General features: G+C 33.9%; 10 protein-coding genes across 10 annotated transcripts; all 10 read right to left on the bottom strand.

Annotated features, from left to right (window-relative positions):
* Positions 1-3,198: 3,198 nt before the first annotated feature.
* LOC129890581 (uncharacterized) lies at positions 3,199-9,414 on the bottom strand. Its single transcript, XM_055966109.1, has 5 exons — positions 8,804-9,414; positions 8,400-8,659; positions 7,971-8,153; positions 4,743-4,888; positions 3,199-3,421 (listed from the first exon to the last, which is right to left on the bottom strand). Exons 1-5 carry the CDS (start codon positions 9,231-9,233, stop codon positions 3,199-3,201), a joined length of 1,242 nt encoding a protein of 413 aa, XP_055822084.1. The 5' UTR covers positions 9,234-9,414.
* A 232-nt stretch (positions 9,415-9,646) lies between these two features.
* LOC129888304 (uncharacterized) lies at positions 9,647-11,388 on the bottom strand. The gene is made up of 6 exons (XM_055963308.1): positions 11,070-11,388; positions 10,866-10,983; positions 10,574-10,761; positions 10,367-10,461; positions 10,086-10,235; positions 9,647-9,989 (listed from the first exon to the last, which is right to left on the bottom strand). Exons 1-6 carry the CDS (start codon positions 11,386-11,388, stop codon positions 9,852-9,854), a joined length of 1,008 nt encoding a protein of 335 aa, XP_055819283.1. The 3' UTR covers positions 9,647-9,851.
* Positions 11,389-16,927: 5,539 nt separating this feature from the next.
* LOC129890580 (uncharacterized) lies at positions 16,928-17,975 on the bottom strand. The gene is made up of 2 exons (XM_055966108.1): positions 17,365-17,975; positions 16,928-17,220 (listed from the first exon to the last, which is right to left on the bottom strand). The coding sequence occupies exons 1-2, from the start codon at positions 17,792-17,794 to the stop codon at positions 16,928-16,930; spliced, it is 723 nt and encodes a 240-aa protein (XP_055822083.1). The 5' UTR covers positions 17,795-17,975.
* A 232-nt stretch (positions 17,976-18,207) lies between these two features.
* Positions 18,208-20,035, bottom strand: LOC129888303 (uncharacterized). Its single transcript, XM_055963307.1, has 6 exons — positions 19,631-20,035; positions 19,427-19,544; positions 19,135-19,322; positions 18,928-19,022; positions 18,647-18,796; positions 18,208-18,550 (listed from the first exon to the last, which is right to left on the bottom strand). The coding sequence occupies exons 1-6, from the start codon at positions 19,965-19,967 to the stop codon at positions 18,413-18,415; spliced, it is 1,026 nt and encodes a 341-aa protein (XP_055819282.1). The 5' UTR covers positions 19,968-20,035; the 3' UTR covers positions 18,208-18,412.
* Positions 20,036-28,467: 8,432 nt separating this feature from the next.
* LOC129888302 (uncharacterized) lies at positions 28,468-29,896 on the bottom strand. Its single transcript, XM_055963306.1, has 2 exons — positions 29,286-29,896; positions 28,468-29,141 (listed from the first exon to the last, which is right to left on the bottom strand). The coding sequence occupies exons 1-2, from the start codon at positions 29,713-29,715 to the stop codon at positions 28,849-28,851; spliced, it is 723 nt and encodes a 240-aa protein (XP_055819281.1). The 5' UTR covers positions 29,716-29,896; the 3' UTR covers positions 28,468-28,848.
* Positions 29,897-30,128: 232 nt separating this feature from the next.
* On the bottom strand, positions 30,129-31,953 carry LOC129888300 (uncharacterized). Its single transcript, XM_055963305.1, has 6 exons — positions 31,552-31,953; positions 31,348-31,465; positions 31,056-31,243; positions 30,849-30,943; positions 30,568-30,717; positions 30,129-30,471 (listed from the first exon to the last, which is right to left on the bottom strand). The coding sequence occupies exons 1-6, from the start codon at positions 31,883-31,885 to the stop codon at positions 30,334-30,336; spliced, it is 1,023 nt and encodes a 340-aa protein (XP_055819280.1). The 5' UTR covers positions 31,886-31,953; the 3' UTR covers positions 30,129-30,333.
* A 5,564-nt stretch (positions 31,954-37,517) lies between these two features.
* LOC129890579 (uncharacterized) lies at positions 37,518-38,565 on the bottom strand. The gene is made up of 2 exons (XM_055966107.1): positions 37,955-38,565; positions 37,518-37,810 (listed from the first exon to the last, which is right to left on the bottom strand). The coding sequence occupies exons 1-2, from the start codon at positions 38,382-38,384 to the stop codon at positions 37,518-37,520; spliced, it is 723 nt and encodes a 240-aa protein (XP_055822082.1). The 5' UTR covers positions 38,385-38,565.
* A 232-nt stretch (positions 38,566-38,797) lies between these two features.
* On the bottom strand, positions 38,798-40,607 carry LOC129888299 (uncharacterized). Its single transcript, XM_055963304.1, has 6 exons — positions 40,221-40,607; positions 40,017-40,134; positions 39,725-39,912; positions 39,518-39,612; positions 39,237-39,386; positions 38,798-39,140 (listed from the first exon to the last, which is right to left on the bottom strand). The coding sequence occupies exons 1-6, from the start codon at positions 40,537-40,539 to the stop codon at positions 39,003-39,005; spliced, it is 1,008 nt and encodes a 335-aa protein (XP_055819279.1). The 5' UTR covers positions 40,540-40,607; the 3' UTR covers positions 38,798-39,002.
* A 3,344-nt stretch (positions 40,608-43,951) lies between these two features.
* LOC129890578 (uncharacterized) lies at positions 43,952-47,209 on the bottom strand. Its single transcript, XM_055966105.1, has 4 exons — positions 46,599-47,209; positions 46,195-46,454; positions 45,766-45,948; positions 43,952-43,966 (listed from the first exon to the last, which is right to left on the bottom strand). The coding sequence occupies exons 1-4, from the start codon at positions 47,026-47,028 to the stop codon at positions 43,952-43,954; spliced, it is 888 nt and encodes a 295-aa protein (XP_055822080.1). The 5' UTR covers positions 47,029-47,209.
* Positions 47,210-47,441: 232 nt separating this feature from the next.
* Positions 47,442-49,183, bottom strand: LOC129888298 (uncharacterized). The gene is made up of 6 exons (XM_055963303.1): positions 48,865-49,183; positions 48,661-48,778; positions 48,369-48,556; positions 48,162-48,256; positions 47,881-48,030; positions 47,442-47,784 (listed from the first exon to the last, which is right to left on the bottom strand). The coding sequence occupies exons 1-6, from the start codon at positions 49,181-49,183 to the stop codon at positions 47,647-47,649; spliced, it is 1,008 nt and encodes a 335-aa protein (XP_055819278.1). The 3' UTR covers positions 47,442-47,646.
* Positions 49,184-60,214: the final 11,031 nt, after the last annotated feature.

The raw sequence follows: 60,214 nt of genomic DNA, 5'->3' as shown, positions 1-60,214 counted from the left end.
GAAGAAAAAATGACAGTAATTTTATTTGTTTCATTTGATTTTATTCTTATTTTAAAAACCAACATAATTTGTTTAGGTTTTGATTTAAAGCAAAAATTACCGAAAGAAATTGAATCAAATAGACTATATAAATTTAAAAATTATAATTACATGTAGTTATACCAAAATTTATTTCAGACTCAATATAACTTGTCATTGAGTCCTTTAATTAAGAGTAAATATATCAAATTCTCTCCGACCTTGGCATCAAAATTTACTTTAGCATTTTAATTATACATATGTTTAAATATCCTCATTAACATCTTTTAAGTGAATTAAATATCCCCTTAAGGGGTGACGTGGCACAGTGAGTGCACTCACCTAAAAAATGTTTTTACCTTTTGAATTTAATTTTAAATATGTTCTTCGACCATATGAAATAAAGTAAATGTGGCCTCCATCTAAATTTGATCCCAAATATTTCTCTATCAAGGAAGAACTTGCTCAAATTTATCTCTCAAAACTAACGAAATTCACTTCTCTCTTTTTTTTTCCCTTTCAATCAATCATTTTATGTTAGGTCATAATTAGTTTATTTGATTTTTTTTTCTAACCGACGAGAGAAAGAACCAAAAAAAAAGAATGTCTAAAATATTCTTAAACGTCAAAAGGATAGAAAATATTTTTCTAAAGATTCTTACACATCAAAAGGACAGAAAATAATTTTCTAAAATTACTTTTTGCTCAAAGAATGACTAAAGGATTTTTTCTTTTTCAGTTTCTTAAAAATCAATAATTTTTTATCTACATGATTAAAATCATATGCATAAATTCAGTTCAACAGAAATAAAATCAATATTTTATTAATTTACTTTTTTAGACTAATTCATTAAAAACTATTACTTTAATTTAGATCTAAGCATGATACTAGTGGCATGACTTCCATATGATTTTAAACATACAAAAAAAACATTAAATAAATCCTATGAAACAATATCTAAATGGAAGATGCCAATGTGACTCAATTCAATTTATATGAATAATTTCATAATATCTAGATAGGTGTGATCATGATATAGCAAGTTGTATGAGTGGCCCTATGATTTGATTTAATAGACAAAGAATTATTTATGGTCATGATTTCTAAAGCATAAACTACTTTATCCTTTTTTCTTTTTTAAAACAAAATGATTTTAAAGTCATTACCAAACAACACAAAAAAATAAAAATCCTAATCTTGATGTCTACCACTAGAAATGCTTTAAAAAAATTATTGATAAAATTTAAACACACGTCACTGAGGATTTTAATAATATTCATATAGGCATACTTCAAGACATACATAAATAAGTTACGATAAAAATATATCAAGTAGCACGTAGTTACCTTCCTCCTTTAGACAGTCCCCAATTATTTATTATTATGCAAAGTAGAGTTTACAACATTATTACAAACTAAAATAAAAGGTAAGTGAATAAAATAATATAAAAAATGTAAAAAGAAATAATGACATCTTAAATTTTCGTTCGCAACTCTTCGTGTCTTGAACTTTGAAGTTCAAACTCTGTTAAACCATAAACAAAATACAAGCAGTGCACTAATAATATAAAGGTACATCATTATTATACAATTTTACCTTAACAAAGCAATCAAATAAAGATAAGAATACATTTCAAAAATAATAGATTCATACATGTAAAGAAAAGTTGGGACTAACTTGAATATTTCGAATAGGAGGAATAAGCAAATAAAAATCTGAACAGCGATACCAATAATTAGAAACAGAATATTAAAGTATGCAAGAAATCTTTTCTTTTTGTTTTTGTTTTAGTCTTAGGAGTAAAAAATGTAAAGTATAAATATTTCTTTCTTTTCTTTCACTACTGTGTTTGTGTTCTTGTGTTCTTTTTTGTGTATATCTTTTTCTCCCTTCTCTGTTTGTGTGTTGTCTTTTTTTATATTGATAAAAAGACAATCAAAAAAGACAAGAAAATTCAAAAAAAATGGCGTATCTCCATTTTAGTCAGACTTTCTTTTTCAAATAAGTCATCGGAAGGACATATATTTCAAAGAAGGTGACAAAATTTTCAACAATAAAATTAATCAAGATCAAAAGTTTAGCAACCAAATCAATTCAGATCAATTCAAAATAATTGGAAAAAAATCAAGCTAAAAGACAACAAACTCTGTCCAAAAGTCCCAAAACTCATGCTAAAGGGGTCTACTATCAATAATTGATAAGAAGCTATTATACGAAATAATAAATTAAGACCACAATTATCCGATCCAAATTCATCAAGTTAAGTCAAGAATTAACAATTTAATTATCAATCAAGACATACAAAATCAAGAATCAATAACTTTAATTTCAAAAATGTATTAAATCATAAAAGGACATATTATATTCAAACATATAGAGATACATTAAAGGCATAGACAACCTGCAAACAAGTTAATCTTATAAAAAAATAGTGGTTAAACTTTAAAAATATATTTTAAAACTAATTTATAGAAGAAGCAAGTAATAAAGAGATAAATAAATTAGATTAACACACCATGATGGATCTGTATAGATCACAAGCAAAGAAAACAGGAGTGTTCCAAAGAATCTTTCTCAAAAAGCTCAAACCTGCACCAATCTCCCACCAAGTTTCTTCCCTCTCCTCTCTAACTTTTGGAGAATAGATTCCTGTGAGGTGCCAATTGAAATCGTGGCACTTCCCTGTGAAACTGCAGGTGACAGAGTACTTGCCTACACTACTAATATACCCCTCCCATTCTCTTTTGCCCCACATTATGACTATGTCTCATTTAGTCCCACTGGCCTCTAATTGGGCATAATTAACCCATCTGTTCCCCCAAACTTCTTTGATTATGTCAGTGATCTCCCCTTCTACCTTGGCTTCCTGAAAACAGATCAAATCTGCCTTCCAAGTGTTCAGGATATTTTTCAATACAGCCCTTTTCATCACACTATTCATCCCCCTAACATTCCATGAAACAATATTGAGCTTCATCATTTTCCTATCGCCAGATATCCCCATCTACTTCTAGTTCCATAACTCATAAATTTTGTACTCAACTCCAGGCCTTTCAGTTAATTGTCTCCTTTCTTTTTAACTACAGTTAGTTCCCCCTTCTCTCCTCTGCTTCAATATTTTTTTCTTTTAGCTGGTGATTTTTGCTGTGAGACCTATGTGAGCGGGAGAACTTATCATTCTATTGGTTAAAATTTTCTGGTGACTTTTCTTGTGAGACCTGTATGATCGGGAGTGTATTATCATTCCATTGGAGAGAATTTGTAGACGGCGGATAAGGTTCTTGTGCATCTTGATCAATCGGTTTTGAAGCCCAATATTCATTTAGGGCTTCTTTGGTCCATTTCAGCTTTTTTTGAGAAGAAGTACTGTTGTATTCTTCTGCATTAAAGAGTGCAGTCCACCTCCAAAAAATTACAATGTAGTAAGGTTAAGCTTTTAAGCTTTACAGAGCACATAAGAAATCTACAAGCTCATCTACTTCTTCTATACAGTTTCCTTAACACCAAGAGAAACAAGACACTAAACAGTTCCATTTCACATCATGAATGGACTTGATCTTGTCTTCAAAACATCTCTTATTCCTTTCCTTCCGTCCACCATATACTTGAAGGTATTGTCCTTCACCATTTTTTCTGACTCTTGCTACCCCCTCTTCTCATCCTGCAACTCACCAAATCTGCAGAATGCTTAGGCATTGTCCATTAAGTCTTTACAAGACTAAGGAACATGTTCCACAGTTGTGTAGCGAACTTGCAATGCAAAAAAATATGGTTGTTGTCTCCCCAGTTTCGTTGCACAAAAAACATCTTGTCACTACTACTCTCCCCTTCTTTTGTAGAACCTCATGTGTAAGGCATGCTCTCTTCACCATTAACTTGGTCAAACATTTAGCCTTGGTGGGAGCCGTGCTTTTCCCAATGTTCTTCCAGATGTTTGGGCATTCTCCATGCATCACACTGTTGTCCATCTTGTACTTTTTATTCACATAGAAAAAGTCATCCCTTAAATTTCTCCATCTCAGTGTATCATGTTGCATAGTAGTGCTAGGAAAATCTTCCACTTCACACAAAAGAGTTGTCACCCTATCTATCTCCCGGTCATTCAAATGTCTTCTAAAATTTAGAATCCACCTTTGATTTTTGACCAGCTCTCAAAAATGGTTGCTTCAGGATTACTACTCAGCATCATAAGATCAGGGTAAGCTTCTTGCTAAGGGGCTTGCCCAATCCAATCATCCTTCCAGAACAAGCTATTGGTACCATCTCCAACCCTAATACTGGAATTGCCTTGTAGTTTTGGCCATATTGATCTGATCGTCCTCCAAACTCCCATCCAGTTCACCCTCATTAGAATATCATGGGCTAGATTGGCCAAACTTGGGGATATGACCTCCTTCCATAAAGTAGATTCTTTTGCACTAAATCTCCATCACCGTTTCATCATTAGACTGTTATTCTGGATTCTCAAGTTTCTGATCCAATACCCCCTTGACCTTTGCTCTGTTGCACCACCTCCCATTTGACCAGATAATCTGCCCCCACCCCCCCCCTCCCAGATCCCAACCACCCACTTTCCTTGTTGCCTTTCCTTAGGAAGTCTCTTCTCAGTTTGTTTAGCCTCTTGATCACACTTGCAGGTATAGAAAATAGAGACATCACATAGGTAGGGAGAGAGTTCAACACTGAGTTGATTAGTGTGACCCTTCTCCCTAGTGAAAGGTACTGTGCTTTCCACTGAGCCAACCTCTTCTCAGCTTTCTCCAGAATGTTCTCCCAAATCTCCGCATCCTTGTGTCTCCTGCCTAAAGGCATCTCTAGGTACACTGTGAGCAGATAACCCACACCACACCCAAGTATGCTACCAAAAGTCTGAATGTTAAGACACTTCTTTGACAGGATTAATGTTGCTCTTCCTCTCGTTCACCCTTAAGCCAGATACAACTTCAAACACTACTAGCAGCAAGACACTAATGTTGCAAACTTGTTCCACTTTAGGTTCACAGATTAAAACAGTATCATCTGCATATAGCAAATGGCAGATCTCCAGATCCCCTCTCCCACCTCCTCCTATGTTGAAGACTTGAAGCCCCTCAGTTAGTTATTCTAGTGGTATCCTCATCATACTATTGAGGCCTTCCATGGCTAAAATGAATAGGAAGGGGGATAGAAGGTCCCCTTTACTGAGTCCCCTATCAAAGTGAAAAACCCAGTACAATTATGATACAGAAGCCTATCCATTTTAACAAGAAAGAGACCATATATACACTTAAGTGAAGACATTAATTTCTCTCTTGCCCATTCACCTATATACTATTTAGTTCTAAACACATGACTTGATTGAAAGATGGGGCCTCGCTTGCAAAATATTGTTTTTGAGCAAAGTTATTTGAATCCAAATTGGTTTAAATTCAGTTACTAAAGCTGGTTCAGTCCGACATCTAAACAAATACTTTTTGGATACAACATAATGGATCCTATCTAAAAACATGTGTGTCAAAACAGATATTTTATCCAAAAATCGACGAACTGTCTCTGATGACACCACTATAATGGTCCTTCTTCTCCAAATATAAAATATTAAATAAATAAGTTCAGGAGTTCGGCCAAAAATGGGTAAACTACAATTATTTTTTTATTCTGATTAGCTTTTTAGACATTCATGTGAATTCTTGCAGTTTGCTTTTGAAATATTCACATGAATGAAATCTCTCTTTGCTGATTTTTCAGATTCTTTGAAGTGTTAATCTTTAATGTTTTGTCACATCTAGTTTGATTAAATGTGATAATTTTTTTCAATAATAAATATGTGTTGTCATTCATTTCACATTCTCTTATTCATCTTTTATATTCTTCTACTAATACAGTCATTTGATCTTTGAAAATTGATAGTCATGTCTCAGCAATCCGAAAGGTCTGTACATTCAACTAAACCGGATGTATGTAAATACCTAGATATTCACTTGTTTTCTTATTTTGTTAATTTAGGAAAACGGTAAATGTGATTATTTTCAGTTGGTTGAAAACATGCTCATAGATGAAACTAAATTCGTTATGTTGGATCAAGAATGATTTTGATGATCGACAAAAGGAGTAGATGGAAGAAAAAAGTTACAACTTAGTGTTTCTATCAATCTAAATCCATCTGGGAGTAGGAGAAGAACAGATACACGGAAGAGTGGAAATCTAAGACAGTGTTTTTCCTTAAACACAGTAGCAGTTTAACAAGGAAAAGAAACAGAATTCCACTCAAAGAAGGAGAAGTCTAGTGTCTATAAATAAAGAAGGTTTTTCACAAAGAAGGCTTGCGCACTTACGATAGAGAGCTTCAAGCAGAACAAATTCAAGTAAGAGAGAGTTCATATTTGAGAGAGTTCTGATTGAGATTTCAGAGTGCTGTGAAGACAAAGAAACTAAATTGAACTACTTTTTCCATAGGCTTATGCTTATAGTTCTAAGTTTGTTTTATTTGTAATAGTGATTATCGAGTTGTAATCATTGTTGATTTAGAGTAAAGTATTCTTCTAGTTGGGGAAACTGGAAGAAAGGGTTCAACAATCAAGGGTGATTGTTGAAGTTTAGGAATTAGAGTTTATAATTCCTTAGATGGCTTAGGTTTTTAATCTTAAACAATTATTGAGGCTCAAAGTTTTAGTGAAGTGGAGTTAAATCCTACAGAGTTGTAGGCCGTGATTTTTCATCCTTTTGAATCAAATTTTTTACGATAAATCATTGTGTCATTACTTTATTTGTCATTTGAAGTCCAGTCTTGATAATTGGTAAGGAACAGATTATCCAGACCTATTCCTTAGGCAAATTAGGGGGTCAGTATTCTAATAATTGGTATCAGAGTGGGTTATCTTAAAAAGAATCTAACTACTAAGGTAAAGATTACTATGAATTCTGTACTTCCTCTCGAACACGGTGAAGGGCAACACGTCAATAGACCACCTCTATTTAATGGGAAATACTATTCCTGGTGGAAGGCTCATATGGAGGATTTTCTTCAAGCTGAAGATTATGAGCTATGGTTGAATGAGTCGTAGGACTCGACTTACGTACGTAAGCTACCTACTTAAAAATATTACATACTCAAGCTACTTGAGTGCATACCAAACTTACATAGTAAGGATTACATAGTTTCATAAAGTAAGATGAGATTACGAACCCACGAGGAGGAAAATAGAGTGACACATGGCAGCATGAGGTAGTGCCATATGGAAGCAGCTGGGAATGCCACGTGGAAGCAACTGAAGCAAGGGGGTGGTCCCCCACCTACCACGTGGTAGCCTCTAGTTGGAGGAAGGGGTGCGTTGGACCACTTAGGGCTTGACACATGTCACCACTTAGTGTATTGCGATTGTGGTGCTGCGGTTGCAGCTGGTTGGATGGCATGTTGCAGGGCTGAAAAGTGTTCTAAAAGGGGTGTGGGTACTTCTGGTTACAGCCACACGACCCTCCCTTTCGTATTGTTAAAGGTTTTGCGAAATAAAGATTAAAAACTCTATTTTGATATCGTAGCTTCGGGCGAGTTGTTTGGAGTTTGTATTGTGTAATGTTGAAGTAATTCACTTGTATATGCTGTTGGTTGTTGTTGTTGGTATGGTTGTTGACACGGTGTCCAATTTGAAATCTCGGGGATGGTAAAGTTATAGGGAAAATGCTGCCCGATTTTCGATAACTTTAGAACTAGTAACAAACTAGTCGAGGGTATTGGATAAGGAAATGATTCCTATGGGTACTTGGTTGTAGAGTTGGAAATTGGAAAGTGAAAGGTTATTAAACTTAGTATTACTCTCATGTTAATAGGTCAAGGAGATAACGAGGCGAGCTGGGTTATAATTAATCCATAAAAGGTATGTGAAGCTTACCTTTTCTTTCTTTTAGCATGTCTTAGCCTTAAGTTATATATATATGAAGGCATTTTCGGAAAAGAAAAGGCAATGACTACTACTTCATCTGTTCGTTTAATGTCTATTCCAAATCTTGCTTCTGTTGGTTCAGGTGTTAATTCAAGTGGAACCTCTGCAATTCCTGGTAGATACCATAGCCTTACACCTTGTGCGGATTGGTTACCAACATAGCCATCTAGTTGCCTACTCCAAGTGAGATCTTTTCCACTAGTGTTTCTCTTCTCCTTTACACAAAAAGCAGGAAGAAGAACGAAAAGATTAGTTGACGATGCAACTTTTTGTTTGGGTGAACTCATTTAGTTATATACACTGACAGCTTAAAGAATTTTCCATCTGTTATCCAGGTTAGTAATCCCCTTATTTTGTACAGTTATTTGTAGTGATTTTAGGTGATTTAATGTTGTAAAGAATTATTTTACACTATCAATGTATAGAAATTAAACTCGACCAGAAAAGGTAGAGAGGAATACCAAATTGTTGATTTGCCCGGTTTGAATGTTAATGAATACAAGAGGGATTCCTGAAGATACTGCTGCTGAAAACCAGGCCATGGTACGAACTAATGTGGCTTCTACTCTATACTCTCTTGTCAGAGGCATAAAAACTATGGAGCATACAACTGTAGAACGAGAATCTGGTAGATAAGTTCCCACCTTCATCTTCCAGTCATATTGTAATCCCATTTGGTTATACCCCCGTGATCCCGAATTGACCATTCTTCTGCTCATTTCTGCATCATCAAACAAAATTCCGCTATAAATAATTTATGTACGATGTTCCTGGTAGACTGCTGCAAAAATACATAATACGCAGACAGTATAAAGATGTTTTACTCTATTTAAATGTGTAGTAGTAGTGGAAGGAAGAATTATACCCTGGAGTTCAGTGCAACGTTCGAAAGTTAATTCTGCTATAACAGCAAGATGTCTCTCATCAGATGCTGCTCTAACGACAAACCTTTTCTGGAGATTGGAACGTCGTTCAACTAAGACATATCCTCTGAGTTTAAGTGTACTCTCTCCCCTTCTAACCTTGAACCAAACAAAATGTCCAGCAATTTTACCAAGAAATAAGGTTAACTCTGACCATGCTTTGGCCTGAATAAAGGAGTCATCATCAGCAGCTAATTCAGCAATACCTTCTATGATGTCCCCTGGGAGTGGCATGCTCAGATCCCATCCATCTGGATCTTTTTGCCTCACTTTCTTCACACCAACAACTTTCTCAACATTCGCCATCTGCTTCTTCTTCTTCTTCTTGAAGATGGAACAGTAGTATTTCTTGAGTAGCCGCAATAGCTTCATATATATCTAGCACTGATCAACCCTTTCTGTTAATGAACTCGAGCACGGACATCTCAAGGTGAATTAGATTTCTAGTTGTGAACGTCAGAAAGGTACTGTGGTCTTCAATAATTTGCTTAGAGAAATATTCTCTCTGGTTTGATGTATCCGAAGGGTCATTTATCAAACAGGCCGGCTCTACAGATTCTTGTGAGCAAAACGCCAACAAAGTGAAAAAACAACAATCTGAACTAGAATGGAAATTGCTCCAAAACATGGTATATTCTGAGAATAAAACAAGCAAATTTTGTCCTTTTAACTACTAGGATGTTGGCATGAGTACAAACAAAAAGCAAACATAGAACAACCAATGGAATGTAGTTCTAACAAACTGCTGTATTAACTCTAAGACACTCGGAAATGTGGGCTTATGCTACATAACAAACTTTATTACAGAAAGAAATATGAAAGTTTCAAACTCCTAAATTCTGTATATACACAATATAACTCATTTTGTACATTTAAATCTGCCTTCAACTATAAATACAATAGAAATAAAAAATACAAGTAATAAGCGAAGTCTGTAGAGACAAAAAATGGTTGAGAATTACTATTAACTTATAAGAAACCTATGTGATGTCATTGAATTCTTTTTAAAATGTTAGCAAGTTCCTTTTCCAGCTTCCTGATGTCGATCTTTGCACTCTCCCTTTCTTTAACATCAGTAGAGCTTAAACTCTTTCCTCGCTCCGATATCTTCCTCTTAATGCTTTTAATCTGCAATCATTTCCAAGGCAATAAATTCCGTGACCTCAATTATCAAGGCAATGTAGAAATGAGGGGCGGGATGGTGGAAGGGAAAAAAGAAGAGACCTTTCTATAGGGCCATCTTGGTAAGCCATCCCTTCGGCAAATTTTTTTCATCACAGTAGGACATATTTTCAATTTCTTAGCTGCTGTCTCAATGGGAAGATGGAGATATCCTGCAAAGTCTTTCAATTTCAACTTTGCAGTTCTTTCCCTCTGCCCTATCAAAGAAAAAAGTGATCAGAATGCAAAATCTCTACATAAATGTAGTATCAGAGAAAATGAACAATCAAGTAATTTTTTGATGCCATATATATTAATAAGCTCTCTGCGTGCAAACTACAAACCTGTGCTGAAAGGGGGATCTTTTCGTGTCTCATGTCACTGCTAGTGCCCTCGTTTTTTTCGTTTGCCATTTCTTGCTGTTCCATTTGGATATCATCTGCATGTAAATATCGTGCAAGAACATTATCTCGGTGATACAGATGAAAGTACTAAAGCAATATTTTGTATAATTTATTCAGATGAAAGGACTAAGCAAAGACGCTACTTACGCGAAGTTGTTGGAGATAACTGAAGTAGACCATCAATGTCAATACAGTCACTACCGTCAAATCCAACACCTAAAGCTTGATAGAATTCACAGAGTGGATCTTCGAGTACCATATAACCATCACCCTTACAAGCCTCGAAATATTGAACTAAAAATTGCTTCACACTGCTTATACTATCATTGCTAAAACTGTTGAAGAAGAATATAAAACTAGAGTTAATTTCAGCAAACAAGTAAAAAAAGGTACATTATAAATAAACTAGAGCAATAGAGAAGGGTATGTAACTCCGTACTCATATGTTTGGGATGAGACATGGCTTTGATCAGAAAAATCCATTGTGTATTTCTCAAGACTTGCATGACTGATCCTTCCTATTGTTCCGAAAATTCCAAGCTTAGATATCAACAAGCCTGTGAAGGAAACAAACAACTAAATTACTTCAAAATTCCACAATCCCCCAAAACCAAAGAGAAATTTAAGAGATAAACACACTGACCATCGGCATGAGTTATTTCTCTTAGAATTTGGCAATTATGCAAATTATTATTATTATTATTCCCCAGAACATCACCCTCTGCATTGGTACTATTCCCAACCAAATGATTACTACATTCGTATGAAATGTCAAGCAAAATTGGATCATAGTCGGAGACACCAAAATCAGAATTCAAATTTGTTGGATTTTCATCTAAAGGTGGTGGGTGGTCACCGCCGTCAATGGTTGGGTTTTCATCAAAGAGTGAAATATTAACAAAAGAATCATCATCATCAAAAGGGTCATGATAAGGCACAATGGATGTATTATGATTGTCCATTATTTTTGCGACGCCGACGCTTGGCCTACACCAAGCGGCGAGGGAAGAGGAAGTTAATAACCGTTGCATTCTTCATTTTGAATTTCTTTTTTTATTTTTTAATTTCTACTCTCCGGAAATTACGATGTGACGCGATGCACCATGAGGACTTACTTTAAACGACGACGTAATTACTCTTTTATATCTCTTTTCCTTTATTTTCACAAAAAAAAAAACATTTTTTCAAATCTTTCACATCACTTCAAAAACTAGCTTTTTTAGTGGCAATTTGCAAACCCCTAAAAAAATGGGTACGTAAAATTATTATATTTTTAGATAGCAACAAATAAGAGACAACATATATAAGTCACTTTTCGACTTTTTATACTTCTTTAATCTAAACTTTAAGCCAAAAGGCAGGGGCGTTTACGAAAAATCAAAAAACTCTATCAAATCGAACCTCAAAGAAAAAAATGACAGTAGTTTTATTTGTTTCATTTGATTTTATTCTTATTTTAAAAACCAACATAATTTGTTTAGGTTTTGATTTAAAGCAAAAATTACCGTAAGAAATTGAATCAAATAGACTATATAAATTTAAAAATTATAATTACATGTAGTTATACCAAAATTAATTTCAGACTTAATATAACTTGTCATTGAGTCCTTTAATTAAGAGTAAATATATCAAATTCTCTCCGACCTTGGCATCAAAATTTACTTTAGCATTTTAATTATACATATGTTTAAATATCCTCATTAACATCTTTTAAGTGAATTAAATATCCCTTTAAGGGGTGACGTGGCACAGTGAGTGCACTCACCTAAAAAATGCTTTTACCTTTTGAATTTAATTTTAAATATGTTCTTCGACCATATGAAATAAAGTAAATGTGGCCTCCATCTAAATTTGATCCCAAATATTTCTCTATCAAGGAAGAACTTGCTCAAATTTATCTCTCAAAACTAACGAAATTCACTTCTCTCTTTTTTTTTTCCCTTTCAATCAATCATTTTATGTTAGGTCATAATTAGTTTATTTGATTTTTTTTTTTCTAACCGACGAGAGAAAGAACCAAAAAAAAAAGAATGTCTAAAAAAATTCTTAAACGTCAAAAGGATAGAAAATATTTTTCTAAAGATTCTTACACATCAAAAGGACAGAAAATAATTTTCTAAAATTACTTTTTGCTCAAAGAATGACTAAAGGATTTTTTCTTTTTCAGTTTCTTAAAAATCAAAAAAATTTTATCTACATGATTAAAATCATATGCATAAATTCAGTTCAACAGAAATAAAATCAATATTTTATTAATTTACTTTTTTAGCATAACATTAATCACAATTTTTTCTATTCTTTATATGAGGAATAAATCAGAGTCCTTCCATAACATAAGGGCATCTTTAGGATCAAATTTTGAAGAAGCACAAAATTATTCTCTTTTCTACAATTAAGGGACATTTTTGGTCCTTTTTTCAAAAAAATAACTGAGCTTGTTGTGTTTGGCAAATGAAAAATATTTTACAATGTTTAAAATAATTAAGTTATTTTTTACAAAGTAGTTTCTTAGAAAATGATTTGTTGATATATTGTTGGTGAGTGAACTTTTTGTCCTAGAGAAGTATTTATTACTATAATTATAATGTTAATAAATTAGATAGCACTTTCATTAAAAAAAAATGAATTGCTAAAGATGTCTACTAAAGTTCAAATGCCGATTGAAACAGTGATACAAAATTAAAAACTGAAATAATATGACTTCCAAATTTTTTTTCAAAATTCTTTATACCTCCAAACAATTAAAAATCCGAATGTGGTATGCAGTAATTCAAACAGAAATATTTTTTATTTTTCTTTTCAGGACAATATTTTTTTTATATCATGAAAATGAATCCTTTTCGCTGTATTTCTTATTTAGGATAAAGTGAACGCAGACATTAATAAACAAAACAAAAAGAGAGGATATATATCATAAAAGTAAGTAAGGCAAGATTCCATCCATTTGAGGAAAGAGCATAAAGGGCATGCATGAAAATCTTTTTTTTTCCTTATAGAATAAAATAAAGAGTTCAACTAGAGATTGTGTAAGGAAGTTGCTTTCATCCAACAGTGCAAAAGACTATGAAGATGAACAAGACAAAAAAGGGTTGTTAAGTTTATGCTTGGAGATTGGTTTGGAATTAGACAACCAAGGAAAAGGAAAAGGAAAAGGGGGAAAACCAAAACAAGAAAGTGATAAATGGGTAGAAGAATAAAGATGTGGTCCAAGTGTTTGTGGGGGGGCTCTTGATCCAAGACACTACTGAATATGCCATCATTCATGTTTATTGATCAGGTGAAGTTTCCATGCCATGTCTCCTATTCCAATTTCCAATCAACTATTTAAAAAAATTGAACTAGATACATATTTGACTTATCCCTTTCAAAGTGGTCACTTGACACTCGAGAATTATTTTTTCATTGCTTAAGAAAGAGACCATATATACACTTAAGTGAAGACATTAATTTCTCTCTTGCCCATTCACCTATATACTATTTAGTTCTAAACACATGACTTGATTGAAAGATGGGGCCTCGCTTGCAAAATATTGTTTTTGAGCAAAGTTATTTGAATCCAAATTGGTTTAAATTCAGTTACTAAAGCTGGTTCAGTCCGACATCTAAACAAATACTTTTTGGATACAACATAATGGATCCTATCTAAAAACATGTGTGTCAAAACAGATATTTTATCCAAAAATCGACGAACTGTCTCTGATGACACCACTATAATGGTCCTTCTTCTCCAAATATAAAATATTAAATAAATAAGTTCAGGAGTTCGGCCAAAAATGGGTAAACTACAATTATTTTTTTATTCTGATTAGCTTTTTAGACATTCATGTGAATTCTTGCAGTTTGCTTTTGAAATATTCACATGAATGAAATCTCTCTTTGCTGATTTTTCAGATTCTTTGAAGTGTTAATCTTTAATGTTTTGTCACATCTAGTTTGATTAAATGTGATAATTTTTTTCAATAATAAATATGTGTTGTCATTCATTTCACATTCTCTTATTCATCTTTTATATTCTTCTACTAATACAGTCATTTGATCTTTGAAAATTGATAGTCATGTCTCAGCAATCCGAAAGGTCTGTACATTCAACTAAACCGGATGTATGTAAATACCTAGATATTCACTTGTTTTCTTATTTTGTTAATTTAGGAAAACGGTAAATGTGATTATTTTCAGTTGGTTGAAAACATGCTCATAGATGAAACTAAATTCGTTATGTTGGATCAAGAATGATTTTGATGATCGACAAAAGGAGTAGATGGAAGAAAAAAGTTACAACTTAGTGTTTCTATCAATCTAAATCCATCTGGGAATAGGAGAAGAACAGATACACGGAAGAGTGGAAATCTAAGACAGTGTTTTTCCTTAAACACAGTAGCAGTTTAACAAGGAAAAGAAACAGAATTCCACTCAAAGAAGGAGAAGTCTAGTGTCTATAAATAAAGAAGGTTTTTCACAAAGAAGGCTTGCGCACTTACGATAGAGAGCTTCAAGCAGAACAAATTCAAGTAAGAGAGAGTTCATATTTGAGAGAGTTCTGATTGAGATTTCAGAGTGCTGTGAAGACAAAGAAACTAAATTGAACTACTTTTTCCATAGGCTTATGCTTATAGTTCTAAGTTTGTTTTATTTGTAATAGTGATTATCGAGTTGTAATCATTGTTGATTTAGAGTAAAGTATTCTTCTAGTTGGGGAAACTGGAAGAAAGGGTTCAACAATCAAGGGTGATTGTTGAAGTTTAGGAATTAGAGTTTATAATTCCTTAGATGGCTTAGGTTTTTAATCTTAAACAATTATTGAGGCTCAAAGTTTTAGTGAAGTGGAGTTAAATCCTACAGAGTTGTAGGCCGTGATTTTTCATCCTTTTGAATCAAATTTTTTACGATAAATCATTGTGTCATTACTTTATTTGTCATTTGAAGTCCAGTCTTGATAATTGGTAAGGAACAGATTATCCAGACCTATTCCTTAGGCAAATTAGGGGGTCAGTATTCTAATAATTGGTATCAGAGTGGGTTATCTTAAAAAGAATCTAACTACTAAGGTAAAGATTACTATGAATTCTGTACTTCCTCTCGAACACGGTGAAGGGCAACACGTCAATAGACCACCTTTATTTAATGGGAAATACTATTCCTGGTGGAAGGCTCATATGGAGGATTTTCTTCAAGCTGAAGATTATGAGCTATTGTTGAATGAGTCGTAGGACTCGACTTACGTACGTAAGCTACCTACTTAAAAATATTACATACTCAAGCTACTTGAGTGCATACCAAACTTACATAGTAAGGATTACATAGTTTCATAAAGTAAGATGAGATTACGAACCCACGAGGAGGAAAATAGAGTGACACATGGCAGCATGAGGTAGTGCCATATGGAAGCAGCTGGGAATGCCACGTGGCAGCAACTGAAGCAAGGGGGTGGTCCCCCACCTACCACGTGGTAGCCTCTAGTTGGAGGAGGGGGTACGTTGGACCACTTAGGGCTTGACACATGTCACCACTTAGTGTATTGCGATTGTGGTGCTGCGGTTGGATGGCATGTTGCAGGGCTGAAAAGTGTTCTAAAAGGGGTGTGGGTACTTCTGGTTACAGCCACACGACCCTCCCTTTCGTATTGTTAAAGGTTTTGCGAAATAAAGATTAAAAACTCTATTTTGATATCGTAGCTTCGGGCGAGTTGTTTGGAGTTTGTATTGTGTAATGTTGAAGTAATTCACTTGTATATGCTGTTGGTTGTTGTTGTTGGTATGGTTGTTGACACGGTGTCCAATTTGAAATCTCGGGGATGGTAAAGTTATAGGGAAAATGCTGCCCGATTTTCGATAACTTTAGAACTAGTAACAAACTAGTCGAGGGTATTGGATAAGGAAATGATTCCTATGGGTACTTGGTTGTAGAGTTGGAAATTGGAAAGTGAAAGGTTATTAAACTTAGTATTACTCTCATGTTAATAGGTCAAGGAGATAACGAGGCGAGCTGGGTTATAATTAATCCATAAAAGGTATGTGAAGCTTACCTTTTCTTTCTTTTAGCATGTCTTAGCCTTAAGTTATATATATATGAAGGCATTTTCGGAAAAGAAAAGGCAATGACTACTACTTCATCTGTTCGTTTAATGTCTATTCCAAATCTTGCTTCTGTTGGTTCAGGTGTTAATTCAAGTGGAACCTCTGCAATTCCTGGTAGATACCATAGCCTTACACCTTGTGCGGATTGGTTACCAACATAGCCATCTAGTTGCCTACTCCAAGTGAGATCTTTTCCACTAGTGTTTCTCTTCTCCTTTACACAAAAAGCATGAAGAAGAACGAAAAGATTAGTTGACGATGCAACTTTTTGTTTGGGTGAACTCATTTAGTTATATACACTGACAGCTTAAAGAATTTTCCATCTGTTATCCAGGTTAGTAATCCCCTTATTTTGTACAGTTATTTGTAGTGATTTTAGGTGATTTAATGTTGTAAAGAATTATTTTACACTATCAATGTATAGAAATTAAACTCGACCAGAAAAGGTAGAGAGGAATACCAAATTGTTGATTTGCCCGGTTTGAATGTTAATGAATACAAGAGGGATTCCTGAAGATACTGCTGCTGAAAACCAGGCCATGGTACGAACTAATGTGGCTTCTACTCTATACTCTCTTGTCAGAGGCATAAAAACTATGGAGCATACAACTGTAGAACGAGAATCTGGTAGATAAGTTCCCACCTTCATCTTCCAGTCATATTGTAATCCCATTTGGTTATACCCCCGTGATCCCGAATTGACCATTCTTCTGCTCATTTCTGCATCATCAAACAAAATTCCGCTATAAATAATTTATGTACGATGTTCCTGGTAGACTGCTGCAAAAATACATAATACGCAGACAGTATAAAGATGTTTTACTCTATTTAAATGTGTAGTAGTAGTGGAAGGAAGAATTATACCCTGGAGTTCAGTGCAACGTTCGAAAGTTAATTCTGCTATAACAGCAAGATGTCTCTCATCAGATGCTGCTCTAACGACAAACCTTTTCTGGAGATTGGAACGTCGTTCAACTAAGACATATCCTCTGAGTTTAAGTGTACTCTCTCCCCTTCTAACCTTGAACCAAACAAAATGTCCAGCAATTTTACCAAGAAATAAGGTTAACTCTGACCATGCTTTGGCCTGAATAAAGGAGTCATCATCAGCAGCTAATTCAGCAATACCTTCTATGATGTCCCCTGGGAGTGGCATGCTCAGATCCCATCCATCTGGATCTTTTTGCCTCACTTTCTTCACACCAACAACTTTCTCAACATTCGCCATCTGCTTCTTCTTCTTCTTCTTGAAGATGGAACAGTAGTATTTCTTGAGTAGCCGCAATAGCTTCATATATATCTAGCACTGATCAACCCTTTCTGTTAATGAACTCGAGCACGGACATCTCAAGGTGAATTAGATTTCTAGTTGTGAACGTCAGAAAGGTACTGTGGTCTTCAATAATTTGCTTAGAGAAATATTCTCTCTGGTTTGATGTATCCGAAGGGTCATTTATCAAACAGGCCGGCTCTACAGATTCTTGTGAGCAAAACGCCAACAAAGTGAAAAAACAACAATCTGAACTAGAATGGAAATTGCTCCAAAACATGGTATATTCTGAGAATAAAACAAGCAAATTTTGTCCTTTTAACTACTAGGATGTTGGCATGAGTACAAACAAAAAGCAAACATAGAACAACCAATGGAATGTAGTTCTAACAAACTGCTGTATTAACTCTAAGACACTCGGAAATGTGGGCTTATGCTACATAACAAACTTTATTACAGAAAGAAATATGAAAGTTTCAAACTCCTAAATTCTGTATATACACAATATAACTCATTTTGTACATTTAAATCTGCCTTCAACTATAAATACAATAGAAATAAAAAATACAAGTAATAAGCGAAGTCTGTAGAGACAAAAAATGGTTGAGAATTACTATTAACTTATAAGAAACCTATGTGATGTCATTGAATTCTTTTTAAAATGTTAGCAAGTTCCTTTTCCAGCTTCCTGATGTCGATCTTTGCACTCTCCCTTTCTTTAACATCAGTAGAGCTTAAACTCTTTCCTCGCTCCGATATCTTCCTCTTAATGCTTTTAATCTGCAATCATTTCCAAGGCAATAAATTCCGTGACCTCAATTATCAAGGCAATGTAGAAATGAGGGGCGGGATGGTGGAAGGGAAAAAAGAAGAGACCTTTCTATAGGGCCATCTTGGTAAGCCATCCCTTCGGCAAATTTTTTTCATCACAGTAGGACATATTTTCAATTTCTTAGCTGCTGTCTCAATGGGAAGATGGAGATATCCTGCAAAGTCTTTCAATTTCAACTTTGCAGTTCTTTCCCTCTGCCCTATCAAAGAAAAAAGTGATCAGAATGCAAAATCTCTACATAAATGTAGTATCAGAGAAAATGAACAATCAAGTAATTTTTTGATGCCATATATATTAATAAGCTCTCTGCGTGCAAACTACAAACCTGTGCTGAAAGGGGGATCTTTTCGTGTCTCATGTCACTGCTAGTGCCCTCGTTTTTTTCGTTTGCCATTTCTTGCTGTTCCATTTGGATATCATCTGCATGTAAATATCGTGCAAGAACATTATCTCGGTGATACAGATGAAAGTACTAAAGCAATATTTTGTATAATTTATTCAGATGAAAGGACTAAGCAAAGACGCTACTTACGCGAAGTTGTTGGAGATAACTGAAGTAGACCATCAATGTCAATACAGTCACTACCGTCAAATCCAACACCTAAAGCTTGATAGAATTCACAGAGTGGATCTTCGAGCACCATATAACCATCACCCTTACAAGCCTCGAAATATTGAACTAAAAATTGCTTCACACTGCTTATACTATCATTGCTAAAACTGTTGAAGAAGAATATAAAACTAGAGTTAATTTCAGCAAACAAGTAAAAAAAGGTACATTATAAATAAACTAGAGCAATAGAGAAGGGTATGTAACTCCGTACTCATATGTTTGGGATGAGACATGGCTTTGATCAGAAAAATCCATTGTGTATTTCTCAAGACTTGCATGACTGATCCTTCCTATTGTTCCGAAAATTCCAAGCTTAGATATCAACAAGCCTGTGAAGGAAACAAACAACTAAATTACTTCAAAATTCCACAATCCCCCAAAACCAAAGAGAAATTTAAGAGATAAACACACTGACCATCGGCATGAGTTATTTCTCTTAGAATTTGGCAATTATGCAAATTATTATTATTATTATTCCCCAGAACATCACCCTCTGCATTGGTACTATTCCCAACCAAATGATTACTACATTCGTATGAAATGTCAAGCAAAATTGGATCATAGTCGGAGACACCAAAATCAGAATTCAAATTTGTTGGATTTTCATCTAAAGGTGGTGGGTGGTCACCGCCGTCAATGGTTGGATTTTCATCAAAGAGTGAAATATTAACAAAAGAATCATCATCATCATCATCATCATCATCATCAAAAGGGTCATGATAAGGCACAATGGATGTATTATGATTGTCCATTATTTTTGCGACGCCGACGCTTGGCCTACACCAAGCGGCGCCACAGAGGATTGAAAGAGAGAGGAGAAAATAGAGTAGAAGATTAACAGATTTCAAAAGAATAGTATATAAGTACAAGGGGAAGGAGGGAAGAGGAAGTTAATAACCGTTGCATTCTTCATTTTGAATTTCTTTTTTTATTTTTTAATTTCTACTCTCCGAAAATTACGATGTGACGCGATGCACCATGAGGACTTACTTTAAACGACGACGTAATTACTCTTTTATATCTCTTTTCCTTTATTTTCACAAAAAAAATAATCATTTTTTCAAATCTTTCACATCACTTCAAAAACTAGCTTTTTTAGTGGCAATTTGCAAACCCCTAAAAAAATGGGTACTAAAATTATTATATTTTTAGATAGCAACAAATAAGAGACAACATATATAAGTCACTTTTCGACTTTTTATACTTCTTTAACCTAAACTTGAAGCCAAAAGGCAGGGCGTTTACGAAAAATCAAAAAACTCTATCAAATCGAACCTCGAAGAAAAAATGACAGTAATTTTATTTGTTTCATTTGATTTTATTCTTATTTTAAAAACCAACATAATTTGTTTAGGTTTTGATTTAAAGCAAAAATTACCGAAAGAAATTGAATCAAATAGACTATATAAATTTAAAAATTATAATTACATGTAGTTATACCAAAATTTATTTCAGACTCAATATAACTTGTCATTGAGTCCTTTAATTAAGAGTAAATATATCAAATTCTCTCCGACCTTGGCATCAAAATTTACTTTAGCATTTTAATTATACATATGTTTAAATATCCTCATTAACATCTTTTAAGTGAATTAAATATCCCCTTAAGGGGTGACGTGGCACAGTGAGTGCACTCACCTAAAAAATGTTTTTACCTTTTGAATTTAATTTTAAATATGTTCTTCGACCATATGAAATAAAGTAAATGTGGCCTCCATCTAAATTTGATCCCAAATATTTCTCTATCAAGGAAGAACTTGCTCAAATTTATCTCTCAAAACTAACGAAATTCACTTCTCTCTTTTTTTTTCCCTTTCAATCAATCATTTTATGTTAGGTCATAATTAGTTTATTTGATTTTTTTTTTCTAACCGACGAGAGAAAGAACCAAAAAAAAAGAATGTCTAAAATATTCTTAAACGTCAAAAGGATAGAAAATATTTTTCTAAAGATTCTTACACATCAAAAGGACAGAAAATAATTTTCTAAAATTACTTTTTGCTCAAAGAATGACTAAAGGATTTTTTCTTTTTCAGTTTCTTAAAAATCAATAATTTTTTATCTACATGATTAAAATCATATGCATAAATTCAGTTCAACAGAAATAAAATCAATATTTTATTAATTTACTTTTTTAGACTAATTCATTAAAAACTATTACTTTAATTTAGATCTAAGCATGATACTAGTGGCATGACTTCCATATGATTTTAAACATACAAAAAAAACATTAAATAAATCCTATGAAACAATATCTAAATGGAAGATGCCAATGTGACTCAATTCAATTTATATGAATAATTTCATAATATCTAGATAGGTGTGATCATGATATAGCAAGTTGTATGAGTGGCCCTATGATTTGATTTAATAGACAAAGAATTATTTATGGTCATGATTTCTAAAGCATAAACTACTTTATCCTTTTTTCTTTTTTAAAACAAAATGATTTTAAAGTCATTACCAAACAACACAAAAAAATAAAAATCCTAATCTTGATGTCTACCACTAGAAATGCTTTAAAAAAATTATTGATAAAATTTAAACACACGTCACTGAGGATTTTAATAATATTCATATAGGCATACTTCAAGACATACATAAATAAGTTACGATAAAAATATATCAAGTAGCACGTAGTTACCTTCCTCCTTTAGACAGTCCCCAATTATTTATTATTATGCAAAGTAGAGTTTACAACATTATTACAAACTAAAATAAAAGGTAAGTGAATAAAATAATATAAAAAATGTAAAAAGAAATAATGACATCTTAAATTTTCGTTCGCAACTCTTCGTGTCTTGAACTTTGAAGTTCAAACTCTGTTAAACCATAAACAAAATACAAGCAGTGCACTAATAATATAAAGGTACATCATTATTATACAATTTTACCTTAACAAAGCAATCAAATAAAGATAAGAATACATTTCAAAAATAATAGATTCATACATGTAAAGAAAAGTTGGGACTAACTTGAATATTTCGAATAGGAGGAATAAGCAAATAAAAATCTGAACAGCGATACCAATAATTAGAAACAGAATATTAAAGTATGCAAGAAATCTTTTCTTTTTGTTTTTGTTTTAGTCTTAGGAGTAAAAAATGTAAAGTATAAATATTTCTTTCTTTTCTTTCACTACTGTGTTTGTGTTCTTGTGTTCTTTTTTGTGTATATCTTTTTCTCCCTTCTCTGTTTGTGTGTTGTCTTTTTTTATATTGATAAAAAGACAATCAAAAAAGACAAGAAAATTCAAAAAAAATGGCGTATCTCCATTTTAGTCAGACTTTCTTTTTCAAATAAGTCATCGGAAGGACATATATTTCAAAGAAGGTGACAAAATTTTCAACAATAAAATTAATCAAGATCAAAAGTTTAGCAACCAAATCAATTCAGATCAATTCAAAATAATTGGAAAAAAATCAAGCTAAAAGACAACAAACTCTGTCCAAAAGTCCCAAAACTCATGCTAAAGGGGTCTACTATCAATAATTGATAAGAAGCTATTATACGAAATAATAAATTAAGACCACAATTATCCGATCCAAATTCATCAAGTTAAGTCAAGAATTAACAATTTAATTATCAATCAAGACATACAAAATCAAGAATCAATAACTTTAATTTCAAAAATGTATTAAATCATAAAAGGACATATTATATTCAAACATATAGAGATACATTAAAGGCATAGACAACCTGCAAACAAGTTAATCTTATAAAAAAATAGTGGTTAAACTTTAAAAATATATTTTAAAACTAATTTATAGAAGAAGCAAGTAATAAAGAGATAAATAAATTAGATTAACACACCATGATGGATCTGTATAGATCACAAGCAAAGAAAACAGGAGTGTTCCAAAGAATCTTTCTCAAAAAGCTCAAACCTGCACCAATCTCCCACCAAGTTTCTTCCCTCTCCTCTCTAACTTTTGGAGAATAGATTCCTGTGAGGTGCCAATTGAAATCGTGGCACTTCCCTGTGAAACTGCAGGTGACAGAGTACTTGCCTACACTACTAATATACCCCTCCCATTCTCTTTTGCCCCACATTATGACTATGTCTCATTTAGTCCCACTGGCCTCTAATTGGGCATAATTAACCCATCTGTTCCCCCAAACTTCTTTGATTATGTCAGTGATCTCCCCTTCTACCTTGGCTTCCTGAAAACAGATCAAATCTGCCTTCCAAGTGTTCAGGATATTTTTCAATACAGCCCTTTTCATCACACTATTCATCCCCCTAACATTCCATGAAACAATATTGAGCTTCATCATTTTCCTATCGCCAGATATCCCCATCTACTTCTAGTTCCATAACTCATAAATTTTGTACTCAACTCCAGGCCTTTCAGTTAATTGTCTCCTTTCTTTTTAACTACAGTTAGTTCCCCCTTCTCTCCTCTGCTTCAATATTTTTTTCTTTTAGCTGGTGATTTTTGCTGTGAGACCTATGTGAGCGGGAGAACTTATCATTCTATTGGTTAAAATTTTCTGGTGACTTTTCTTGTGAGACCTGTATGATCGGGAGTGTATTATCATTCCATTGGAGAGAATTTGTAGACGGCGGATAAGGTTCTTGTGCATCTTGATCAATCGGTTTTGAAGCCCAATATTCATTTAGGGCTTCTTTGGTCCATTTCAGCTTTTTTTGAGAAGAAGTACTGTTGTATTCTTCTGCATTAAAGAGTGCAGTCCACCTCCAAAAAATTACAATGTAGTAAGGTTAAGCTTTTAAGCTTTACAGAGCACATAAGAAATCTACAAGCTCATCTACTTCTTCTATACAGTTTCCTTAACACCAAGAGAAACAAGACACTAAACAGTTCCATTTCACATCATGAATGGACTTGATCTTGTCTTCAAAACATCTCTTATTCCTTTCCTTCCGTCCACCATATACTTGAAGGTATTGTCCTTCACCATTTTTTCTGACTCTTGCTACCCCCTCTTCTCATCCTGCAACTCACCAAATCTGCAGAATGCTTAGGCATTGTCCATTAAGTCTTTACAAGACTAAGGAACATGTTCCACAGTTGTGTAGCGAACTTGCAATGCAAAAAAATATGGTTGTTGTCTCCCCAGTTTCGTTGCACAAAAAACATCTTGTCACTACTACTCTCCCCTTCTTTTGTAGAACCTCATGTGTAAGGCATGCTCTCTTCACCATTAACTTGGTCAAACATTTAGCCTTGGTGGGAGCCGTGCTTTTCCCAATGTTCTTCCAGATGTTTGGGCATTCTCCATGCATCACACTGTTGTCCATCTTGTACTTTTTATTCACATAGAAAAAGTCATCCCTTAAATTTCTCCATCTCAGTGTATCATGTTGCATAGTAGTGCTAGGAAAATCTTCCACTTCACACAAAAGAGTTGTCACCCTATCTATCTCCCGGTCATTCAAATGTCTTCTAAAATTTAGAATCCACCTTTGATTTTTGACCAGCTCTCAAAAATGGTTGCTTCAGGATTACTACTCAGCATCATAAGATCAGGGTAAGCTTCTTGCTAAGGGGCTTGCCCAATCCAATCATCCTTCCAGAACAAGCTATTGGTACCATCTCCAACCCTAATACTGGAATTGCCTTGTAGTTTTGGCCATATTGATCTGATCGTCCTCCAAACTCCCATCCAGTTCACCCTCATTAGAATATCATGGGCTAGATTGGCCAAACTTGGGGATATGACCTCCTTCCATAAAGTAGATTCTTTTGCACTAAATCTCCATCACCGTTTCATCATTAGACTGTTATTCTGGATTCTCAAGTTTCTGATCCAATACCCCCTTGACCTTTGCTCTGTTGCACCACCTCCCATTTGACCAGATAATCTGCCCCCACCCCCCCTCCCAGATCCCAACCACCCACTTTCCTTGTTGCCTTTCCTTAGGAAGTCGCTTCTCAGTTTGTTTAGCCTCTTGATCACACTTGCAGGTATAGAAAATAGAGACATCACATAGGTAGGGAGAGAGTTCAACACTGAGTTGATTAGTGTGACCCTTCTCCCTAGTGAAAGGTACTGTGCTTTCCACTGAGCCAACCTCTTCTCAGCTTTCTCCAGAATGTTCTCCCAAATCTCCGCATCCTTGTGTCTCCTGCCTAAAGGCATCTCTAGGTACACTGTGAGCAGATAACCCACACCACACCCAAGTATGCTACCAAAAGTCTGAATGTTAAGACACTTCTTTGACAGGATTAATGTTGCTCTTCCTCTCGTTCACCCTTAAGCCAGATACAACTTCAAACACTACTAGCAGCAAGACACTAATGTTGCAAACTTGTTCCACTTTAGGTTCACAGATTAAAACAGTATCATCTGCATATAGCAAATGGCAGATCTCCAGATCCCCTCTCCCACCTCCTCCTATGTTGAAGACTTGAAGCCCCTCAGTTAGTTATTCTAGTGGTATCCTCATCATACTATTGAGGCCTTCCATGGCTAAAATGAATAGGAAGGGGGATAGAAGGTCCCCTTTACTGAGTCCCCTATCAAAGTGAAAAACCCAGTACAATTATGATACAGAAGCCTATCCATTTTAACAAGAAAGAGACCATATATACACTTAAGTGAAGACATTAATTTCTCTCTTGCCCATTCACCTATATACTATTTAGTTCTAAACACATGACTTGATTGAAAGATGGGGCCTCGCTTGCAAAATATTGTTTTTGAGCAAAGTTATTTGAATCCAAATTGGTTTAAATTCAGTTACTAAAGCTGGTTCAGTCCGACATCTAAACAAATACTTTTTGGATACAACATAATGGATCCTATCTAAAAACATGTGTGTCAAAACAGATATTTTATCCAAAAATCGACGAATTGTCTCTGATGACACCACTATAATGGTCCTTCTTCTCCAAATATAAAATATTAAATAAATAAGTTCAGGAGTTCGGCCAAAAATGGGTAAACTACAATTATTTTTTTATTCTGATTAGCTTTTTAGACATTCATGTGAATTCTTGCAGTTTGCTTTTGAAATATTCACATGAATGAAATCTCTCTTTGCTGATTTTTCAGATTCTTTGAAGTGTTAATCTTTAATGTTTTGTCACATCTAGTTTGATTAAATGTGATAATTTTTTTCAATAATAAATATGTGTTGTCATTCATTTCACATTCTCTTATTCATCTTTTATATTCTTCTACTAATACAGTCATTTGATCTTTGAAAATTGATAGTCATGTCTCAGCAATCCGAAAGGTCTGTACATTCAACTAAACCGGATGTATGTAAATACCTAGATATTCACTTGTTTTCTTATTTTGTTAATTTAGGAAAACGGTAAATGTGATTATTTTCAGTTGGTTGAAAACATGCTCATAGATGAAACTAAATTCGTTATGTTGGATCAAGAATGATTTTGATGATCGACAAAAGGAGTAGATGGAAGAAAAAAGTTACAACTTAGTGTTTCTATCAATCTAAATCCATCTGGGAGTAGGAGAAGAACAGATACACGGAAGAGTGGAAATCTAAGACAGTGTTTTTCCTTAAACACAGTAGCAGTTTAACAAGGAAAAGAAACAGAATTCCACTCAAAGAAGGAGAAGTCTAGTGTCAATAAATAAAGAAGGTTTTTCACAAAGAAGGCTTGCGCACTTACGATAGAGAGCTTCAAGCAGAACAAATTCAAGTAAGAGAGAGTTCATATTTGAGAGAGTTCTGATTGAGATTTCAGAGTGCTGTGAAGACAAAGAAACGAAATTGAACTACTTTTTCCATAGGCTTATGCTTATAGTTCTAAGTTTGTTTTATTTGTAATAGTGATTATCGAGTTGTAATCATTGTTGATTTAGAGTAAAGTATTCTTCTAGTTGGGGAAACTGAAAGAAAGGGTTCAACAATCAAGGGTGATTGTTCAAGTTTAGGAATTAGAGTTTATAATTCCTTAGATGGCTTAGATTTTTAATCTTAAACAATTATTGAGGCTCAAAGTTTTAGTGAAGTGGAGTTAAATCCTACAGAGTTGTAGGCCGTGATTTTTCATCCTTTTGAATCAAATTTTTTACGATAAATCATTGTGTCATTACTTTATTTGTCATTTGAAGTCCAGTCTTGATAATTGGTAAGGAACAGATTATCCAGACCTATTCCTTAGGCAAATTAGGGGGTCAGTATTCTAATAATTGGTATCAGAGTGGGTTATCTTAAAAAGAATCTAACTACTAAGGTAAAGATTACTATGAATTCTGTACTTCCTCTCGAACACGGTGAAGGGCAACACGTCAATAGACCACCTCTATTTAATGGGAAATACTATTCCTGGTGGAAGGCTCATATGGAGGATTTTCTTCAAGCTGAAGATTATGAGCTATTGTTGAATGAGTCGTAGGACTCGACTTACGTACGTAAGCTACCTACTTAAAAATATTACATACTCAAGCTACTTGAGTGCATACCAAACTTACATAGTAAGGATTACATAGTTTCATAAAGTAAGATGAGATTACGAACCCACGAGGAGGAAAATAGAGTGACACATGGCAGCATGAGGTAGTGCCATATAGAAGCAGCTGGGAATGCCACGTGGAAGCAACTGAAGCAAGGGGGTGGTCCCCCACCTACCACGTGGTAGCCTCTAGTTGGAGGAAGGGGTGCGTTGGACCACTTAGGGCTTGACACATGTCACCACTTAGTGTATTGCGATTGTGGTGCTGCGGTTGGATGGCATGTTGCAGGGCTGAAAAGTGTTCTAAAAGGGGTGTGGGTACTTCTGGTTACAGCCACACGACCCTCCCTTTCGTATTGTTAAAGGTTTTGCGAAATAAAGATTAAAAACTCTATTTTGATATCGTAGCTTCGGGCGAGTTGTTTGGAGTTTGTATTGTGTAATGTTGAAGTAATTCACTTGTATATGCTGTTGGTTGTTGTTGTTGGTATGGTTGTTGACACGGTGTCCAATTTGAAATCTCGGGGATGGTAAAGTTATAGGGAAAATGCTGCCCGATTTTCGATAACTTTAGAACTAGTAACAAACTAGTCGAGGGTATTGGATAAGGAAATGATTCCTATGGGTACTTGGTTGTAGAGTTGGAAATTGGAAAGTGAAAGGTTATTAAACTTAGTATTACTCTCATGTTAATAGGTCAAGGAGATAACGAGGCGAGCTGGGTTATAATTAATCCATAAAAGGTATGTGAAGCTTACCTTTTCTTTCTTTTAGCATGTCTTAGCCTTAAGTTATATATATATGAAGGCATTTTCGGAAAAGAAAAGGCAATGACTACTACTTCATCTGTTCGTTTAATGTCTATTCCAAATCTTGCTTCTGTTGGTTCAGGTGTTAATTCAAGTGGAACCTCTGCAATTCCTGGTAGATACCATAGCCTTACACCTTGTGCGGATTGGTTACCAACATAGCCATCTAGTTGCCTACTCCAAGTGAGATCTTTTCCACTAGTGTTTCTCTTCTCCTTTACACAAAAAGCATGAAGAAGAACGAAAAGATTAGTTGACGATGCAACTTTTTGTTTGGGTGAACTCATTTAGTTATATACACTGACAGCTTAAAGAATTTTCCATCTGTTATCCAGGTTAGTAATCCCCTTATTTTGTACAGTTATTTGTAGTGATTTTAGGTGATTTAATGTTGTAAAGAATTATTTTACACTATCAATGTATAGAAATTAAACTCGACCAGAAAAGGTAGAGAGGAATACCAAATTGTTGATTTGCTCGGTTTGAATGTTAATGAATACAAGAGGGATTCCTGAAGATACTGCTGCTGAAAACCAGGCCATGGTACGAACTAATGTGGCTTCTACTCTATACTCTCTTGTCAGAGGCATAAAAACTATGGAGCATACAACTGTAGAACGAGAATCTGGTAGATAAGTTCCCACCTTCATCTTCCAGTCATATTGTAATCCCATTTGGTTATACCCCCGTGATCCCGAATTGACCATTCTTCTGCTCATTTCTGCATCATCAAACAAAATTCCGCTATAAATAATTTATGTACGATGTTCCTGGTAGACTGCTGCAAAAATACATAATACGCAGACAGTATAAAGATGTTTTACTCTATTTAAATGTGTAGTAGTAGTGGAAGGAAGAATTATACCCTGGAGTTCAGTGCAACGTTCGAAAGTTAATTCTGCTATAACAGCAAGATGTCTCTCATCAGATGCTGCTCTAACGACAAACCTTTTCTGGAGATTGGAACGTCGTTCAACTAAGACATATCCTCTGAGTTTAAGTGTACTCTCTCCCCTTCTAACCTTGAACCAAACAAAATGTCCAGCAATTTTACCAAGAAATAAGGTTAACTCTGACCATGCTTTGGCCTGAATAAAGGAGTCATCATCAGCAGCTAATTCAGCAATACCTTCTATGATGTCCCCTGGGAGTGGCATGCTCAGATCCCATCCATCTGGATCTTTTTGCCTCACTTTCTTCACACCAACAACTTTCTCAACATTCGCCATCTGCTTCTTCTTCTTCTTCTTGAAGATGGAACAGTAGTATTTCTTGAGTAGCCGCAATAGCTTCATATATATCTAGCACTGATCAACCCTTTCTGTTAATGAACTCGAGCACGGACATCTCAAGGTGAATTAGATTTCTAGTTGTGAACGTCAGAAAGGTACTGTGGTCTTCAATAATTTGCTTAGAGAAATATTCTCTCTGGTTTGATGTATCCGAAGGGTCATTTATCAAACAGGCCGGCTCTACAGATTCTTGTGAGCAAAACGCCAACAAAGTGAAAAAACAACAATCTGAACTAGAATGGAAATTGCTCCAAAACATGGTATATTCTGAGAATAAAACAAGCAAATTTTGTCCTTTTAACTACTAGGATGTTGGCATGAGTACAAACAAAAAGCAAACATAGAACAACCAATGGAATGTAGTTCTAACAAACTGCTGTATTAACTCTAAGACACTCGGAAATGTGGGCTTATGCTACATAACAAACTTTATTACAGAAAGAAATATGAAAGTTTCAAACTCCTAAATTCTGTATATACACAATATAACTCATTTTGTACATTTAAATCTGCCTTCAACTATAAATACAATAGAAATAAAAAATACAAGTAATAAGCGAAGTCTGTAGAGACAAAAAATGGTTGAGAATTACTATTAACTTATAAGAAACCTATGTGATGTCATTGAATTCTTTTTAAAATGTTAGCAAGTTCCTTTTCCAGCTTCCTGATGTCGATCTTTGCACTCTCCCTTTCTTTAACATCAGTAGAGCTTAAACTCTTTCCTCGCTCCGATATCTTCCTCTTAATGCTTTTAATCTGCAATCATTTCCAAGGCAATAAATTCCGTGACCTCAATTATCAAGGCAATGTAGAAATGAGGGGCGGGATGGTGGAAGGGAAAAAAGAAGAGACCTTTCTATAGGGCCATCTTGGTAAGCCATCCCTTCGGCAAATTTTTTTCATCACAGTAGGACATATTTTCAATTTCTTAGCTGCTGTCTCAATGGGAAGATGGAGATATCCTGCAAAGTCTTTCAATTTCAACTTTGCAGTTCTTTCCCTCTGCCCTATCAAAGAAAAAAGTGATCAGAATGCAAAATCTCTACATAAATGTAGTATCAGAGAAAATGAACAATCAAGTAATTTTTTGATGCCATATATATTAATAAGCTCTCTGCGTGCAAACTACAAACCTGTGCTGAAAGGGGGATCTTTTCGTGTCTCATGTCACTGCTAGTGCCCTCGTTTTTTTCGTTTGCCATTTCTTGCTGTTCCATTTGGATATCATCTGCATGTAAATATCGTGCAAGAACATTATCTCGGTGATACAGATGAAAGTACTAAAGCAATATTTTGTATAATTTATTCAGATGAAAGGACTAAGCAAAGACGCTACTTACGCGAAGTTGTTGGAGATAACTGAAGTAGACCATCAATGTCAATACAGTCACTACCGTCAAATCCAACACCTAAAGCTTGATAGAATTCACAGAGTGGATCTTCGAGCACCATATAACCATCACCCTTACAAGCCTCGAAATATTGAACTAAAAATTGCTTCACACTGCTTATACTATCATTGCTAAAACTGTTGAAGAAGAATATAAAACTAGAGTTAATTTCAGCAAACAAGTAAAAAAAGGTACATTATAAATAAACTAGAGCAATAGAGAAGGGTATGTAACTCCGTACTCATATGTTTGGGATGAGACATGGCTTTGATCAGAAAAATCCATTGTGTATTTCTCAAGACTTGCATGACTGATCCTTCCTATTGTTCCGAAAATTCCAAGCTTAGATATCAACAAGCCTGTGAAGGAAACAAACAACTAAATTACTTCAAAATTCCACAATCCCCCAAAACCAAAGAGAAATTTAAGAGATAAACACACTGACCATCGGCATGAGTTATTTCTCTTAGAATTTGGCAATTATGCAAATTATTATTATTATTATTCCCCAGAACATCACCCTCTGCATTGGTACTATTCCCAACCAAATGATTACTACATTCGTATGAAATGTCAAGCAAAATTGGATCATAGTCGGAGACACCAAAATCAGAATTCAAATTTGTTGGATTTTCATCTAAAGGTGGTGGGTGGTCACCGCCGTCAATGGTTGGGTTTTCATCAAAGAGTGAAATATTAACAAAAGAATCATCATCATCATCATCATCATCATCAAAAGGGTCATGATAAGGCACAATGGATGTATTATGATTGTCCATTATTTTTGCGACGCCGACGCTTGGCCTACACCAAGCGGCGCCACAGAGGATTGAAAGAGAGAGGAGAAAATAGAGTAGAAGATTAACAGATTTCAAAAGAATAGTATATAAGTACAAGGGGAAGGAGGGAAGAGGAAGTTAATAACCGTTGCATTCTTCATTTTGAATTTCTTTTTTTATTTTTTAATTTCTACTCTCCGGAAATTACGATGTGACGCGATTCACCATGAGGACTTACTTTAAACGACGACGTAATTACTCTTTTATATCTCTTTTCCTTTATTTTCACAAAAAAAATAATCATTTTTTCAAATCTTTCACATCACTTCAAAAACTAGCTTTTTTAGTGGCAATTTGCAAACGCCTAAAAAAATGGGTACGTAAAATTATTATATTTTTAGATAGCAACAAATAAGAGACAACATATATAAGTCACTTTTCGACTTTTTATACTTCTTTAATCTAAACTTTAAGCCAAAAGGCAGGGGCGTTTACGAAAAATCAAAAAACTCTATCAAATCGAACCTCAAAGAAAAAAATGACAGTAATTTTATTTGTTTCATTTGATTTTATTCTTATTTTAAAAACCAACATAATTTGTTTAGGTTTTGATTTAAAGCAAAAATTACCGTAAGAAATTGAATCAAATAGACTATATAAATTTAAAAATTATAATTACATGTAGTTATACCAAAATTTATTTCAGACTTAATATAACTTGTCATTGAGTCCTTTAATTAAGAGTAAATATATCAAATTCTCTCCGACCTTGGCATCAAAATTTACTTTAGCATTTTAATTATACATATGTTTAAATATCCTCATTAACATCTTTTAAGTGAATTAAATATCCCTTTAAGGGGTGACGTGGCACAGTGAGTGCACTCACCTAAAAAATGCTTTTACCTTTTGAATTTAATTTTAAATATGTTCTTCGACCATATGAAATAAAGTAAATGTGGCCTCCATCTAAATTTGATCCCAAATATTTCTCTATCAAGGAAGAACTTGCTCAAATTTATCTCTCAAAACTAACGAAATTCACTTCTCTCTTTTTTTTTTCCCTTTCAATCAATCATTTTATGTTAGGTCATAATTAGTTTATTTGATTTTTTTTTTCTAACCGACGAGAGAAAGAACCAAAAAAAAAAGAATGTCTAAAAAAATTCTTAAACGTCAAAAGGATAGAAAATATTTTTCTAAAGATTCTTACACATCAAAAGGACAGAAAATAATTTTCTAAAATTACTTTTTGCTCAAAGAATGACTAAAGGATTTTTTCTTTTTCAGTTTCTTAAAAATCAATAATTTTTTATCTACATGATTAAAATCATATGCATAAATTCAGTTCAACAGAAATAAAATCAATATTTTATTAATTTACTTTTTTAGCATAACATTAATCACAATTTTTTCTATTCTTTATATGAGGAATAAATCAGAGTCCTTCCATAACATAAGGGCATCTTTAGGATCAAATTTTGAAGAAGCACAAAATTATTCTCTTTTCTACAATTAAGGGACATTTTTGGTCCTTTTTTCAAAAAAATAACTGAGCTTGTTGTGTTTGGCAAATGAAAAATATTTTACAATGTTTAAAATAATTAAGTTATTTTTTACAAAGTAGTTTCTTAGAAAATGATTTGTTGATATATTGTTGGTGAGTGAACTTTTTGTCCTAGAGAAGTATTTATTACTATAATTATAATGTTAATAAATTAGATAGCACTTTCATTAAAAAAAAATGAATTGCTAAAGATGTCTACTAAAGTTCAAATGCCGATTGAAACAGTGATACAAAATTAAAAACTGAAATAATATGACTTCCAAATTTTTTTTCAAAATTCTTTATACCTCCAAACAATTAAAAATCCGAATGTGGTATGCAGTAATTCAAACAGAAATATTTTTTATTTTTCTTTTCAGGACAATATTTTTTTTATATCATGAAAATGAATCCTTTTCGCTGTATTTCTTATTTAGGATAAAGTGAACGCAGACATTAATAAACAAAACAAAAAGAGAGGATATATATCATAAAAGTAAGTAAGGCAAGATTCCATCCATTTGAGGAAAGAGCATAAAGGGCATGCATGAAAATCTTTTTTTTTCCTTATAGAATAAAATAAAGAGTTCAACTAGAGATTGTGTAAGGAAGTTGCTTTCATCCAACAGTGCAAAAGACTATGAAGATGAACAAGACAAAAAAGGGTTGTTAAGTTTATGCTTGGAGATTGGTTTGGAATTAGACAACCAAGGAAAAGGAAAAGGAAAAGGGGGAAAACCAAAACAAGAAAGTGATAAATGGGTAGAAGAATAAAGATGTGGTCCAAGTGTTTGTGGGGGGGCTCTTGATCCAAGACACTACTGAATATGCCATCATTCATGTTTATTGATCAGGTGAAGTTTCCATGCCATGTCTCCTATTCCAATTTCCAATCAACTATTTAAAAAAATTGAACTAGATACATATTTGACTTATCCCTTTCAAAGTGGTCACTTGACACTCGAGAATTATTTTTTCATTGCTTAAGAAAGAGACCATATATACACTTAAGTGAAGACATTAATTTCTCTCTTGCCCATTCACCTATATACTATTTAGTTCTAAACACATGACTTGATTGAAAGATGGGGCCTCGCTTGCAAAATATTGTTTTTGAGCAAAGTTATTTGAATCCAAATTGGTTTAAATTCAGTTACTAAAGCTGGTTCAGTCCGACATCTAAACAAATACTTTTTGGATACAACATAATGGATCCTATCTAAAAACATGTGTGTCAAAACAGATATTTTATCCAAAAATCGACGAACTGTCTCTGATGACACCACTATAATGGTCCTTCTTCTCCAAATATAAAATATTAAATAAATAAGTTCAGGAGTTCGGCCAAAAATGGGTAAACTACAATTATTTTTTTATTCTGATTAGCTTTTTAGACATTCATGTGAATTCTTGCAGTTTGCTTTTGAAATATTCACATGAATGAAATCTCTCTTTGCTGATTTTTCAGATTCTTTGAAGTGTTAATCTTTAATGTTTTGTCACATCTAGTTTGATTAAATGTGATAATTTTTTTCAATAATAAATATGTGTTGTCATTCATTTCACATTCTCTTATTCATCTTTTATATTCTTCTACTAATACAGTCATTTGATCTTTGAAAATTGATAGTCATGTCTCAGCAATCCGAAAGGTCTGTACATTCAACTAAACCGGATGTATGTAAATACCTAGATATTCACTTGTTTTCTTATTTTGTTAATTTAGGAAAACGGTAAATGTGATTATTTTCAGTTGGTTGAAAACATGCTCATAGATGAAACTAAATTCGTTATGTTGGATCAAGAATGATTTTGATGATCGACAAAAGGAGTAGATGGAAGAAAAAAGTTACAACTTAGTGTTTCTATCAATCTAAATCCATCTGGGAGTAGGAGAAGAACAGATACACGGAAGAGTGGAAATCTAAGACAGTGTTTTTCCTTAAACACAGTAGCAGTTTAACAAGGAAAAGAAACAGAATTCCACTCAAAGAAGGAGAAGTCTAGTGTCTATAAATAAAGAAGGTTTTTCACAAAGAAGGCTTGCGCACTTACGATAGAGAGCTTCAAGCAGAACAAATTCAAGTAAGAGAGAGTTCATATTTGAGAGAGTTCTGATTGAGATTTCAGAGTGCTGTGAAGACAAAGAAACTAAATTGAACTACTTTTTCCATAGGCTTATGCTTATAGTTCTAAGTTTGTTTTATTTGTTATAGTGATTATCGAGTTGTAATCATTGTTGATTTAGAGTAAAGTATTCTTCTAGTTGGGGAAACTGGAAGAAAGGGTTCAACAATCAAGGGTGATTGTTGAAGTTTAGGAATTAGAGTTTATAATTCCTTAGATGGCTTAGGTTTTTAATCTTAAACAATTATTGAGGCTCAAAGTTTTAGTGAAGTGGAGTTAAATCCTACAGAGTTGTAGGCCGTGATTTTTCATCCTTTTGAATCAAATTTTTTACGATAAATCATTGTGTCATTACTTTATTTGTCATTTGAAGTCCAGTCTTGATAATTGGTAAGGAACAGATTATCCAGACCTATTCCTTAGGCAAATTAGGGGGTCAGTATTCTAATAATTGGTATCAGAGTGGGTTATCTTAAAAAGAATCTAACTACTAAGGTAAAGATTACTATGAATTCTGTACTTCCTCTCGAACACGGTGAAGGGCAACACGTCAATAGACCACCTTTATTTAATGGGAAATACTATTCCTGGTGGAAGGCTCATATGGAGGATTTTCTTCAAGCTGAAGATTATGAGCTATTGTTGAATGAGTCGTAGGACTCGACTTACGTACGTAAGCTACCTACTTAAAAATATTACATACTCAAGCTACTTGAGTGCATACCAAACTTACATAGTAAGGATTACATAGTTTCATAAAGTAAGATGAGATTACGAACCCACGAGGAGGAAAATAGAGTGACACATGGCAGCATGAGGTAGTGCCATATGGAAGCAGCTGGGAATGCCACGTGGCAGCAACTGAAGCAAGGGGGTGGTCCCCCACCTACCACGTGGTAGCCTCTAGTTGGAGGAGGGGGTACGTTGGACCACTTAGGGCTTGACACATGTCACCACTTAGTGTATTGCGATTGTGGTGCTGCGGTTGCAGCTGGTTGGATGGCATGTTGCAGGGCTGAAAAGTGTTCTAAAAGGGGTGTGGGTACTTCTGGTTACAGCCACACGACCCTCCCTTTCGTATTGTTAAAGGTTTTGCGAAATAAAGATTAAAAACTCTATTTTGATATCGTAGCTTCGGGCGAGTTGTTTGGAGTTTGTATTGTGTAATGTTGAAGTAATTCACTTGTATATGCTGTTGGTTGTTGTTGTTGGTATGGTTGTTGACACGGTGTCCAATTTGAAATCTCGGGGATGGTAAAGTTATAGGGAAAATGCTGCCCGATTTTCGATAACTTTAGAACTAGTAACAAACTAGTCGAGGGTATTGGATAAGGAAATGATTCCTATGGGTACTTGGTTGTAGAGTTGGAAATTGGAAAGTGAAAGGTTATTAAACTTAGTATTACTCTCATGTTAATAGGTCAAGGAGATAACGAGGCGAGCTGGGTTATAATTAATCCATAAAAGGTATGTGAAGCTTACCTTTTCTTTCTTTTAGCATGTCTTAGCCTTAAGTTATATATATATGAAGGCATTTTCGGAAAAGAAAAGGCAATGACTACTACTTCATCTGTTCGTTTAATGTCTATTCCAAATCTTGCTTCTGTTGGTTCAGGTGTTAATTCAAGTGGAACCTCTGCAATTCCTGGTAGATACCATAGCCTTACACCTTGTGCGGATTGGTTACCAACATAGCCATCTAGTTGCCTACTCCAAGTGAGATCTTTTCCACTAGTGTTTCTCTTCTCCTTTACACAAAAAGCATGAAGAAGAACGAAAAGATTAGTTGACGATGCAACTTTTTGTTTGGGTGAACTCATTTAGTTATATACACTGACAGCTTAAAGAATTTTCCATCTGTTATCCAGGTTAGTAATCCCCTTATTTTGTACAGTTATTTGTAGTGATTTTAGGTGATTTAATGTTGTAAAGAATTATTTCACTATCAATGTATAGAAATTAAACTCGACCAGAAAAGGTAGAGAGGAATACCAAATTGTTGATTTGCCCGGTTTGAATGTTAATGAATACAAGAGGGATTCCTGAAGATACTGCTGCTGAAAACCAGGCCATGGTACGAACTAATGTGGCTTCTACTCTATACTCTCTTGTCAGAGGCATAAAAACTATGGAGCATACAACTGTAGAACGAGAATCTGGTAGATAAGTTCCCACCTTCATCTTCCAGTCATATTGTAATCCCATTTGGTTATACCCCCGTGATCCCGAATTGACCATTCTTCTGCTCATTTCTGCATCATCAAACAAAATTCCGCTATAAATAATTTATGTACGATGTTCCTGGTAGACTGCTGCAAAAATACATAATACGCAGACAGTATAAAGATGTTTTACTCTATTTAAATGTGTAGTAGTAGTGGAAGGAAGAATTATACCCTGGAGTTCAGTGCAACGTTCGAAAGTTAATTCTGCTATAACAGCAAGATGTCTCTCATCAGATGCTGCTCTAACGACAAACCTTTTCTGGAGATTGGAACGTCGTTCAACTAAGACATATCCTCTGAGTTTAAGTGTACTCTCTCCCCTTCTAACCTTGAACCAAACAAAATGTCCAGCAATTTTACCAAGAAATAAGGTTAACTCTGACCATGCTTTGGCCTGAATAAAGGAGTCATCATCAGCAGCTAATTCAGCAATACCTTCTATGATGTCCCCTGGGAGTGGCATGCTCAGATCCCATCCATCTGGATCTTTTTGCCTCACTTTCTTCACACCAACAACTTTCTCAACATTCGCCATCTGCTTCTTCTTCTTCTTCTTGAAGATGGAACAGTAGTATTTCTTGAGTAGCCGCAATAGCTTCATATATATCTAGCACTGATCAACCCTTTCTGTTAATGAACTCGAGCACGGACATCTCAAGGTGAATTAGATTTCTAGTTGTGAACGTCAGAAAGGTACTGTGGTCTTCAATAATTTGCTTAGAGAAATATTCTCTCTGGTTTGATGTATCCGAAGGGTCATTTATCAAACAGGCCGGCTCTACAGATTCTTGTGAGCAAAACGCCAACAAAGTGAAAAAACAACAATCTGAACTAGAATGGAAATTGCTCCAAAACATGGTATATTCTGAGAATAAAACAAGCAAATTTTGTCCTTTTAACTACTAGGATGTTGGCATGAGTACAAACAAAAAGCAAACATAGAACAACCAATGGAATGTAGTTCTAACAAACTGCTGTATTAACTCTAAGACACTCGGAAATGTGGGCTTATGCTACATAACAAACTTTATTACAGAAAGAAATATGAAAGTTTCAAACTCCTAAATTCTGTATATACACAATATAACTCATTTTGTACATTTAAATCTGCCTTCAACTATAAATACAATAGAAATAAAAAATACAAGTAATAAGCGAAGTCTGTAGAGACAAAAAATGGTTGAGAATTACTATTAACTTATAAGAAACCTATGTGATGTCATTGAATTCTTTTTAAAATGTTAGCAAGTTCCTTTTCCAGCTTCCTGATGTCGATCTTTGCACTCTCCCTTTCTTTAACATCAGTAGAGCTTAAACTCTTTCCTCGCTCCGATATCTTCCTCTTAATGCTTTTAATCTGCAATCATTTCCAAGGCAATAAATTCCGTGACCTCAATTATCAAGGCAATGTAGAAATGAGGGGCGGGATGGTGGAAGGGAAAAAAGAAGAGACCTTTCTATAGGGCCATCTTGGTAAGCCATCCCTTCGGCAAATTTTTTTCATCACAGTAGGACATATTTTCAATTTCTTAGCTGCTGTCTCAATGGGAAGATGGAGATATCCTGCAAAGTCTTTCAATTTCAACTTTGCAGTTCTTTCCCTCTGCCCTATCAAAGAAAAAAGTGATCAGAATGCAAAATCTCTACATAAATGTAGTATCAGAGAAAATGAACAATCAAGTAATTTTTTGATGCCATATATATTAATAAGCTCTCTGCGTGCAAACTACAAACCTGTGCTGAAAGGGGGATCTTTTCGTGTCTCATGTCACTGCTAGTGCCCTCGTTTTTTTCGTTTGCCATTTCTTGCTGTTCCATTTGGATATCATCTGCATGTAAATATCGTGCAAGAACATTATCTCGGTGATACAGATGAAAGTACTAAAGCAATATTTTGTATAATTTATTCAGATGAAAGGACTAAGCAAAGACGCTACTTACGCGAAGTTGTTGGAGATAACTGAAGTAGACCATCAATGTCAATACAGTCACTACCGTCAAATCCAACACCTAAAGCTTGATAGAATTCACAGAGTGGATCTTCGAGTACCATATAACCATCACCCTTACAAGCCTCGAAATATTGAACTAAAAATTGCTTCACACTGCTTATACTATCATTGCTAAAACTGTTGAAGAAGAATATAAAACTAGAGTTAATTTCAGCAAACAAGTAAAAAAAGGTACATTATAAATAAACTAGAGCAATAGAGAAGGGTATGTAACTCCGTACTCATATGTTTGGGATGAGACATGGCTTTGATCAGAAAAATCCATTGTGTATTTCTCAAGACTTGCATGACTGATCCTTCCTATTGTTCCGAAAATTCCAAGCTTAGATATCAACAAGCCTGTGAAGGAAACAAACAACTAAATTACTTCAAAATTCCACAATCCCCCAAAACCAAAGAGAAATTTAAGAGATAAACACACTGACCATCGGCATGAGTTATTTCTCTTAGAATTTGGCAATTATGCAAATTATTATTATTATTATTCCCCAGAACATCACCCTCTGCATTGGTACTATTCCCAACCAAATGATTACTACATTCGTATGAAATGTCAAGCAAAATTGGATCATAGTCGGAGACACCAAAATCAGAATTCAAATTTGTTGGATTTTCATCTAAAGGTGGTGGGTGGTCACCGCCGTCAATGGTTGGGTTTTCATCAAAGAGTGAAATATTAACAAAAGAATCATCATCATCAAAAGGGTCATGATAAGGCACAATGGATGTATTATGATTGTCCATTATTTTTGCGACGCCGACGCTTGGCCTACACCAAGCGGCGCCACAGAGGATTGAAAGAGAGAGGAGAAAATAGAGTAGAAGATTAACAGATTTCAAAAGAATAGTATATAAGTACAAGGGGAAGGAGGGAAGAGGAAGTTAATAACCGTTGCATTCTTCATTTTGAATTTCTTTTTTTATTTTTTAATTTCTACTCTCCGGAAATTACGATGTGACGCGATGCACCATGAGGACTTACTTTAAACGACGACGTAATTACTCTTTTATATCTCTTTTCCTTTATTTTCACAAAAAAAAAACATTTTTTCAAATCTTTCACATCACTTCAAAAACTAGCTTTTTTAGTGGCAATTTGCAAACCCCTAAAAAAATGGGTACGTAAAATTATTATATTTTTAGATAGCAACAAATAAGAGACAACATATATAAGTCACTTTTCGACTTTTTATACTTCTTTAATCTAAACTTTAAGCCAAAAGGCAGGGGCGTTTACGAAAAATCAAAAAACTCTATCAAATCGAACCTCAAAGAAAAAAATGACAGTAGTTTTATTTGTTTCATTTGATTTTATTCTTATTTTAAAAAGCAACATAATTTGTTTAGGTTTTGATTTAAAGCAAAAATTACCGTAAGAAATTGAATCAAATAGACTATATAAATTTAAAAATTATAATTACATGTAGTTATACCAAAATTTATTTCAGACTTAATATAACTTGTCATTGAGTCCTTTAATTAAGAGTAAATATATCAAATTCTCTCCGACCTTGGCATCAAAATTTACTTTAGCATTTTAATTATACATATGTTTAAATATCCTCATTAACATCTTTTAAGTGAATTAAATATCCCTTTAAGGGGTGACGTGGCACAGTGAGTGCACTCACCTAAAAAATGCTTTTACCTTTTGAATTTAATTTTAAATATGTTCTTCGACCATATGAAATAAAGTAAATGTGGCCTCCATCTAAATTTGATCCCAAATATTTCTCTATCAAGGAAGAACTTGCTCAAATTTATCTCTCAAAACTAACGAAATTCACTTCTCTCTTTTTTTTTTCCCTTTCAATCAATCATTTTATGTTAGGTCATAATTAGTTTATTTGATTTTTTTTTTCTAACCGACGAGAGAAAGAACCAAAAAAAAAAGAATGTCTAAAAAAATTCTTAAACGTCAAAAGGATAGAAAATATTTTTCTAAAGATTCTTACACATCAAAAGGACAGAAAATAATTTTCTAAAATTACTTTTTGCTCAAAGAATGACTAAAGGATTTTTTCTTTTTCAGTTTCTTAAAAATCAATAATTTTTTATCTACATGATTAAAATCATATGCATAAATTCAGTTCAACAGAAATAAAATCAATATTTTATTAATTTACTTTTTTAGCATAACATTAATCACAATTTTTTCTATTCTTTATATGAGGAATAAATCAGAGTCCTTCCATAACATAAGGGCATCTTTAGGATCAAATTTTGAAGAAGCACAAAATTATTCTCTTTTCTACAATTAAGGGACATTTTTGGTCCTTTTTTCAAAAAAATAACTGAGCTTGTTGTGTTTGGCAAATGAAAAATATTTTACAATGTTTAAAATAATTAAGTTATTTTTTACAAAGTAGTTTCTTAGAAAATGATTTGTTGATATATTGTTGGTGAGTGAACTTTTTGTCCTAGAGAAGTATTTATTACTATAATTATAATGTTAATAAATTAGATAGCACTTTCATTAAAAAAAAATGAATTGCTAAAGATGTCTACTAAAGTTCAAATGCCGATTGAAACAGTGATACAAAATTAAAAACTGAAATAATATGACTTCCAAATTTTTTTTCAAAATTCTTTATACCTCCAAACAATTAAAAATCCGAATGTGGTATGCAGTAATTCAAACAGAAATATTTTTTATTTTTCTTTTCAGGACAATATTTTTTTTATATCATGAAAATGAATCCTTTTCGCTGTATTTCTTATTTAGGATAAAGTGAACGCAGACATTAATAAACAAAACAAAAAGAGAGGATATATATCATAAAAGTAAGTAAGGCAAGATTCCATCCATTTGAGGAAAGAGCATAAAGGGCATGCATGAAAATCTTTTTTTTTCCTTATAGAATAAAATAAAGAGTTCAACTAGAGATTGTGTAAGGAAGTTGCTTTCATCCAACAGTGCAAAAGACTATGAAGATGAACAAGACAAAAAAGGGTTGTTAAGTTTATGCTTGGAGATTGGTTTGGAATTAGACAACCAAGGAAAAGGAAAAGGAAAAGGGGGAAAACCAAAACAAGAAAGTGATAAATGGGTAGAAGAATAAAGATGTGGTCCAAGTGTTTGTGGGGGGGCTCTTGATCCAAGACACTACTGAATATGCCATCATTCATGTTTATTGATCAGGTGAAGTTTCCATGCCATGTCTCCTATTCCAATTTCCAATCAACTATTTAAAAAAATTGAACTAGATACATATTTGACTTATCCCTTTCAAAGTGGTCACTTGACACTCGAGAATTATTTTTTCATTGCTTAAGAAAGAGACCATATATACACTTAAGTGAAGACATTAATTTCTCTCTTGCCCATTCACCTATATACTATTTAGTTCTAAACACATGACTTGATTGAAAGATGGGGCCTCGCTTGCAAAATATTGTTTTTGAGCAAAGTTATTTGAATCCAAATTGGTTTAAATTCAGTTACTAAAGCTGGTTCAGTCCGACATCTAAACAAATACTTTTTGGATACAACATAATGGATCCTATCTAAAAACATGTGTGTCAAAACAGATATTTTATCCAAAAATCGACGAACTGTCTCTGATGACACCACTATAATGGTCCTTCTTCTCCAAATATAAAATATTAAATAAATAAGTTCAGGAGTTCGGCCAAAAATGGGTAAACTACAATTATTTTTTTATTCTGATTAGCTTTTTAGACATTCATGTGAATTCTTGCAGTTTGCTTTTGAAATATTCACATGAATGAAATCTCTCTTTGCTGATTTTTCAGATTCTTTGAAGTGTTAATCTTTAATGTTTTGTCACATCTAGTTTGATTAAATGTGATAATTTTTTTCAATAATAAATATGTGTTGTCATTCATTTCACATTCTCTTATTCATCTTTTATATTCTTCTACTAATACAGTCATTTGATCTTTGAAAATTGATAGTCATGTCTCAGCAATCCGAAAGGTCTGTACATTCAACTAAACCGGATGTATGTAAATACCTAGATATTCACTTGTTTTCTTATTTTGTTAATTTAGGAAAACGGTAAATGTGATTATTTTCAGTTGGTTGAAAACATGCTCATAGATGAAACTAAATTCGTTATGTTGGATCAAGAATGATTTTGATGATCGACAAAAGGAGTAGATGGAAGAAAAAAGTTACAACTTAGTGTTTCTATCAATCTAAATCCATCTGGGAATAGGAGAAGAACAGATACACGGAAGAGTGGAAATCTAAGACAGTGTTTTTCCTTAAACACAGTAGCAGTTTAACAAGGAAAAGAAACAGAATTCCACTCAAAGAAGGAGAAGTCTAGTGTCTATAAATAAAGAAGGTTTTTCACAAAGAAGGCTTGCGCACTTACGATAGAGAGCTTCAAGCAGAACAAATTCAAGTAAGAGAGAGTTCATATTTGAGAGAGTTCTGATTGAGATTTCAGAGTGCTGTGAAGACAAAGAAACTAAATTGAACTACTTTTTCCATAGGCTTATGCTTATAGTTCTAAGTTTGTTTTATTTGTAATAGTGATTATCGAGTTGTAATCATTGTTGATTTAGAGTAAAGTATTCTTCTAGTTGGGGAAACTGGAAGAAAGGGTTCAACAATCAAGGGTGATTGTTCAAGTTTAGGAATTAGAGTTTATAATTCCTTAGATGGCTTAGGTTTTTAATCTTAAACAATTATTGAGGCTCAAAGTTTTAGTGAAGTGGAGTTAAATCCTACAGAGTTGTAGGCCGTGATTTTTCATCCTTTTGAATCAATTTTTTTACGATAAATCATTGTGTCATTACTTTATTTGTCATTTGAAGTCCAGTCTTGATAATTGGTAAGGAACAGATTATCCAGACCTATTCCTTAGGCAAATTAGGGGGTCAGTATTCTAATAATTGGTATCAGAGTGGGTTATCTTAAAAAGAATCTAACTACTAAGGTAAAGATTACTATGAATTCTGTACTTCCTCTCGAACACGGTGAAGGGCAACACGTCAATAGACCACCTCTATTTAATGGGAAATACTATTCCTGGTGGAAGGCTCATATGGAGGATTTTCTTCAAGCTGAAGATTATGAGCTATGGTTGAATGAGTCGTAGGACTCGACTTACGTACGTAAGCTACCTACTTAAAAATATTACATACTCAAGCTACTTGAGTGCATACCAAACTTACATAGTAAGGATTACATAGTTTCATAAAGTAAGATGAGATTACGAACCCACGAGGAGGAAAATAGAGTGACACATGGCAGCATGAGGTAGTGCCATATAGAAGCAGCTGGGAATGCCACGTGGAAGCAACTGAAGCAAGGGGGTGGTCCCCCACCTACCACGTGGTAGCCTCTAGTTGGAGGAAGGGGTGCGTTGGACCACTTAGGGCTTGACACATGTCACCACTTAGTGTATTGCGATTGTGGTGCTGCGGTTGGATGGCATGTTGCAGGGCTGAAAAGTGTTCTAAAAGGGGTGTGGGTACTTCTGGTTACAGCCACACGACCCTCCCTTTCGTATTGTTAAAGGTTTTGCGAAATAAAGATTAAAAACTCTATTTTGATATCGTAGCTTCGGGCGAGTTGTTTGGAGTTTGTATTGTGTAATGTTGAAGTAATTCACTTGTATATGCTGTTGGTTGTTGTTGTTGGTATGGTTGTTGACACGGTGTCCAATTTGAAATCTCGGGGATGGTAAAGTTATAGGGAAAATGCTGCCCGATTTTCGATAACTTTAGAACTAGTAACAAACTAGTCGAGGGTATTGGATAAGGAAATGATTCCTATGGGTACTTGGTTGTAGAGTTGGAAATTGGAAAGTGAAAGGTTATTAAACTTAGTATTACTCTCATGTTAATAGGTCAAGGAGATAACGAGGCGAGCTGGGTTATAATTAATCCATAAAAGGTATGTGAAGCTTACCTTTTCTTTCTTTTAGCATGTCTTAGCCTTAAGTTATATATATATGAAGGCATTTTCGGAAAAGAAAAGGCAATGACTACTACTTCATCTGTTCGTTTAATGTCTATTCCAAATCTTGCTTCTGTTGGTTCAGGTGTTAATTCAAGTGGAACCTCTGCAATTCCTGGTAGATACCATAGCCTTACACCTTGTGCGGATTGGTTACCAACATAGCCATCTAGTTGCCTACTCCAAGTGAGATCTTTTCCACTAGTGTTTCTCTTCTCCTTTACACAAAAAGCATGAAGAAGAACGAAAAGATTAGTTGACGATGCAACTTTTTGTTTGGGTGAACTCATTTAGTTATATACACTGACAGCTTAAAGAATTTTCCATCTGTTATCCAGGTTAGTAATCCCCTTATTTTGTACAGTTATTTGTAGTGATTTTAGGTGATTTAATGTTGTAAAGAATTATTTTACACTATCAATGTATAGAAATTAAACTCGACCAGAAAAGGTAGAGAGGAATACCAAATTGTTGATTTGCTCGGTTTGAATGTTAATGAATACAAGAGGGATTCCTGAAGATACTGCTGCTGAAAACCAGGCCATGGTACGAACTAATGTGGCTTCTACTCTATACTCTCTTGTCAGAGGCATAAAAACTATGGAGCATACAACTGTAGAACGAGAATCTGGTAGATAAGTTCCCACCTTCATCTTCCAGTCATATTGTAATCCCATTTGGTTATACCCCCGTGATCCCGAATTGACCATTCTTCTGCTCATTTCTGCATCATCAAACAAAATTCCGCTATAAATAATTTATGTACGATGTTCCTGGTAGACTGCTGCAAAAATACATAATACGCAGACAGTATAAAGATGTTTTACTCTATTTAAATGTGTAGTAGTAGTGGAAGGAAGAATTATACCCTGGAGTTCAGTGCAACGTTCGAAAGTTAATTCTGCTATAACAGCAAGATGTCTCTCATCAGATGCTGCTCTAACGACAAACCTTTTCTGGAGATTGGAACGTCGTTCAACTAAGACATATCCTCTGAGTTTAAGTGTACTCTCTCCCCTTCTAACCTTGAACCAAACAAAATGTCCAGCAATTTTACCAAGAAATAAGGTTAACTCTGACCATGCTTTGGCCTGAATAAAGGAGTCATCATCAGCAGCTAATTCAGCAATACCTTCTATGATGTCCCCTGGGAGTGGCATGCTCAGATCCCATCCATCTGGATCTTTTTGCCTCACTTTCTTCACACCAACAACTTTCTCAACATTCGCCATCTGCTTCTTCTTCTTCTTCTTGAAGATGGAACAGTAGTATTTCTTGAGTAGCCGCAATAGCTTCATATATATCTAGCACTGATCAACCCTTTCTGTTAATGAACTCGAGCACGGACATCTCAAGGTGAATTAGATTTCTAGTTGTGAACGTCAGAAAGGTACTGTGGTCTTCAATAATTTGCTTAGAGAAATATTCTCTCTGGTTTGATGTATCCGAAGGGTCATTTATCAAACAGGCCGGCTCTACAGATTCTTGTGAGCAAAACGCCAACAAAGTGAAAAAACAACAATCTGAACTAGAATGGAAATTGCTCCAAAACATGGTATATTCTGAGAATAAAACAAGCAAATTTTGTCCTTTTAACTACTAGGATGTTGGCATGAGTACAAACAAAAAGCAAACATAGAACAACCAATGGAATGTAGTTCTAACAAACTGCTGTATTAACTCTAAGACACTCGGAAATGTGGGCTTATGCTACATAACAAACTTTATTACAGAAAGAAATATGAAAGTTTCAAACTCCTAAATTCTGTATATACACAATATAACTCATTTTGTACATTTAAATCTGCCTTCAACTATAAATACAATAGAAATAAAAAATACAAGTAATAAGCGAAGTCTGTAGAGACAAAAAATGGTTGAGAATTACTATTAACTTATAAGAAACCTATGTGATGTCATTGAATTCTTTTTAAAATGTTAGCAAGTTCCTTTTCCAGCTTCCTGATGTCGATCTTTGCACTCTCCCTTTCTTTAACATCAGTAGAGCTTAAACTCTTTCCTCGCTCCGATATCTTCCTCTTAATGCTTTTAATCTGCAATCATTTCCAAGGCAATAAATTCCGTGACCTCAATTATCAAGGCAATGTAGAAATGAGGGGCGGGATGGTGGAAGGGAAAAAAGAAGAGACCTTTCTATAGGGCCATCTTGGTAAGCCATCCCTTCGGCAAATTTTTTTCATCACAGTAGGACATATTTTCAATTTCTTAGCTGCTGTCTCAATGGGAAGATGGAGATATCCTGCAAAGTCTTTCAATTTCAACTTTGCAGTTCTTTCCCTCTGCCCTATCAAAGAAAAAAGTGATCAGAATGCAAAATCTCTACATAAATGTAGTATCAGAGAAAATGAACAATCAAGTAATTTTTTGATGCCATATATATTAATAAGCTCTCTGCGTGCAAACTACAAACCTGTGCTGAAAGGGGGATCTTTTCGTGTCTCATGTCACTGCTAGTGCCCTCGTTTTTTTCGTTTGCCATTTCTTGCTGTTCCATTTGGATATCATCTGCATGTAAATATCGTGCAAGAACATTATCTCGGTGATACAGATGAAAGTACTAAAGCAATATTTTGTATAATTTATTCAGATGAAAGGACTAAGCAAAGACGCTACTTACGCGAAGTTGTTGGAGATAACTGAAGTAGACCATCAATGTCAATACAGTCACTACCGTCAAATCCAACACCTAAAGCTTGATAGAATTCACAGAGTGGATCTTCGAGTACCATATAACCATCACCCTTACAAGCCTCGAAATATTGAACTAAAAATTGCTTCACACTGCTTATACTATCATTGCTAAAACTGTTGAAGAAGAATATAAAACTAGAGTTAATTTCAGCAAACAAGTAAAAAAAGGTACATTATAAATAAACTAGAGCAATAGAGAAGGGTATGTAACTCCGTACTCATATGTTTGGGATGAGACATGGCTTTGATCAGAAAAATCCATTGTGTATTTCTCAAGACTTGCATGACTGATCCTTCCTATTGTTCCGAAAATTCCAAGCTTAGATATCAACAAGCCTGTGAAGGAAACAAACAACTAAATTACTTCAAAATTCCACAATCCCCCAAAACCAAAGAGAAATTTAAGAGATAAACACACTGACCATCGGCATGAGTTATTTCTCTTAGAATTTGGCAATTATGCAAATTATTATTATTATTATTCCCCAGAACATCACCCTCTGCATTGGTACTATTCCCAACCAAATGATTACTACATTCGTATGAAATGTCAAGCAAAATTGGATCATAGTCGGAGACACCAAAATCAGAATTCAAATTTGTTGGATTTTCATCTAAAGGTGGTGGGTGGTCACCGCCGTCAATGGTTGGGTTTTCATCAAAGAGTGAAATATTAACAAAAGAATCATCATCATCAAAAGGGTCATGATAAGGCACAATGGATGTATTATGATTGTCCATTATTTTTGCGACGCCGACGCTTGGCCTACACCAAGCGGCGCCACAGAGGATTGAAAGAGAGAGGAAAAATAGAGTAGAAGATTAACAGATTTCAAAAGAATAGTATATAAGTACAAGGGGAAGGAGGGAAGAGGAAGTTAATAACCGTTGCATTCTTCATTTTGAATTTCTTTTTTTATTTTTTAATTTCTACTCTCCGGAAATTACGATGTGACGCAATGCACCATGAGGACTTACTTTAAACGACGACGTAATTACTCTTTTATATCTCTTTTCCTTTATTTTCACAAAAAAATAATCATTTTTTCAAATCTTTCACATCACTTCAAAAACTAGCTTTTTTAGTGGCAATTTGCAAACCCCTAAAAAAATGGGTACGTAAAATTATTATATTTTTAGATAGCAACAAATAAGAGACAACATATATAAGTCACTTTTCGACTTTTTATACTTCTTTAATCTAAACTTTAAGCCAAAAGGCAGGGGCGTTTACGAAAAATCAAAAAACTCTATCAAATCGAACCTCAAAGAAAAAAATGACAGTAGTTTTATTTGTTTCATTTGATTTTATTCTTATTTTAAAAACCAACATAATTTGTTTAGGTTTTGATTTAAAGCAAAAATTACCGAAAGAAATTGAATCAAATAGACTATATAAATTTAAAAATTATAATTACATGTAGTTATACCAAAATTTATTTCAGACTCAATATAACTTGTCATTGAGTCCTTTAATTAAGAGTAAATATATCAAATTCTCTCCGACCTTGGCATCAAAATTTACTTTAGCATTTTAATTATACATATGTTTAAATATCCTCATTAACATCTTTTAAGTGAATTAAATATCCCCTTAAGGGGTGACGTGGCACAGTGAGTGCACTCACCTAAAAAATGCTTTAAAAAATAAAAATAAAAAAATTGAAGTATAAAATCGTACACATGACATTTTTTTATTGGCCAATATATAATTAATAATTTAAATATTTTTTTATAAATTAATTTTTTTTAAAATATGCGAAATTTCTTATTTAGAGGTAACCGAAATTTGTGGGTCCCATTTTTTAAAAAAAGGTATTTAATCTTCTTTTTCTATATTTATTTGTTTTCTTTCTTAAATATCTTCTTTTCCATTGAAGCACTCCTTATACATTTCTTCTTTCATATTAGCCATTTTTTTCTTCATTTTTATCCCCCACCTCCGTCTACTACTTCCATTCCACCAACCCCGTCGATTTTACAAGTATAAACTTTCTTGAATTTTGAGTGACCCATTTTAATTTTTATTAATTGTGATGCAAAAAATGTGAGTCTATCAACTTTCTTATACAACCTTCATTATTTATTTACGTTGTCAAAAAAAATGACTTTTAAAAATATCCATTTCTGGGGCCAGATTTGTGGAGTTGGGGATGGGGGAGAGAGAGGGCTCCAATAAGAAAAAGTAAGTATGTCATTTTTTTAAAAAAAGACGGTGAATGGCGATGAAAAAAATAAGCACCGAAGGTAGAAAATGGTCGGAAAAAAAATAGTGAATGGGACCCACTTGTTAAAAATATTTAAAATTAATGAAAATGAGTCCATATTTTAAATTTAATTTTAGAAAATGTATTTTTAATTAATTAATTAGTGTAATGAATTTTAATAAGTGTTTAAGGAAAAAGGTGAATAAGCCAAAAAAATTAATGGTGTGGTGCTTACATGGTTGTGATGTAGTGCTTACATAACTATGATGTGGCGGGTGAGAGTGGTATTATACTCTCAGGGTGATACTTAATTCACTTGAAAGTTGTTAATGGGGAATTTAAATGTCCGTATAGTTAAAGTGTTAAAGTAAGTTTTGTTGTCAAGTTCAAGAGCGATTTGATGTATTTACTCTATAATCATTACTATTTAATTCAAATACCGTCAAGTATGAGGGGCGGCTCATGCTCATTAGTGGTCTAAAGGAAGCTTTAAGCTTTAAAAAATACATTAATATATTTTTTTAAGAAGTTTATTCTTCTACCTCTTTGAGATGCAGAATTGTTAATTTTTTTATAATTGATTTCTTTTAATAATTTTTTTCAATTGATAATATAATAAATCAATTTAATCATTACTTCAAATGTGTCAAATATTTTCTAATAATTCTCTCCTATAAAAAAATAAATATTTTTTCTATAAATAGTACTTACTCAATATTGTTTTTTAAAAAAAATCTATAACCTACTATTGCTAAAAAAAAAAACCTCAAATTTGGAGATTCAAGGCACTTGCCTTTTTTTCTAACCCTATCGAGCCGCCTTGGTCAATATATCTTGGTATATCACAAGTTCACAACTAAATCTTCAATTTTTACACAAGAAAAATTCATTGTAAGAAATTTTATTATATTTCTTTAAAATGATTAAATTCTTGAACAATGCATCCGATATTTGGACGAAGCTACATATATAACTTGATTAAATATTTATTTATTATTATTTTCTATAGAGTAATTAATTTGGTAGTGTTATGTTAGAATATAGTCAACATAATGTGTTTGAAAGTGTATTATCATATATTTTATTAGGAAAAAATATAGATAAAAAACAAAGCGATGAAAAATCGACTTAATTGATTTGATTTGATTTCAATATTTAAAAAACCAATCTAATTAGCTTGATTTCCTTTTAAAAAATATTGATCCAAACGGAATCAAGAACACTCTTACCAAAAAGTATATAATTTGAATAAAAATACTATAACTCAACTCAGACAATAAAAAAAAGTGAAAAATCAAAAACAAAATAATTTTAGTAGCCATTTGTCCTAAACATATCTTATGACACTTTATGCTAAATTCAAATATTATTATGTTATATAATCTTGGCACTAAGAATTATATAAGTTTATCTTTTCATAATTTTTTATACATAAATTTATAAATCGGCAGAGCATGTCACTTATAGTTATCGATAACATATTTTAAGTCATTTATCAAACTCGAAAAAAGAAACGATATTGAAGATGATAATTTGTTCATCTAATTTTAGGGAGAGAGAACATCCATCCCATGAGTGGTAAAAGTGACATTTTAGTATTGAATTATATATATTAATTTTAATATAATAAAAGTTCAAAATTTATCCTTATACTTAACAAAATAATAATTGTGTTTTGTGTTAGAAGTTGGACTCATCCATATCTTCTTGATTATAATTTTAACTTGAAATTGCCTTCAAAAAGTACTAGAAATGTCATGGTTGAACCAAACTTTAACAACAAGAGCATATTTAAATATTTTTTTCGTTATATAAAGTTAATTGCTAAAAAGTATCTAAAATATCATGATTTCGCAAGTTTTATGTTTATATTTTATGATGTTTCTATTACTCCTATGAACTATAACTTTAAAGGGTTATTCCCCCACTCCACCCCCCACCCCTCATCTCAATATTTGCAGGTGCATATATTTCACACTCTTTAAAAAAAATATATCAAGTGGCATAACACAATTCAGTTAAACTTTGAGATCATATTTAAAAATCAAAAATTACTAATCTTTTGCATGTTTCATATTTAAACTATCAAGTGTTCTGTTAACCTTTGAACTATAATTATTTAAAGTCAACCCCCTGTAAAAATATTATTCAATGCGCCTAGTGGCACTACACATTGTTAGCACTTGAGATGTTTTGATAATGATCTCCTTTATATTACAGGAACACTACTCACAAAGGAAAGGCTAGATACTTACAAGGAAAGGCTGACTCACTAAAATCAAAAAAGGAAATGGATCGTGAAAACCGGAAGAAAATAAAATCTGAAAAGAAATCAAGCAAAGCAGCAACACCGGCGGAAATCAAGCGAATGAGATTGATACTAAGCAATCCTAAATTGAGGTCTAGGAAAGGAAGAGACTACTATACAAAGGAGAATCGCCAACCAAAGAAGATTGCACAGATTTGTTGAAGTCATGGAAATACTCTGTACAAGGCAGAGAACCAGTCAAAGAAGGAAAAAAGATATTGCATGAATGTATCTGATATGGACGTGTATCCTCAATCAATGAAACATTACGAATCCTTGATTAAAAGAAAATTCTCCAAATTTTCCTTATAGAGCTGATACGGCAATATCATCAAAGCCATATATAAAGTCATCATCATCTAGCTAGATAGTTACACACTCCACTTGAACTTGTACTATTAGTTTCTCTCAACTTTCAAAAAGCTTTGTATTCATTCAAAGTCTACAATTATAACAGCAAAGAGAAATAACTATCTCTATCATAGGTTATACGAAAAGAGATGGCATTGTGTCAAGAAGTCTAATTTGCATATCAGACAAACTTCTAATAGTTTCATTATTGTATCCCTGAGAATTTCGACAAGCTCTAAAGGAAATCCTTGTAACCCAAGGAGACTGGTCTAGGCACCACATTGGTGATCCGAATGAGGATAAAATTTCTGCCTTTTTTATTTCTCAGCATTTGTCTTATACATATTATTCTTGATACTAATTTGCAGATTAGTCAACTCTCAATCTTGAGCAGTCGACTAAGGAGATAAATTTCTATTTACCCCTTTCCCCCCTTTCGATTTTCAATTGGTATCAGAGAAGGTCTCACCACTAAAAATGTTTAACCACACTTGAGAAAAGATCAATGGCTAACTATCAGATTTTTGGTGCAATTTTTCAAGATGGTCATTCATCAAATCGTCCTTCCTACTTTAATGGACAACATTACTCTCACTGAAAAGATAGATTCAGAATATTTATTCAATCAAATGACTTTCAAGCATGGTTGTAATAAAAAAGGAACCAAAACCTATTTCCAACATTATTAGGAAAAAAAGCCTCTGACAAAATAATCGATATGTAATCCTTTGAGATAACAAAGGAACAATAAGAGGTAATTCAAACTAATGCTAGAGCTATAAGTTTGTTATATTATGCAGTTAGCGAAGCAGAATACGATAAGATTTCAACATAAGAGACTGCTAAAGAGATGTGGGACAAACTTGAAGTCACATATGAAAGAACAAGCAAAGTACAGGAAGCTCAAATTAGCTCTCTAGTGAATAATATGATCCGTTCAAAATGGCGGATGATGAGAATGCGAAAACCATGTTTTTTCAAGATTTAGAAAAATTATTTGAGAACTTAAATCTCTTAGTATGATTTACTCAAATGTTCTACAAGTCAGGAAACTCATCAAGAGTCTCCCAAAAGCTTGGGAAACTAAAGCAACAATTCTTGAAGATAGCGATCTACAACAAATGACCTATGAGGAGCTTAGAGAAGATCTCATGACATATGAACAAAACCATACAAATAGATACAACAAGGAATGCATTATTTACTTTTTCTTAATTAGGATCTCTTAATATTGAATTTTTGCATAATAATTATGTGCTTTAATTTTTGTTTCTTTTTCAGAAAAATTCTTCCCATTCCCGTCTTATCAGTCTTTTCCCATCAACCGTCACTCCACTCTTCATTCAAGAAACCCCTTGATTGCCCTCTTCTCTTCCTTAAAGAGAACTCCTTTCACTTATTTATCTCAACATAACTCAAACAAGATCAATGGCTACCCAAAAGATAGCTATTGAGAAATCTAGGTCATTCGAAATTGATTTACTTTCGCTCTTCTATGACTCATCTGAAGAAGAGTCCTCTGCAAAGTCTTCCTCTTCAAAGAAGAGATCCTCTTCTGTTAAGAAGAAGGACTCCAAGAATGCTCGCTCTGATCCTGTTTGTCTTTTGGACCAGAAAACATACATAAATTCTGGGGTATTGAGTAGAAGCAAAAATTTGAAGTCTTAAGAGATGACCTGTGGTGCCCAGATGTATAGTCATCTTGGAACAACAGAAAGAATCTCATTGTCCGATAAGTTCCTACTTCAGAACTCAAAAGTTGTCTCTGTTATTACGTCTTTGTGATCTTGAATTTTATGAAGAAATTTTTCATCTATTCTATGCTAATCGTTGTGTCTATGAGGAAAGTAGGGATCTAGAAACCCTAGTCTTGGAAAATCGTATCATTATAACTAAATATTTGTTCAAAAAAGTGCTTAGGTATGAATTTTCTGGTAATATTCCTTTCATGAATGGAATTTGGCCTGAAGAGTTTGAGGTTTCTTTAGAACCTGCAAAGGTGGCTGTTACTGAGTCAAATACTGATTTGTCTGACTTTGGTTCTTTGTCATTATGTTTTGAAAATCATATTTTGGCTCATATTATTGCAACAACTTTGGTACCTCGAAAATGTTCTCTTAGTAGTATCTTAAACAGGAATGTGTTTGTTCTATATTGTCTCTTGAAAAAATATCAAATCAACTAAGTTTTTTGGATTCGGGAGTACATGTTGGAAAGTGTTGATGATCCAAATTCCACTGCTAGTCTGTCCTATAGTCTTCTTATCTCTCGCATCATAGTCGACTCCTTGGTGGATCTCTCAAAGTTCAAACCTATCGAGGTAGCTTCCACCTATGATATTAGAATATTCTCCACCATGGGATATGTTCTCATTGAGAAAAAATGGCATAAGAAGGAGTCTCTAAAAGTAAGAATTGACACTCCCAAAGTTTCTCGGTACTCGCTGATTAAGCTTCTCTCCTTCTCTAAGAAGCTGAGGAACTGAAGCCTTGCATGGCTACTTTGGAATCCAATTTGCAGGTTATGCAAAAAAATATTAGTAAAATTTTATAAGTGAGCAAGGAGACTAGTACTGATGTGGGGAAGTTGCGTCTGTTTATGGAGAGTTTGAAGAAAGATAGAGTTAGGTCTGTCAACAGGTTGATCAAGTTAGTTGACTCCATCATAGCAGGAGCCGACTCTTCCAATAATGATCTGGCTATGTCTGTCAAGACTTTCTACTCCAACTTTTCTAAAAATGTCGAACATTCCTACAACACCTTCTGTAGGGACATCCTGAACACTCTCAAATACTTTCTCGGTGATCGTTGACTTTGGTTCTCCTGTTCCTTTTGTTAAGACTCTATTTTAGAGGGATATGTCCCTCTATACTTTTGTCCTCTAATATTGGGGGCCTCTTCCCTCACTTTGGATGTTTAAGCTTTTATTGGCATATGTGCGTACATATTTGTTTATATATTTCTATGCCTCTTTGTTGTTGTTTTCCTTTTTGATTATGCCAAAGGGGAGAATTTAGATAACTATACAAGGAAGACAAAGATACATACAGAAAGGGGGAGCTAAAGGTAGGGGGAGCTAGATAAGGTGAAGTTGTTGTGCTATGTACAAGGCAAAGAACCAGTGAAAGAAGGAACGAAGATATTGCACGAACATATTTGATATGGATGTATATTCTAAATCAAGGAAACATTACAAATCCTTGATTAAAAGAAAATCCCTTTGATTTTCCTTATAGAGATGATGCCTATCTCATCAATTCCATATATAAAGTCATCCTCATCTAGCAAGATAATTGCGCGTTTCACTTGAACTTATGCTATTGTTTTTTCTCATCTTTTAGAAAGCTTTGTATCATTAACAGTAAAGAGAAAGAACTATCTCTAGCATAGGTTGTACGAGTAGAGGTGACGTTATGTCAAGAAGTCTGATTTGCATATCATACAAAGTTCTAATAGTTTTGTGATTGTATCCCTGAGAATTCCAAAAGCTCTAAAAGAAATCCTTGTAACTGTAATGACCTCCAAGGTCATTTCCGTGCTTTTGCGTATTTTTATAATTTTACCCCTCCATGTATCTTCTTTATAGCTCATGTGTGGTCTTAAAAAAGTTGACTTTAGTCAATATCTAGAGATTCGGGTGTCGTATGAGAATTCTGACTGTTTCATTAGCTTCGGAAGGTCTATTTTGGTCTAAAAGGAAGGTTGGTTTGGGATTTGGAGTCTTTATTTTAAGTTTGTGCAATTTTTTGTTTTAACTTTACAGTTTTGGCCAAGTTTCACTTCAGTCAACATTTTGAGTAAACGAGCTTAGATGAAAATTATGTTAGTGCGGTTAGCTCCAAAATGTCGAGTTTGGTGTAGAACGACCCTTATTTAGGTTCTCTAGGTGCTCGGGATGAGGTTTAGGCCGATTGTACATTTTGAATGCTTTTTTTGGAAAGTGTTGACTTTGGTCAATATTTCAACGAAATGACCTCAGTTGAAAAATCCGTCGATTCAATTGAGTCTGGAATGTCATTTTTAGTTGGGTAGCATAGTACTTTTATGTTCTGGGGGTTCCGAATGAATTTTGTACCCCCATTGGAAAAATATCTCATTCCTCAAAGTTTAGCATCAGCTGAACTGCTGGTGCAGGCCAGTTTGCTCTTCGCATTCACGAGTTAGGGGCCGCGATCGAGAAGGGCAAGGTCATTGGTCATTGTGATCGTGGGGATAAGTGTCGCGATCACGAAGGGTATTTTTGTTGGGCCTCGCGATCGCAATGAATAAATTACTGGCTTCAGTGAATTAAATACCCATTTTTAGCAGTCTAAGTGTCATTTTGGGACTTAGAAAAAGTGTGATTTGGAGAGAAATTCTTGATCATTTTTGTTTTGGTGTGTTGGAAATTCTTGCGGGGACATTCTGAGACCCTTTCTCATCCGAAAACCCTTAAGTTTAGCGTAAATTCATTCTTTCCTTGCAATTTTTTGGCTATTTTAGGGCTTGATATTGGTGGGTTGTTTTGAGCTCTTTCGGTGCTCGAAACGTGCCCATTTTGGGGACACAAGTTCCTTGAGCTATTTGGGACCTTGTGATAGAATTGGTTTTTCAATTTCGTGTGCGGGTCCCAATGTCAAATATTGACCCAATTTTAGTTCCATTTTTAATTATAGTAATATGGGTATCATTGGCTTTGTTTGATATGTTCTTAGATAATTTGGTAGAGTTGCATCGTTTGAAGGCTGCCCGAAAATAAAAAGCTCAGGTTTAGCGGTTCATGTGCAGTTTTGGCCTTAAGGTAGGTTATGGCTTCCTCTTATTAGACATGGCTTGGTTGGAATTGATATATTTTGGGTGGCAACGAGTGATTAGGTTGGTGATTTAGGTGTTGATATCCTATTTAGCATGTTGGAGTCGATGGTCATCGTTAATATCTAGTTTGGGATATTAGCCGTTGGAGCCTTTGTCTAGGTGCTAGCTTGGTTTGTTTACATCACTTAGAATCCTTAGAACTATTTCTTATGTGATTTGAACTTAGGATGTTGCTTGTTTGACTAGTTTGGTTTTAGTTGGCCATTCGTTGTGGTTTTGGGCTTATGCTTATGCCTTGTTTGCTTATGATATTGAAATATTGGAGCCGAGGATGTGTTTTCAGTACACCGAAGTCTCAGGTAAGTGATATATGATTTTTAACATGCTACTTTTCTTATTTACCTCACCGGTGTTAAAAAAATATTTTAAAAAAAAAGAGTAAAAGATGAGAATAGGACTTTTGGTTGATGAATAAATATGAGGAATTTAAGGAAATATGGTGATATCTTTACTTATGGAAATTCATGGTTGATGAGCTCGAGGTATGATTCCAGGAGACCCTTTTATTAATTTTGGGCTACACTTTTATACTCACCGTTGATAAGCTTGAGGTGTGAATTCTTAGTGGCTTGTTGATACATATTTCGGGTTATTACTTCGATATTGATGAGATCGAAGGTTGTTCCAAACACTCTATGCTAATGTTGGGTCATATTGATCCATATCTACTACTTTATATTCATGCATTCCTCCAATAATTTGTGGGTTGAGATTATTAATGTGATTACCTGTTTGGTTGGACTTACTTGACTACTGTATGACTCTTTCCGTACCATCTTTCTCCATATTTGTAGTTTATGCTCCTCTCTTATTATTATTAGTATCATCGTGCTGCTTATTATATATTTATTTTTTTCTGAGCTCGATCAGCCTATGATGCCTACTAAGTACCCTGTGTTTTGCTACTCATATTGCACTTCTGCATCTCTTTAATGCAGCTTCCAGTTCGAGTCACCCCCAGCACGCGCCTGACCATCCGTAGCGATGCCAGATCCAGATTGTGGTGAGCTTCCAGCGTTCAGAGAGTTGCTACATTCCTTCTTTTGTACTGGCTATTATTTTGTATTTTGGGATAGTTAGTTTTGTATTGTCTATACATGTTGTCAGTTTTTGTACTTAGTAGCTCCTGTATAGGTGACACCAGGTCCGGGGTTTGGTGTAGTGTCAGTCCATCATATTTGGTCACTTTCGAGCCTTTTTGTATATTTTGTATCATATTTAAATATCTATACCTTGGCCTGAATTCTTTTGTTATAATCGTCTTGTTTCTTCTTTCATATGTTATTTCTTATTTATTTAAAATGCGGTTTGACATCCGCTTGATTGGGTTTGGCTTGCCTACTTAGGGGATTATAGTAGGCGTCATCATGGCCCGAACTCGGATCGTGACAGTAACCCAAGAGGACTGGACTAGGCATCATATCGGTGATCCGAATCAGGATAAAATCTTTGTCTTTAATTTCTCAGCATTTGTCTTTTATATATTATTTTTGATACTATCGCACCCCATTTTTGAACTGATCGAAATAGTTCTCAACATAAAATGGCTATATCTCTGATTTTTGAAAATGTTTAGAGTCGCCACCTAATTTTAAGGAAAAAATTAGGAAAACCATTTTTGAAGAATGTAAATGTAAACTTTGTTTTGATTTGCTAAACCAGTGAGATTCTAGGTAAGGGTTTTAGTTACTTGAGAGGAAGGTGTTAAGCATCCCTCAGAGTCTATCCGAAGATAGTCCTTAAATTTAGTTTTAGAAAAATGATTAGGAATATTTTATTCATTTATTTGCTTTAGAAAATGATGATAAAAAAATATTCATTGATTCGAGAAAAAAAGAGGAAAAATACAAGGCCTGCCATATATACGTCTATAATACGAGTGGAGCAAATTTAGTAGTAATATATTCATTGTATGGTAAAATAAATAATAAATAAATATGCTTGAAATGTATGAAAACTTTATGTATTAAAATATAGATGTATGTTTAAAATCATATTAAAAAATAAGTTTACTTAAATTTATGGTAACTAATTATGACTATCGAGTATTAGA

The sequence above is a fragment of the Solanum dulcamara genome, chromosome 5 (genome assembly GCF_947179165.1).
Source record: "Solanum dulcamara chromosome 5, daSolDulc1.2, whole genome shotgun sequence".
Taxonomy (NCBI): Eukaryota; Viridiplantae; Streptophyta; class Magnoliopsida; order Solanales; family Solanaceae; genus Solanum; species Solanum dulcamara.
The sequence above is the reverse complement of the archived record's forward strand: the minus strand, read 5'-3'. Positions and strand labels throughout refer to the sequence as shown.

Excerpts from the sequence above, each read along its gene's own strand:
- LOC129888303 (XM_055963307.1), bottom strand. The coding sequence starts at position 19,967 with ATGGACAATCATAATACATCCATTGTGCCTTATCATGACCCTTTTGAT. Across the intron at positions 19,023-19,134 it reads GTTATCTCCAACAACTTCGC|ATGATATCCAAATGGAACAG; the intron begins GTAAGTAGCGTC and ends ATTTACATGCAG. Across the intron at positions 18,797-18,927 it reads AGATCCCCCTTTCAGCACAG|AGGGAAAGAACTGCAAAGTT; the intron begins GTTTGTAGTTTG and ends TTGATAGGGCAG.
- LOC129890581 (XM_055966109.1), bottom strand. The coding sequence starts at position 9,233 with ATGAAGCTATTGCGGCTACTCAAGAAATACTACTGTTCCATCTTCAAG. Across the intron at positions 8,660-8,803 it reads ACGTTGCACTGAACTCCAGG|AAATGAGCAGAAGAATGGTC; the intron begins GTATAATTCTTC and ends TTGATGATGCAG. Across the intron at positions 4,889-7,970 it reads ACATTAAACGAACAGATGAA|ACTTTTGGTAGCATACTTGG; the intron begins GTAGTAGTCATT and ends CTTAACATTCAG.
- LOC129888304 (XM_055963308.1), bottom strand. The coding sequence starts at position 11,388 with ATGGACAATCATAATACATCCATTGTGCCTTATCATGACCCTTTTGAT. Across the intron at positions 10,236-10,366 it reads AGATCCCCCTTTCAGCACAG|AGGGAAAGAACTGCAAAGTT; the intron begins GTTTGTAGTTTG and ends TTGATAGGGCAG. Across the intron at positions 9,990-10,085 it reads CAAGATGGCCCTATAGAAAG|ATTAAAAGCATTAAGAGGAA; the intron begins GTCTCTTCTTTT and ends AAATGATTGCAG.
- LOC129890580 (XM_055966108.1), bottom strand. The coding sequence starts at position 17,794 with ATGAAGCTATTGCGGCTACTCAAGAAATACTACTGTTCCATCTTCAAG. Across the intron at positions 17,221-17,364 it reads ACGTTGCACTGAACTCCAGG|AAATGAGCAGAAGAATGGTC; the intron begins GTATAATTCTTC and ends TTGATGATGCAG.
- LOC129888299 (XM_055963304.1), bottom strand. The coding sequence starts at position 40,539 with ATGGACAATCATAATACATCCATTGTGCCTTATCATGACCCTTTTGAT. Across the intron at positions 40,135-40,220 it reads AGAAATAACTCATGCCGATG|GCTTGTTGATATCTAAGCTT; the intron begins GTCAGTGTGTTT and ends TTTCCTTCACAG. Across the intron at positions 39,613-39,724 it reads GTTATCTCCAACAACTTCGC|ATGATATCCAAATGGAACAG; the intron begins GTAAGTAGCGTC and ends ATTTACATGCAG.
- LOC129888300 (XM_055963305.1), bottom strand. The coding sequence starts at position 31,885 with ATGGACAATCATAATACATCCATTGTGCCTTATCATGACCCTTTTGAT. Across the intron at positions 30,944-31,055 it reads GTTATCTCCAACAACTTCGC|ATGATATCCAAATGGAACAG; the intron begins GTAAGTAGCGTC and ends ATTTACATGCAG. Across the intron at positions 30,718-30,848 it reads AGATCCCCCTTTCAGCACAG|AGGGAAAGAACTGCAAAGTT; the intron begins GTTTGTAGTTTG and ends TTGATAGGGCAG.
- LOC129888298 (XM_055963303.1), bottom strand. The coding sequence starts at position 49,183 with ATGGACAATCATAATACATCCATTGTGCCTTATCATGACCCTTTTGAT. Across the intron at positions 48,557-48,660 it reads GTCTCATCCCAAACATATGA|TTTTAGCAATGATAGTATAA; the intron begins GTACGGAGTTAC and ends CTTCTTCAACAG. Across the intron at positions 48,257-48,368 it reads GTTATCTCCAACAACTTCGC|ATGATATCCAAATGGAACAG; the intron begins GTAAGTAGCGTC and ends ATTTACATGCAG.
- LOC129890578 (XM_055966105.1), bottom strand. The coding sequence starts at position 47,028 with ATGAAGCTATTGCGGCTACTCAAGAAATACTACTGTTCCATCTTCAAG. Across the intron at positions 46,455-46,598 it reads ACGTTGCACTGAACTCCAGG|AAATGAGCAGAAGAATGGTC; the intron begins GTATAATTCTTC and ends TTGATGATGCAG. Across the intron at positions 45,949-46,194 it reads CCGAGCAAATCAACAATTTG|GAGAAGAGAAACACTAGTGG; the intron begins GTATTCCTCTCT and ends TTTTGTGTAAAG.
- LOC129890579 (XM_055966107.1), bottom strand. The coding sequence starts at position 38,384 with ATGAAGCTATTGCGGCTACTCAAGAAATACTACTGTTCCATCTTCAAG. Across the intron at positions 37,811-37,954 it reads ACGTTGCACTGAACTCCAGG|AAATGAGCAGAAGAATGGTC; the intron begins GTATAATTCTTC and ends TTGATGATGCAG.
- LOC129888302 (XM_055963306.1), bottom strand. The coding sequence starts at position 29,715 with ATGAAGCTATTGCGGCTACTCAAGAAATACTACTGTTCCATCTTCAAG. Across the intron at positions 29,142-29,285 it reads ACGTTGCACTGAACTCCAGG|AAATGAGCAGAAGAATGGTC; the intron begins GTATAATTCTTC and ends TTGATGATGCAG.